Source organism: Salvelinus sp. IW2-2015, linkage group LG2 (genome assembly GCF_002910315.2).
Source record: "Salvelinus sp. IW2-2015 linkage group LG2, ASM291031v2, whole genome shotgun sequence".
Classification (NCBI taxonomy): domain Eukaryota; kingdom Metazoa; phylum Chordata; class Actinopteri; order Salmoniformes; family Salmonidae; genus Salvelinus; species Salvelinus sp. IW2-2015.
This window is the reverse complement of record NC_036839.1, coordinates 15,000,561-15,072,649: the sequence shown is the minus strand read 5'-3', so window position 1 is coordinate 15,072,649 and position 72,089 is coordinate 15,000,561. Positions and strand designations below refer to the sequence as shown.

General features: G+C 43.1%; 3 protein-coding genes across 3 annotated transcripts in view; 1 reads left to right on the top strand and 2 right to left on the bottom strand.

Annotated features, from left to right (window-relative positions):
• Positions 1–3,077, bottom strand: part of LOC111975159 (rap guanine nucleotide exchange factor 4-like) — a 41,519-nt gene extending 38,442 nt beyond the window's left edge. The window contains exon 1 of the mRNA XM_024003374.2: positions 2,873–3,077. The gene's annotated coding sequence lies outside the window, so the exon portion shown is untranslated. The remainder of the gene's footprint in view (positions 1–2,872) is intronic.
• Positions 3,078–24,459: 21,382 nt separating this feature from the next.
• Positions 24,460–66,148, top strand: ppp1r9ala (protein phosphatase 1 regulatory subunit 9A-like A). Its single transcript, XM_024003338.2, has 20 exons — positions 24,460–24,603; positions 24,992–26,963; positions 50,268–50,400; positions 50,577–50,697; positions 51,140–51,244; positions 54,612–54,744; positions 57,404–57,562; positions 57,672–57,725; positions 57,963–58,192; positions 58,889–58,985; positions 59,079–59,223; positions 59,394–59,539; positions 59,733–60,066; positions 60,240–60,291; positions 60,375–60,446; positions 60,606–60,801; positions 61,689–61,733; positions 63,747–63,863; positions 65,012–65,200; positions 65,526–66,148. The coding sequence occupies exons 2-20, from the start codon at positions 25,158–25,160 to the stop codon at positions 65,682–65,684; spliced, it is 4,293 nt and encodes a 1,430-aa protein (XP_023859106.1). The 5' UTR covers positions 24,460–24,603; positions 24,992–25,157; the 3' UTR covers positions 65,685–66,148.
• An 855-nt stretch (positions 66,149–67,003) lies between these two features.
• On the bottom strand, positions 67,004–70,631 carry pdk1 (pyruvate dehydrogenase kinase, isozyme 1). Its single transcript, XM_024003325.2, has 11 exons — positions 69,964–70,631; positions 69,681–69,825; positions 69,392–69,463; positions 69,106–69,290; positions 68,763–68,858; positions 68,592–68,669; positions 68,373–68,449; positions 68,175–68,273; positions 67,960–68,067; positions 67,759–67,872; positions 67,004–67,651 (listed from the first exon to the last, which is right to left on the bottom strand). The coding sequence occupies exons 1-11, from the start codon at positions 70,073–70,075 to the stop codon at positions 67,511–67,513; spliced, it is 1,227 nt and encodes a 408-aa protein (XP_023859093.1). The 5' UTR covers positions 70,076–70,631; the 3' UTR covers positions 67,004–67,510.
• Between the last annotated feature and the right edge of the window lie 1,458 nt (positions 70,632–72,089).

The window sequence follows — 72,089 nt, the reverse complement described above, 5'->3', positions numbered from 1 at the left end:
CAATTGTGTTGTTTCATTCTCGATGACCGACGGAAGCAGAGAACAAAGTATAGGGTAAATTGATGATCAGGTCATTGGAGCCTCAGCCAGTGTTCCTGTGTGTGCAGAGCACAGCCCATGTCTGATCTGTTAAATAAACAAGCACATGCCTGCCTCTCCCAATAACATAAGCCAGACTCGGATGTGCAGAGCGGGAGCCATGCCTGATAGCAGTGACAGTTGACGTTGTTGTTGAAGGCGGGAGTCAGGGGAGTAGAGAAAACCAACATTGCATGTTCCAGCAATATTTCTGTGACCACCTTCAGTGTCAAGCTGAGCGGGACAGTATATCAAACCAATATCACAAATGGTTTGTGTCCCATCGGCCTCAGCATGAACGGATGCAACGCTTTTGAAGAAGATTTACGGAGCAAAAATGTTCAAATGGGGAGCAAAGGCCATCAGTAGAAATACTTCTATAAAAGTATTTGGAGCGAATATCCACGTACTGTCTGGACTTTTTTTCTTTTTGGTGATGTTTTGAATTCAGAGACTGGATGAAAAGTGTGTTCTGAATACTTAACATGGCAGCCATGAATAAATAATACCCAGCAGTATATTCAGGCTGTGCTGTTCTCAGTCTGTAGGGGTGTCGAGGCCAAGGCTTTCTGCAGGGAGAGAGATCTCAGATGTGTGGGTGGAGTTGTGTGTGTGTGTTCATGCGTGTCAAGGCCCTCCCTTACCCTAAGCATCTTGTTCCTCGGGGGATGGACCTTGGGTTAGGACAACTCCGGTCAGCATCACCTCAACGTCACCTCTCTCTCTCACACATATCTGTCTGTTCATCAACTCCTAATGGAACTACTACTCTTTGTTTCTTCAGACAAATCATTAAATACAGCTAATACGCTGTTCAATCATTTTTAAGTCATGGCCTAAGGGAGACCATTTGCCTTTTAATGAGCTTTGTGTTGGACTCAATCACAACAAAAAAACACACAATGTCAAGTCAGGTTGTCTATGCCGCTGGTAGTTAGTCTGCATTTACAATCAATTGCAGCACAGTACAAGAGATATAGCGTAAACAGGCAGGGTATAAACAACTAAGAAAATGAAGAGTTTCTAAAGACCTGTGCTGCTAGTAAGAGGATATCAGGAGCAGTTGCGGCAAGGCTGACAGAAATAAATGGGCACCCCTGGACCGTCTCAAACCAAGGCTCCACAGGAAAGCACAAGCAGGGCTGAATATTCCTATAACAAGATGTGTCTAGCACCTTGACACATAGGAGAGAGGAGATTCTCAAAAGAACTGAAAGGGATGAACTCAATCTGGTTTCAATCTATGTTCTGTGCACGTGAGCAAAATGCTGAGTGACAGCATACAGCATAGGACCCAAAGTCGTATAGGCCCACACCACAGACACGCTGACAGCATAATTAATTTAAAGCTTGTCAACGGGAAAGCTCACAGGGTTCACTTTTGATCGCCGTTCAGTCATTCACAGCTTGTGTGACATCGCTAACTCAGCATGTCAAGCAACAAAGTCATGATGGAGTGATGTTTTGCTGAACCCAAGGTCTGTCTTTGGCATTGGCTGGAGTGGCTGGAGCAAAGGAGATTGCTATCACTGAACACTATTTACAGCAATTAAAGACATGCTCCGGTACTTTGGTGACTAAGAAAGTATTTTCAAACCTCCAGCTTTGGGCTGGATGTGTCAATGTGTAGTTCATACATGATTAATCTATTAGCAGAATTACTGTCTTACCTCAAGTAGCCACAAAATAGTTTTCTTGAAGCTGTGCCATGCCATTTTCCCTAAATTTCCTAAATGTAGGGAAAATGGCGTAGCACAGCTTCAATTCGAGTTCTAGCCAATAATCTTAAGCCCCTCGCATTTTAGTGACAGCTAGCAAGAAGCCTCCCAGCGTTATCCAATGAGGTTGCAGGGCCGGGCCCAACAGCTCAGTGGACGAGAGAGAGAGAAAGAGAGAGGGATGAGAGAGAGAGAAACGAGAGAGAGAGAGAGAGATGAGAGAGAGATGAGAGAGATGAGAATGACGTGATGCACATATCTGCACGTGACATAGTACGCAATTTTGGGAGACCACTTTTGGCTCATGAGTACTACTTTCAGAATTACTGGCTCAAAGGTATACAAAAGTACCAGATAATCTCTTTAAGCATGGAGCTGTGAGCTGCTACCTCCAATGACTAGGCTGTTTTAGTAATAGGAAAAACTCAATGAAACACAAAACATTTACATCATAGCGGGGGAGATGCAGACACATCTCTAGACACTAAAGAATGTCCGACATTGCTCGTCCTAATATTTATATATCATAATTCCATTATTTTACTTTTAGATTTGTGTGTATTGTTGTGAATTGTTAGATACTACTGCACTTTTGGAGCTAGGAACACAAACAATTGGCTATACCTGCAATAACGTCAGCTAAATATGTGTATGTGACCAATCAGATTTGATAACAGCCAAAATTGCTGTATGCCGAGACAAGCTGTTGTTTCACCATCACTAACATCACAAGCTTCCTTCCCATTTGAAAAGTTTGAACTCATCAAATAAGTAGATTCATCCGTAGATATCATTGTAAAGCGGAAATAGTTTGAAACGAAAATCCCGGAACATAACGACATAGTCATCCAAAGGCCTGAGCTGAAACCATCTTTAAATCAAACTGAAAGCTATATAGTCGGTCATTATATCACTCAGTACTCCTTTTATCCCTGCTCTAAAAAGCTAACTGCAACCGTGGGTATTAAATATTATCTGAAGACAGAACAAAAACATGCCCCATCAGTGAAGCATGAGCAAATGTACAATGATGATGTTCCTGCCTGGCAGTTAAAATACTTTTTCGGTAGGCTCACCTCAGACCAACCTTTCAGAAGAGCTTATTCTCTGGATAGAGATAGTAGTATTTCCATGTGGTTGTCCACAGCCTAAACACAGTAGGCTACATCCAGACAAGGCTTAGATTCAAGTGAGGAGGACCAGCGAGTGACATACAGTCCATAGCTTTAACACTAACAGCCCCCTGCCTGCCCTCTGCTCTCAGAGGAAACCAGCTCTCTCACTCAGGAAGCCAGTGTAGTGGCTCCACCAGGACAGACAGGGGCCTCTGGACAGTGTGGCACCTCCATCCCGGCCAACTCAGTCCTTAGTACCTTCCTGTACTGCTGGGGGGGGTTGAAAGGTGGGGTGGGGGGGGGCTCAGTGGAGCAGGAAGGGACACAGTGGCAAGGGATATAACTGTCTAACCTGCTGCGGAGACATTCAGATATCATTACTGCTCTTCAAAAAATAATTTCCCATGGAATTATCATGCCCTGAGTACAAGGAACAATGTTTCACAGATATGGCAAAGAATCTTCGCAGGAGCACTATTTTTCCTAGACTAATTGAAGAGGAGAATGGCTCCAAATGTTGACTTAAAGGATGAAGCGAGCGATCTAACCACAATTGTAAATGTATCCACACAATATGAAGAAGTGCACTTCCCCCTAGTGGTCAAACGGTCTAATGAAACTTTAAACAGATGCTTCATGAGCTACCGCTCAAGAAATACTATCCCAATTAAAATATATTTTTTAAAAGAAAGGCTATTTCTTGTGGTCTACTTTAAGCATTCATGTCCTGCTCACGTGATCTATACACAGTGTATAAACACAAGTAAAAACCAATGCCTCAGAGGCACACCTCAAAGGGTAAACAACTTACCAACAATTCTGCACGCTCACTTTTGCAGAGATCAAAGAAAATCCCAGAATATAGAACCCCCACAAAGCCTCATTATTTCCAGCGTGGGTATTATCAGTCCACTGATACTTAACTACAGCTACTATCTAGGTAAGTCATACTGGATGGTGTATTGAAAGCATGAATCCACAATAGTGAGGAGTACTGCAGAGGTGCTTACCTCCCACAGAGACTTGAACTCCCTCTGGTCGATGCGGAGGAGTTCACTGAATTCCCGGGTAACAATGGTGGCGTGCCGTGGGGTGTTATCCAGGATCGACTCCCCAAATGCTGTCCCAATCCCCAGAGTGCAAATCGTAACCGCATCCTACAAGAGACACCAAAAAGCATCTCTTCTTGGATGGTTCCTCGTTGACAGGGAGGAAGTAGGAAGGACTATGCTAATCAAATGTGTTTATTCCCTTAAAAATGGGCCTCATTGAGAGGCACTCAAAGTGCTAGGTACGGGCAGTGATCAGATCACGCCCAACGGTGGGGCGCAATCTAGCAGCACTGAACACTTGCATTAGACAAAGGGCTTCTAAAATCACTCCAATCAACACAGGGTCAGGCAGACTTGGACATACGGGTCACTGGTAATGATAGGAAAAGACTCCTGGTGTTTCCAAGGTTAGCAATCTCAGATATAAATCATTGTGAAGTAGAGTGCCCTTTCTAGTTGGCTCTTCAGATGAGCTCCAGGGTTAATGTGCATCTTGATCTCCTCATGCACATGCTACAGAGCAGTTCATCCTTTTTGACGTGAGAGGAGACTAATAGAACTAAAGGTAGGATTATTGGAAAGATTTTCACCCATCTCAGGCAATACATAAGGAATACCAATTATTTTTTTTGCAGGAAAGTGGACACACCTCTGATACGCCTATCTTATTTGGTATTTAACGATTGGATGAAAAAATATGAACATTAGCTATAGTACAATTTATTTTTGGAACCAATGAATCGATTGGATACGGGGCGAGTGATTTAAATTGTACAGAAAAGTAATTCACAGTAAGTCAGGGAAGTGGTTTTAATATGCCATTTCGTTTTGCAATCTTGTTCACTTGCAATCTTTTACGCCATCGACTGTTTATGGCATCTACTCAATAAATACTATTGCTTTTCATTAAAAGGGGTATAATTACAGGAATAGTCAACCGTTCTTACCTGATGATTTGCTGTCTCTGACACTTTGACATCAAGTGAGCCAGAGAGGACAGCATACCAGCTGGTGCCAATATCTCCTTGACGATATACTAGAGAAGAAAATACATGATGTGAGAACATATTTTTAGATATGCACAGAGTAAGAGTCTCGCTAACATACTGGTCTTTGAACATAATTGCAAGACTTACATGTGACGCCTCTCTCCAGACATTCGTAGTATCCACACAGGCATATCTGTTGTAGGAGGCTAGGGTGGAACCGCTCAAAGGCCTTCACTCGTTTCAGCCTGGCCAGTATGATCTCCACATCTTCTCCAGAGCGCTCAGCAGGTCTGAACGGAGAGGAAATATCCTATCAGTCAGTTATTCAGCACAACATTAGAGAATTAGGAAAATAACCCTGTATGACGCTGAGCACTGGCGAGAGCTCCTGTCACCTTAAACATTCCCCTCCGTTCATATCCTCTCGTTTAGTGCCAAAAAACAGATTGCAAATGTCTGCTACTGTTTGTTCATGTTGCTAACGTTTTCAAGCATTTTCCTATACCTGTATCGTTAAATGTGATTTTACGCCCTGATATGTTCAAATGTATTATGTATTGGCCATTCATATTGAAACCAGTGAAAAGGATGCATTATTAAGTGAGAAATTCAAGTTAATTGATGAAATAGGCCTACCTGTTTAGGTGCATTTTGGAATATCCCAGATGGGTTTGGGCATTTAACCTGTTCAGGGTGCTCATTTAAAGAGGGCTGGAGTGATATGTTGTCCCAGTGTTCTCTAAGCCTCGTCCGGGGTTTGGCCGGTGTATGCCGTCATTGTAAATAAGAACGTGTTCTTAACTGACTTGCCTAGTTAAATAAAGGTTAGATAAAAATGTCAGTGCTCATCAAAGTCTTGTAAATATTAATGGATCCAGCTCACCTTCTGCACCTGCAAATCACTACAACTATTTTCCACGTGACTCTGTCTGACTCCTGATGCTTCACACCCACTGACAAGACTGTGTAGGGTCCACTATCTTACCGTCACATTACATTGTGGAGTCACTTTCAACAGTAAAAGCAGCCGAATATTTCATCGAGCTGTAGCCTGGGGGGAAGTGTGCAAAAACTTTTCATCATGACATATTATGGCTGCTTATTCTGTACCCTACTTGCCAACCATGGTATCACATAATACATATTTGAGAGACTACCTGTCTTGGTAGTTGGTATAGGCCTTTTTCTTCCTGTTACGTTAATGCAAGAGTAGAACAATGAAAATATGAAATGCTATATTTAGCCATTCACATTGTATTTGCGCTTACTTTTGGTGGGGAACACATTTACAGACGAATTTACAATTATACAACCAACCAAAATCTAGTCAAAAAGTCTGTGCTGTAAATGTCAAATATCTACATTATAAGGTGAGCCATGTTTGCCTGCAGGTTGACGATAAGCCACACCAAAAGCAACTCCTTTAAGCTGCACTGCCTAAAGTGCCTAGTACGCTCTACAGTGACAAAGGGACATTTACTTTGTAAACACATCTGACAAGCGAGTCACACGGCCGTGTGGCTAATGCACTCTCTCTCCCACTCTCTCATGGTGGTGAACGTGCCGAATGGAGAGACCACAGAGGAGGTTTCCCTGGTGCGCTGGGGCCTCTCTCCTTCAGGTCTCCTGCAGCCTTATCCACAGCTCAGTAATCAGAGCAGCCGCCAGAGGGCCTGGAAAACCATGTCTGTCCTCACCTTATCTCTCTGTGTTAGAAATAATCTTTCAGACAGGTAGCTTTGCATCATGTTACTCTGAGCAAATCTAGAATGGCAAGTTTAAAGCTCTAGAGCAAATCAACAGTAAAACACCACGCCCTCCCACCTGTATCACCTAATAGCTGATGCAATACATATCCTTTCTATTTTCCTGACAGGTTCTTCACCTTTACAACGCTGTTCCATCACATAGTCCAGGAGGTATTCACTCACACTTACAAATCTCACTTGATTATAATAATCAAATGAGTTATGTATTTCTGACCAAAGGTTATAATCTGCATGAAGAGTAGTGCAGTAGTAGTAGGAAACGTTGATTTGTAAAGGGACGATCCCATGGTCAAGTGACCATCGTGGCGAGACCTGCTGTATCAGTCATAAATATAGTACGATCGTTCAACACTCAATGACTGATATTTCCATCTAAATCATTTACCCATAGTGCTCCCTAGTCACTCAACAGACTTCATGGAGTGCACAAACAGTGGGGACCTTAGCATCTTGTCGATCTCCTTGTGACATTTGATGTAAACTACTGGCCCACTATTTATTTCAGAATCATCAGCTAGAACTGTAATATGCTAATGAGAAATGAATGAACATCCACGCCGAGTCCGTTCATAGCTGTTTAAGAATACATGGGCTGGAAGTATAAAATAAAACGGAGCCTAGAGCAGTGTTTCAGACGACATATTTATGAAGACAATTTATAACCAAGCGATATTCACTGCTGCGCTGGCTAACTACGTATAGAATGTACTATTTCGGCAACATATGGCAATGTGAAGGATAACCTAGTTTTGTAAGGCAAGTAAACACAGGCTTCACTGGTCCCATTGGAAGGAAATGCCTACAAATAAATTGAGTATTGTGAAAAGTGAGAAGTTGGTTTCCAAAAAACATTTGAAAGAAATTTGGAATTACCTTTTATCAAGGCAAATAATCCAWTCTGCAGACGCAGAGGAATGGCCAGTGTGCGCTGCTACTATTTTCGGCGAGATCATAGACCTGGTGAAATAAAGACCTGCATTAAAGAACAGGAGCGAAAGGGGCATATAGACCAATAAAAAGAGGTGCTGATGCATCGCTGAATTGAACCGTCCCCTGTTCACTCGGTCAGTCTAACATTCAAGGTGCCCTTTCGTGATCTTTATAGCGCAATAGTTTACTAGAGTGGAACATTTTTAAGCATATTCTTTCATATATATAAAAAGCTGATATTTGGGAGGTGTTTTCTAAAAACAAAATATTTATAGTACACTGCTCAAAAAAATAAAGGGAACACTTAAACAACACAATGTAACTCCAAGTCAATCACACTTCTGTGAAATCAAACTGTCCACTTAGGAAGCAACACTGATTGACAATAAATTTCACATGCTGTTGTGCAAATGGAATAGACAACAGGTGGAAATTATAGGCAATTAGCAAGACACCCCCAATAAAGGAGTGGTTCTGCAGGTGGTGACCACAGACCACTTCTCAGTTCCTATGCTTCCTGGCTGATGTTTTGGTCACTTTTGAATGCTGGCGGTGCTTTCACTCTGGTGGTAGCATGAGACGGAGTCTACAACCCACACAAGTGGCTCAGGTAGTGCAGCTCATCCAGGATGGCACATCAATGCGAGCTGTGGCAAGAAGGTTTGCTGTGTCTGTCAGCGTAGTGTCCAGAGCATGGAGGCGCTACCAGGAGACAGGCCAGTACATCAGGAGACGTGGAGGAGGCCGTAGGAGGGCAACAACCCAGCAGCAGGACAGCTACCTCCGCCTTTGTGCAAGGAGGATCAGGAGGAGCACTGCCAGAGCCCTGCAAAATGACCTCCAGCAGGCCACAAATGTGCATGTGTCTGCTCAAACGGTCAGAAACAGACTCCATGAGGGTGGTATGAGGGCCCGACGTCCACAGGTGGGGGTTGTGCTTACAGCCCAACACCGTGCAGGACGTTGGGCATTTGCCAGAGAACACCAAGAGTGGCAAATTCGCCACTGGCGCCCTGTGCTCTTCACAGATGAAAGCAGGTTCACACTGAACACGTGACAGACGTGACAGAGTCTGGAGATGCCGTGGAGAACGTTCTGCTGCCTGCAACATCCTCCAGCATGACCGGTTTGGCGGTGGGTCAGTCATGGTGTGGGGTGGCATTTCTTTGGGGGGCCGCACAGCCCTCCATGTGCTCGCCAGAGGTAGCCTGACTGCATTAGGTACCGAGATGAGATCCTCAGACCCCTTGTGAGACCATATGCTGGTGCGGTTGGCCCTGGGTTCCTCCTAATGCAAGACAATGCTAGACCTCATGTGGCTGGAGTGTGTCAGCAGTTCCTGCAAGAGGAAGGCATTGATGCTATGGACTGGCCCGCCCGTTCCCCAGACCTGAATCCAATTGAGCACATCTGGGACATCATGTCTCGCTCCATCCACCAAAGCCACGTTGCACCACAGACTGTCCAGGAGTTGGCGGATGCTTTAGTCAAGGTCTCGGAGGAGATCCCTCAGGAGACCATCCGCCACCTCATCAGGAGCATGCCCAGGCGTTGTAGGGAGGTCATACAGGCACGTGGAGGCCACACACACTACTGAGCCTCATTTTGACTTGTTTTAAAGACATTACATGAAAGTTGGATCAGCCTGTAGTGTGGTTTTCCACTTTAATTTTGAGTGTGACTCCAAATCCAGACCTCCATGGGTTGATAAATTTGATTTCCATTGATAATTTTTGTGTGATTTTGTTGTCAGCACATTCAACTATGTAAAGAAAAAAGTATTTAATAAGAATATTTCATTCATTCAGATCTAGGATGTGTTATTTTAGTGTTCCCTTTATTTTTTTGAGCAGTGTATATATTTTGGGCTATGAATTACAACTGTACATTTGGCAGGTTTCCAAAAACAATACAGACCTGGGAGTTTTTGCTTGCAAACAAACACTGTATAGTCCATAGCATCAAAACATGGTTAAAACTATAATTTTTATATGATGGATGGTCAGTCCTTGCATCTGAAGCTCTGTCTATGAATTTGAGAATGTTTATATATCTGCAGAACCATCCCTCAACTGTTAACCAAAAGTAATGGGGGACGACCACATTTTAAAGCCAGACATTTGTGGTGTGCAACCTTGCCTGATGAACAAGGTTTGATGGAAATCGGTTACAGTGGTGCCTTGACTCCTATCACCAGAGAGCTGGTATCAGTCAGCTGGTGGGGTTGATAGGGAGAGGAGGTCAACCAAAGGTGAATATAAGGGTGAATGTAACAGAGGTAATGTTCTGGATTGCCTGTCACCTTAATGATGATGAATAACCTTACCTGAGACCTAAAGGCAGCTATTTCCTCTGGAAAGGAAGGTACTGTAGCTCGGATATGTGCAGACTTTGGAATAGGCTTCAAAGCCATTATGACTATGGAGGTTCGATTGCAGTAGATTATACTAACACACTAAATACAAAGCAATGCAGACAAGCAATAAACAGCACAGGAGCTGTGAAGGCCAGTCACTACAGTGACAGCACTGCAGCAAAATGAGTGGGAGGAAACAGTCAAATGCTTTTATATCCACTGTAAGAAAATACCTGCAGTCTGCCCATGGGAGTGGAATAGTCACTGTTGGAATTGCACACTTGTAGCTGTGGATCACAGGACAATTATGGTGCTATTCAATTGGCAACCTGAGAGAGATTGCGGTTTTGTAATTTTGCAAAAATCACTCATTAACATTGATTTGAGTGAACCAGAGTCCTCTGGTTTCCAACCATCTCTCTGATTGATTTGGAGAACCTCTTGCACTCTGTGCTCAGACATTCAGATGAAAACGAGCCATAGGAGCCCTACGATAGCTAGCTGCAGGCTCTGTCACTCTCATTCAACACACTGACTACAACACCGAAAAAGCAACTCAAGCCCAATTGGGTCTATGGTTTGGCAGCAGGGGAACGTTCCACACTCCTGCAGATGTCTCCCATATACAATATCCGAAGTCCAGACGGTGTGTGTGTGTGCTATACCCAGGAAGTCAAGAGGCAGCTGCTGCTGAAGACAGATGTGCCAAACAGCATGATTTAAATGGCCAGTCAGCACATCAGGGGAATTCTGTGCTGCAGGATATTAGTATGTTATGCAGGCAGGAGTATAGTGTGACATTTGAAGCTCCATACGTTGAAGTCATATAGCAAGAAGCGAAGACAGATAGGGAATAACATTCACTTATGCCTGCTCTAGTGTACTTTGGCTGCTATATTGGCCATAGAATGTATTTTTTTCAGTTCAAATACAGTTAAACTTTTATTACATAGATTGTTTCTTGTCTTTCCCTTTAGAGTTGCCTTGGTAACAAACTGAGACATGGGAATGTAAAAGTAATGGCTATCTTATCTTGCCTCACTAGCTGTGGCAGTATTTTCCTGAATCCACTATGTGTTTGTTAACAAGACTGTAATACATGTTTGAAAGTGTCATCCGATTACTGCTTTTAGTCCATAATGACCTTACTGAATTGGGAATGAAAACAATGTGGGGAACACAGTATAAATTGTTTAAAAGCTACTATTTTGACATGCGATTATCATCACAGTGCTGATTTTATTTAGGAAAATGTCTGCACCTCACCTTTTGTTCACAGCCATTTACTTTTCTGTCAGAAGATGGCAGCATTCAGCGCGCATCCTGTCCAGTAACATCATGACATCCTTTAATTTCCAACTTTTGAATACTGTATACTTATCCAACTGCGCACAGGCCACAGCTCACATACCACTGTCAAGTTTGATCCACTGTTATAGAGATTGGGTCCATCTGCGGTGGTGACAAACCACAGTTTGTGTTTGTAAACTGTAATTGCCATCATCTGAAGAGAAGTCTGCTGCCATCACCATAGTTACACCCTCTCTTCTGGAGGTGGAATTTGGAATTGGTCAGGAGGATGGGGTCATATGAGCTTCTCCTGCTCAGGCATGCAGTGCGTGGACACAGCACACATTCCGCTAATACTGCATACCGCCAGCTGCAACATGCCACCATATGAAAGACACACCCTGCCAATTAACACTACACCACACTCCCTATAGGCTAAGAATTAGTGGCCACTGTCGACAAGTTTTTATTTTCAATAAGACATTTATCCACATTGTTACATATTATATACTATGTTTAAAATACAGTATAGACAAAATCATGTAAAAAATGGCTTAATGAATAACCCATGGATAACACAGTGAACCGCTGAGGACATACTGCGTTCAGAATTAATAGAATATATGATTTGATTAATGTAATGTAACATTAAAGTCTCAGAATATGGTACATATTTCCAGTCATGGAGTCAAAAGTGGAAATCTGGATGAGGTCTGTGAAGTTTGACTGATGGAATATAATATCATTTCTGGCAGATATGAAACATTGAGGAAAATAATCAGTAAACACTTCAGAGATTTGATCTGTGAAGACCTCAGAGATTTGTATTACATGACTAAGAACTTTAACAGAAAACAGGCCGTTTCAAAAATCGGTGGTGCTGGCATGGAAAGTAGTTCACTCGAGAGGGCCTCTGCTCAATGGGCTATGTTTACACAGGCAGTCCAATTGTGATTTTTTTAAACTAATTTGTCTTTTGACCAATCAGATCAGCTCTAAAAAATATCTGAAGTGATTGGTCAAAAGACCAATTAGTTGAAAAAAATATCAGAATTGGGCTGCCTGTGTAAATGGCACCAAAGACAACGATTGAGGCATATCTGGTTTCTTTTTTTGCCATAAGACTGGATATTATTGGCCTCCCGAGTGGCGCAGTGGTCTAAGGCAGTTCAAGCTGTGCCACTAGAGATCCTGGTTCGAGTCCAGGCTCTGTCGCAGCTGGCCGCGACCGGGCGACCCATGGGGCGGCGCACAATTGGCCCAGCGTCGTCTGGGTTAGGGGTGGGTTTGGCCGGCAGGGATATTCTTGTCCCATCGCGCACTAGCGACTCCTGTGGCAGGCCGGGCGCAATGCACGCCATCACGGTCGCCAGGTGAATGGTGTTTCCTCCGACACATTGGTGCGGCTGGCTTCCGGGTTAAGCGGGCATTGTGTCACGAAGCAGTGCGGCTTGGCTGGGTTGTGTTTCGGGGGACGCATGGCTCTCGACCTTCGCCTCTCCCAAGTCCGTACGGGAGTTGCAGCGATGGGACAAGACTGTAACTACCAATTGGATACCACGAAATTGGGAAGTTAAAGTTGTCCATTTTTTAAAACAAAATAAACAACAAATACATTTTTTCAAAAAGGGTCTCTGGATTATCTAATGTTAATTTAGTAAAACTTGTGCAAGTTTTAAATTGACACAAAGATGACGTGCAGGGATTTGTAGTCTAACATTATGTCTACTTTGATGCTAATTAGCATTTTCAAATCTGAGCGTAAATAGACTAATATATTGATAAAAGTCACCTTGACCAAGAGAGATTTGCATGCCCTTATTTGAAAGTATTTCTAAAATTCCCTATGGGAAAAATAATTGGTGGAAAAACAATTGGAACCATTTCTCTGTTTGACCGCTAGGTTTTATGGGCATTATGACACCTCCTCTAATACGGTGTATTAAGACTAAGTGGGACGCTTTTTACATTGACGATCATCTGTAACCTCTTTAGACATCTAGCCAACATATTATCCCAACAAATTATACATTTCTGAAATCCTCAAGATGTTTCCTAATCACACAAAAAAACAAATGTTGATATCATATTCACAGGAGGCATGACACACCCATTTGCGTGCACTGAGTAAAAAACACGTTTTCAGTTTGGAATTGGTAGACAGCAGGATAGATAAACTGGGACACCATTATAGTCCTAATTGTACCCCAATGACAAATCAATTTGTTTGATTAGGAAGCATTGAGGATTTCAGAAATGCATCATGAGTTGGGCTAATATGTTGGATCGATGTCTGAAGAGGTTACAGAAGATTCTCCCACGTTTTCTGAATTCACGTTCTTAACTGACTTGCCTAGTTAAATAAAGGTTAAATAAAACATTTTAAAAAATTTAGCTACTCCATCATGCTGTTCTATTGAAACATAATATTGGCAACTTCATGTATTTTGATGCACCAATACATAGTATGCACATTTACATCACAATTTCGCACAGTGCATTATTTAACCTTACCTTTTTTTTCTTCCTGTTTTGATGTTATGTCACTGATCTTACCATGTGCTTTGCGGGGTGAGCTCCCTGTTTGAAGCTTACTTGGACTGCAACCCTCTTTGATGTCACACAAATTAATGGATGTGATTTTTATCATGTGGTTTCTCTGCAAGGACTTCACAATAGTTGTGATTTCCTCGTCAGACCAAGCTGTCCCCGTTTGTATGATGTTTAAAAGCTCTGATGAAGCCCAAGATAACAATAAACACTTTTCAATGAGAAAACAAAAATCCACTTTGGGTAAGAAACATTTTAAAAACGTTTTTCAAAGATGTAGCCTGCGACGCAATAGGCCTACTCGTGATCAAAAACGACTTGGTCTACATTTGAACACCACGGCATAAGCTTTGCTATTCTGTATCTTCCCAATTAAGTAACCTAGTTTTGTTGTTTGGCTACTTGAAGAAAACTAGGGCCTATTACTCGCAGCCCACCTCTTCCAGTGTATTGTATTCTAGATGAAGGGCTGAAATGAGTATAACATCTTGGCAATTAAACCATACTAGATTTTTTTTAAATGTCCAATCCTGAAAAACTTTATTTTCGAATACTGAGAATGAGTCATGCACGATTGCGTTGTTGGTTAATATCGGTAGCACATCGCCATATCTGATTATTAGCAGCTGTCATAGCTAAAATTAGTATGACATCCGGGCATTTAAAGTATACTCTGTTTTTGAAATGTCACATACTATGAAACGTTATTTTTCCCCCCACATACTCAAACGGTATGTATGGGTATTCAGACACTGTAATTGACTTTGAAAGAGGGATCTCAAAGAAGCATAGGGGGATTTAAGGGCGTGTGTCAGTCACCAGATCTAAACCCAATTGACCATTAAAGCCCTGTTCACATTGGCAGTTTGAAGTGACACAAATCGTATTTATTTTCATATCCGATAAGAATCTCTTATTTTTCCTGCAGTCTGAACAGCCAAAAAGCACGGATGGGATAGGTCAAGCCACATTTCAAACCACCTTTGTAGGTGGTTTGAAATCCGATACAAATCTGATTTATTTAGCCCTCAAGTGGTTTTTAGACTGTTATTTGCCATATCTTGCTGCCTACTAGCTACTCTGTTGACAGTGACAAAAATATGTGGTAGCTAACTAGCTTGTTAATTGTTTACAAACAAATTAGTGAATTTGTTATGAAGATAAACTGCTACCTAGCTAGCCAGTTGACTGCTGTGGCTAGCCGAAAAGGACTTGAAAGTTGGATCATCTTATTCTTAGAGGCTTTAAAAGTGTTCTTACACTATTGTTTTGAACATTCAAGGTTTTACTGCTAACCTACAAAGCATTACATGAGCTTGCTCCTACCTATCTTTCCGATTTGGTCCTGCCGTACATACCTACACGTATGCTACGGTCACAAGACGCAGGCCTCCTAATTGTCCTAGAATTTCTAAGCAAACAGCTGGAGGCAGGGCTTTCTCCTATAGAGCTCCATTTTTATGGAATGGTCTGCCTACCCATGTGAGAGACGCAGACTCGGTCTCAACTTTAAGTCTTTACTGAAGACTCATCTCTTCAGTGGGTCATATGATTGAGTGTAGTCTGGCCCAGGAGTGTGAAGGTGAACGGAAAGGCTCTGGAGCAACGAACCGCCTTGCTGTCTCTGCCTGGCCGGTTCCCCTCTCTCCACTGGGATTCTCTGCCTCTAACCCTATTACAGGGGCTGAGTCACTGGCTTACTGGTGCTCTTTCATGCCGTCCCTAGGAGGGGTGCGTCACTTGAGTGGGTTGAGTCACTGACGGGATCTTTCTGTCTGGGTTGGCGCCCCCCTTGGTTGTGCCGTGGCGGAGATCTTTGTGGGCTATACTTGGCCTTGTCTCAGGATGGTAAGTTGGTGGTTGACGATATCCCTCTAGTGGTGTGGGGCTGTGCTTTGGCAAAGTGGGTGGGGTTATATCCTTCCTGTTTGGCCCTGTCCGGGGTATCATCGGATGGGGCCACAGTGTCTCCTGCACCCTCCTGTCTCAGCCTCCAGTATTTATGCTGCAGTAGTTTGTGTCGGGGGCTAGGGTCAGTTTGTTATATCTGGAGTACTTCTCCTGTCTTATCCGGTGTCCTGTGTGAAATTAAGTATGCTCTCTCTAATTCTCTCTTTCTCTCTTTCTTTCTCTCTCTCGGAGGACCTGAGCCCTAGGACCATGCCTCAGGACTACCTGGCCGTGCTGCTGCTCAGTTTTCAATTGTTCTGCTGCGGCTATGGAACCCTGACCTGTTCACCGGACGTGCTACCTGTCCCAGACCTGCTGTTTTCAACTCTCTAGAGACAGCAGGAGCGGTAGAGATACTCTTAATGATCGGCTATGAAAAGCCAACTGACATTTACTCCTGAGGTGCTGACTTGCTTGCACCCTCGACAACTACTGTGATTATTATTATTTGACCATGCTGGTCATTTATGAACATTTGAACATCTTGGCCATGTTCTGTTATAATCTCCACCCGGCACAGCCAGAAGAGGACTGGCCACCCCTCATAGCCTGGTTCCTCTCAGGTTTCTTCCTAGGTTTTGGCCTTCTAGGGAGTTTTTCCTAGCCACCGTGCTTCTATCTAACAACCTGCATTGCTTGCTGTTTGGGGTTTTAGGCTGGGTTTCTGTACAGCACTTTGAGATATCAGCTGATGTAAGAAGGGCTATATAAATACATTTGATTTGAGTTGATTTTGATTTATTGAAGACTAATCTCTTCAGTAGATCCTATGATTGAGTGGAGTCTGGCCCAGGAGTGTGAAGGTGAACGGAAAGGCTCTGGAGCAATGAACCGCTCTTGTGGTCTCTGCCTGGCCAGTTCCCCTCTCTCCACTGGGATTCTCTGCCTCAAACCCTATTACAGGGGCTGAGTCACTGGCTTACTGGTGCTCTTCCATGCCGTCCCTAGGAGGGGTGCGTCACTTGAGTGGGTTGAGTTACTGACGTGATCTTCCTGTCCGGGTTGGTGCCGCCCCTTGAGTTCATGCTGTGGGGGAGATCTTTGTGGGCTATACTCGGCCTTGTCTCAGGATGGTAAGTTGGTGGTTGACGATATCCCTCTAGTGGTGTGGGGGCTGTGCTTTGGCAAAATGGGTGGGGTTATATCCTTCCTGTTTGGCCCTGTCCGGGGGTATCGTCGGACGGGGCCACAGTGTCTCCCGACCCCTCCTGTCTCAGCCTCCAGTATTTATGCTGCAATAGTTTGTGTCGGGGGGCTAGGGTCAGTCTGTTATATCTGGAGTATTTCTCCTGTCTTATCCGGAGTCCTGTGGGAATTTAAGTATGCTCTCTCTAATTTTCTCTCTTTTTCTCTTTCTTTCTTTCTTTCTATCTTTCTCTCTTTCTCTCAGAGGACCTGAGCCCTAGGACCATGCCTCAGGACTACCTGGCCTGATGACTCCTTACTGTCCCCAGTCCACCTGGTCGTGCTGCTACACCAGTTTCAACTGGTGCTGCGGCTATGGAACCCTTACCTGTTCACCAGGGGTGCTACCTTGTCCCAGACCTGCTGTTTTCAACTCTCTAGAGACAGCAGGAGCGGTAGAGATACTCTGAATGATCGGCTATGAAAAGCCAACTGACATTTACTCCTGAGGTGCTGACCTGTTGCACCCTCTACAACCACTGTGATTATTATTATTTGACCCTGCTGGTCATCTATGAACATTTGAACATCTTGGCCATGTTCTGTTATAATCTCCACCCGGCACAGCCACCCCTCATAGACTGCTTCCTCTCTAGGTTTCTCCCTAGGTTCTGGCCTTTCTATGGAGTTTTTCCTAGCCACCGTGCTTCTACATCTGCATTGCTTGCTGTTTGGGGTTTTAGGCTGGGTTTCTGTACAGCACTTTGTGACATCAGCTGATGTAAGAAGAGTTTTATAAATTTGATTGATTGATTGATTGAACTGGGAAACATCCATGGCGGGCATTGTTGTCATCTTACCTTGCTACATAACTCCTGAGTGATAGGAAGCTTGAGCACCACCACCAATCAGCATACACCACCACACGCATACAGTTGAAGTCGGAAGTTTACATACACTTAGGTTGGAGTCATTAAAACTCGTTTTTCAACCACTCCACAAATTTCTTGTTAACAAACTATAGTTTTGGCAAGTCGGTTAGGATATCTACTTTGTGCATGACACAAGTAATTTTTCCAACAATTGTTTACAGACAGATTATTTCACTTATAATTCACTGTATCACAATTCCAGTGGGTCAGAAGTTTACATCCACTAAGTTGACTGTGTCTTTAAACAGCTTGGAAAATTCCAGAAACAATGTCATGGATTTAGAAGCTTCTGATAGGCTAACTGACATAATTTGAGTCAATTGGAGGTGTACCTGTGGATGTATTTCAAGGCCTACATTCAAACGCAGTGCCTCTTTGCTTGACATCATGGGAAAATCAAAAGAAATCAGCCAAGACCTCAGAAAAAACTTGTAGACCTCCACAAGTCTGGTTCATCCTTGGGAGCAATTTCCAAACGCCTGAAGGTACCACGTTCATCTGTACAAACAATAGTACGCAAATATAAACACCATGGGGCCGCCATACCGCCCAGGAAGGAGATGCGTTCTGTCTCCTAGAGATTAACATACTTTGGTGCGAAAAGTGCAAATCAATCCCAGAACAACAGCAAAGGACCTTGTGAAGATGCTAGAGGAAACAGGTACAAAAGTATCTATATCTATAGTAAAACGAGCCCTATATTGACAACCTGAAAGGCCACACAGCAAGGAAGAAGCCACTGCTCCAAAACCGCCATAAAAAAGCCAGACTACGGTTTGTAACTGCACATGGGGACACAGATCGTACTTTTTTGAGAAATGTCCTCTGGTCTGATGAAACAAAAATAGAACTGTTTGGCCATAATGACCATCGTTATGTTTGGAGGAAAAAGGAGAGGCTTGCAAGCCAAAGAACACCATCCCAACTGTGAAGCACGGGGGTGGCAGCATCCTGTTGTGGGGGTGCTTTGCTGCAGGAGGGACTGGTGCACTTCACAAAATAGATGGCATCATGAGGTAGGGAAATTATGTGGATATATTGGAGCAACATCTCAAGACATCAGTCAGGAAGTTAAAGCTTGGTCTCAAATGCGTCTTCCAAATGGACAATGACCCCAAGCATACTTCCAAAGTTGTGGCAAAATGGCTTAAGGACAACAAAGTCAAGGTATTGGAGTGGCCATCACAAAGACCTGACCTCAATCCTATTGAAAATTTGTGGGCAGAACTGAAAAAGCGTGTGCGAGCAAGGAGGCCTACAAACCTGACTCAGTTACACCAGCTCTGTCAGGAGGATTGGGCCAAAATTCACCCAACTTATTGTGGGAAGCTTGTGGAAGGCTACCCAAAACATTTGACCCAAATTAAACAATAAAGGCAATGCTACCAAATACTAATTGAGTGCATGTAAACTTCTGACCCACTGGGAATGTGATGAAAGAAATAAAAGATTAAATAAATAATTCTCTCTACTATTATTCTAACATTTCACATTCTTAAAATAAAGTAGTAATCCTAACTGACCTAAGACAGGGAATTGTTACTAGGATTAAATGTCAGGAATTGTGAAAAACTGAGTTTAAATGTATTTGGCTAAGGTGTATGTAAACTTCTGACCTCAACTGTACCCGTTGTTACAATGACAACTAGCGTAGCCTTGTCAGAAAGTGACTGCTGTCTGAACACACTCTCACCGATTTGGTCACTTATAATTTGCTGTTTGGGCAGTCAGTAGTCCAAAACGGATTTGAGCATTAATGCCTGCAGTATGAACAAGGCTTTAGCCTATAGGAGATTCTGGAGCGGTGCCAAAGACAGTTTTCCACCACCATCAACAAAACATCAAATTTTGGAATTTCTTGTGGAAGAACGATGTCGCATTCCTCCAATATAGTTCCAGACACTTGTAGAATCTATTCTAAGGCGCATTGAAGCTGTTATGGCGGCTTGTGATAGCCCAACTCCCTATTAAGAAACTTTACATTGGTGTTTATTTGGGCAGTTCCCTGTATATAGCCTAGTGAAAAATGTGTTGCAGCTGTGCTATGATTCAAACATATCTGTTGTGATTCCTGGCCCCTCAGAGGGCTGAACATCTTCATGATATCATGTAAGCTGTTCACCTTGTAGTATGATTTTAGAGTGTTTTGTTGCCTGTACAATGTCCTGTCTTCCCTTGATTTGAAGGTACTGGTGCGTTCAGACATTGTTTGAGGTGTTGTCATGGGGACTGTGGGCTATTGGCCTGCTGTGATTTTACCCCTGGGAGGTATGCTGTCCCACTGACTGCCTGTATGCCTTTCAGGGCCTAAAGGCCCACCGTTGCTCGGAGATAATCCAGTGAGCTTGTAATAGTAAACACACATGCAGACCTCATGTGCGCACACACAGCATCATTTCAGATGCTAACTAGCATTCAGGCAGCTGCTTTGTTGCAGCTGGTATGTAGATGACTTTCAAAGTTTCCCACTACTGAAAAAGGGCTACAACAAAGAGTATTTTACATTTTCTAAAGGCTCCACACACAGTGGATCTAGACATGAGTTTTCACTGAAAAATAAGCCGAGCGCTAAATGTCAAGGGAAATCAAGTCAGTCATCAATCTGTTTCATAATTCCGATCATTGAAACCTTTAACCCTTCACCTTGTTGAACCCACAACAAATCTCTTGACCACAATGTAATGTATTTATAGAAATCAAATTAACTATTAAACCAGAAGCACATGTGAGTTTCTGCGAGAAGATTTATAAACCCTCATACATCAGATAACTATGTCCCAAATGGAATGTGAGAGGAGATTACTCCCCAGGAAATGCCTGAGGAGCAGAATGTCTCCAGTAAGACTGCAGAGATTGCTTCCCTAAATGTAGCTACTGCTAAGCTGTTTGTGTTAATTTCTATTTATGAATATCCTCTGACATGTTGACTGTGAGGTAGCCTACTTGAATAGTTACACAAAGGCTGTATTGAAGTAATCTCAATTGAATCTGTCTACACCATCAGTTACCTACCATTAGCCACACTCTTTTTATATATTAATAAAAAATATATATGATTTGCGTAACTTAACTTCTACATTATTGCCTTCGGAAAGTATTCAGACCCCTTGACTTTTTCCACATTTTGTTACGTTACAGCCTTATTCTAAAATTGATTTCTTTTTAAAATTCTCAGCAATCTACACACAATACCCCATAATGAGTCAGAACAGTTTGTTAGAAATGTTTGCACATTTATTAATAATTTCACATTTTACAACTTATTTATATAAGTATTCAGACCTTTTGCTAGGAGACACGAAATTAAGCTCAGGTGCATCCTGTTTCCATTGATCATCCTTGAGATGGTTTTACAACTTCATTGGAGTTCACCTGTGGTAAATTAAATTGATTGGACATGATTTGGAAAGGCACACACCTGTCTATATAAGGTCCCACAGTTCACAGCAGATACCAAACCATGAGGTCGAAGGAATTGTCCGTAGAGCACGGGACATGATTGTGTCGAGGCACAAGTCTCGGGAAGGGTACCAAAACATTTCTGCAGCATTGAAGAACACTGTGGCCTCCATCATCCTTAAATGGAAGAAGTTTGGAACCACCAAGACTCTTCCTAGAGCTGGCCTAAAACGGGGGAGAAGGGTCTTGGTCAGGAGGTGACCAAGAACCCGATGGTCACTCTGACAGAGCTCTAGAGTTCCTCTGTGGAGATGGTAGAACCTTCCATAAGGACAACCATCTCTGCAGCACTCCACCAATCAGGCCTTTATTGTAGAGTGACCAGACGGAAGCCACTTCTCAGTAAAAGGCACATGACAGGCCGCTTGGAGTTTTTCCAAATGGCACCTAAAGACACTGCCAAAAGGTGCTTCAACAAAGTACTGAGTAAAGGGTCTGAATACATATGTAAATGTGATATTTCAGTTATTTTATTTAAATTAGCCTGTTTTTGCTTCGTCATTATGGGGTATTGTGTGTAGATTTGAGATGAAAAAACGATTTAATACATTTTAGAATAAGGCTGTAACGTAACAAAACGTGGAAAAGGGGGTCTGAATACTTTCTGAAGGCACTGTAAGTCATAAAATGTTTGGAGTAGCTCTTCAATCCATTCAATTGGAGTTAAGACATGTTGTTAGACCTACACATTTTGGGGATCTAATGTAGTCTTTGGGTCAGGTACATTTTTCATGTTTCAAACATTTTAAATATGTATGGGTTCACTCCTGGGGTGATTGAGAAAATAACAAAGCTCAACATATGACAAATAGATCACCATCTGTTTATGCATTAGCTGCCAAGTTTATTTCATTAAATACTGATCAGTAACTTTTGTTTTACACAACGATTTTGGAATGATCGCCTAACGAAGTGCCTTCTAAATGCATTTTGGCCATTATTTTCTATGATTAGTGTGGTCTACTGGTACCAAGATGAGTGTAGGATAGGCAGAAGTTGATGCTCTACAAAGGAACTACTTTTGAATATATCGTGGCTCAGCACAGAAGCCTATTTGCTTTCATGAACATTTTCAAGAGGATTCAGATGTCATTAACTTCCACTTATCAACGTTAAGACATCTAGTTAGTCTAGTATACGTGTGGAGGCTGCTGAAGGGAGGACGGCTCATAATGGCTGGAAGGGAGTCAATGAAATGGTATCATACACATCAAAGACGTGGTTTCCATGTGGTTGATCCACTCCACTGACTCCATTCCAGCCATTATTATGAGCCGTCCTCCCCTCAGCAGCCTCCACTGTTGTACATTGACTTGCAAAGTGATCAGGGCCTGTGCAGGGTTAACACATTTGATCAAGTTTGTTCTTTATTGGATTGAACATCTACTTAATCTATCCTATACAATGTCTGAGGGTGGAGTGCAAAGAACCTTTTTCTTCAATTCTATTCACCTCTTCTGTCCCCCTTTCTATTTGATTGGTTGGTATTTTTGAAATCTAGGTCCTCATGCCACCTGGGAAATGTCACTAAACTCTCTTCCAGTGAGTCTGGCTGATCTCAAGAACATCAACAAATCCTGTTAAGGCTATCTTGGTATTTTTAGATTAGAATTAACACATCAAATATGTCTGTCTATAGAGTAGAAGTTAACTTGAACTTTTGTGCTACTTCGTGCAGGGCTACTGTCCCTAAAGAAGGGAACCAGTTTAAGTGCTGCATTGTAAGTAATTGCTCCATTTTCCATATTAAATAATTACTGTATTCACTCTTATTCCTATAAAAGAATCCAGTCATTGCATTACAATATATTGTAGTGTTAAATCATAAAATAATACGATTGCCATTGTTTGGATTGTGTGGAAACATTTGGCATAATTTACCATATAAATTTTACTCAGATCTCAATGATTAGTCAACTCTGAAGTAATATTCTCGATTTACTAAGTGTTACGGTGTGTTCTTCACAGAGAAGATGAGCTCTCCTTACCTGTGCAAACACCACCAGTGTTGATGTTCTCCTGTAAAACTGCACTCATCATTTTCAGTGTACTTTTCCATCCTCCGTAGGCAAACACTGTTTTCTGAGACAGGCTGCATCGTCTGGCTGCTACAGAAAGACCGAGAGAATGGGACAAAAATCCAAGCAAGCTGGTCCTGGGGCTCTGTTCACAAACACTAACAGAGCCCCAGGACAGCAACACAATTAGACCCAACCAAATCATGAGAAAACAAAAAGATAATTACTTGACACATTTGGCCCTAAACAGAGTACACAGTGGCAGAATACGAGAGAGAGAATTTGCATTAGAGAAACTAGTTTGGCTTCTCTGCAAGGCAGCACAGTTCCTCAGTGAGGTAATATAGTGCCATTTATGTACCTTTTTGAGTTTCTTTACAGGTCAGCTATTCTGGAACAATGTTACACAATGGACACAGTCGAATTATGACACATACATTACTGTTCTGCAGTGGTAGTATCGCTAAGATTGATTTATTTAACTAGGCAAATCAGTTAAGATTTCTTAAGAACAAATTCTTATTCACAATGACAGCCAAACCCTCCCCTAACCCAGACGGGACGATGCTGGGCCAATTGTGCGCCGCCCTATGGGACTCCCAATCACGGCTGGTTGTGATACAGCCCAGGATCGAACTCAGGTCTGTAGTGATGCCTTAGACCGCTGCGCCACTCGGGAGGCAAAATAGACCAAGTTAAGGTTGGTCGTAAGGTATCTGCGTTGCATCATGCCAAGCCTATTTCACACAAGCTCTTAGACTGTTCACCAAAATCACAGCCACTTGTTGGAACATCAAATAGCCATATTTCTGTTGAGACATTTACACCAAAACTATCACTATCAGATAGAGCAGCTGCTGAAGATACATACAGTAGCTACCTGGTGGGATAGGTGTTGCTTTGTTTGAGGACATTTTAAATGTTCTTCTTTCATATGCGGCAGAGCGGTGGGTGAGCTTCTCAAGGAATCTATTCCTCAAATATTTCATGTGTATGCGCAACCACGCACTCAAGAAGGGATGGGGGTTTGTAGTCCTGGAATGTTTTGGTGTGCGCGCCCCCGATTGTGTCTGATCGTGTGGTGCGCCAGAGGGCGAGGGTACGTACGCGCGGAAGCGCGATTTGTCTGTATCTGGAGTACAAGGAAGGAGTAAAACTGGAAAGGGGAGTGATGGCGGTAAAGAAATGACAAGTTCGGGAGAATAAATTACACAAGAGTTGCATTATGAGGAGCCTTCAGCACCTAGGATGAAGAAACAAGTATCGTAAGAGGTAAAATACAACGGAAGTTAATTTGCGTGCGGTAAAGCTCTGAAATGTTTTGCTCGCGGTTTACTTGTAATTGTTACAATGAAACTGATCACAAAAGACGTTTGGTATCTAACGTGTTTTGCAGTTAACTTATTTCTGTGTTTCATCTTTAGCTGACTTATATTGTCAGTGTTTGACCGGCTACGAATTATCATAGGCTCTTAAAAGCCCATTCAGGTTCAATAATTAAAGAAGTTGGTCTACGACAATGTAGCGGTGAGGGAAAAGTAATTTGCTTTGAAGCAGCCGGAAGAATGCGATTGCAAGGTATATAGGAAGTTGCTTTGGATAAGCTCGAATAGTACTAACAGCTAGGTTTTGAAAGTGTATTTTCCTCTTGTCTCTGTAGATGACCACTACATTACGCATGATTTAGACTCCCTGACCAAGACGCCGAATAATCTGAGGGATCCATGGCACTGGTCGACTGAGAACAACAATAGTGGAACAAGAAACACTCTTGAATTTTAATTTCTATCGCCTCTTCCCAAAATACTCCCAGTAAATCTTTGAAAATGATAAAAGCCGAGAGCAAAGGAGAAAGAGCGCTGAGGAGTGCGTCCCCGCATAGAAATGCTTACAAGTCGGACTTCCACGCTATTAAGTGTACTTTTGATGGGACGAAATCCGACGGCGCTGCAAAGTCATATGCAAATGGCTCTAACGACACACAGGAGGACACGAGGGGGAGGCATTTTGGCAATCGGATAAACAAGATAAAGAATATTTTCCTCCAGATGGATGGCCAGCAACAAGAGATTCAAGAGGTGAAAACAACGTTGAAAGCTGATTTGTCCCCTGTCTCCCCACCAAATGTGCCATTTGCAGTCACCACACACAAAACAAGTTTGAGCAGTGCCACTAGCCCAGAATCTCCAAGTTTAGACAAAACCCCCAAGGGAGAAGATGTCGAGGGTGACAAAACAGCTTTGGCAGAGAAGTTTTCTTCGACCAGGAAACTCTTTGAGAGGACTATCAAAGAACAACCCGCAGCGGAGAAGTCTCCCAACAGAGTTGTAAGCCGGGTGCCCCTGGGCAGTGTGTCTGATGGGGGGAAAAGTACCAGGAGATTGTCAGGGTCCACTGAAACTAGCAACATCAAAACAGAGCCTTGTCCCACTCCAGTGATGAGAAGCCAGCCAGATGAGAGGAGCGATACTGAGGAGACTAAACATGTGTCCAGGGTGTCACTGAAAGCTGGACCCATGTCCAGGCGGCTAGACAACGTCATTGTGGACAGTGACAATGAGGCAAAAGCCACAGAGATGTTGTCTAAAGTATGCAGTCTCTCAGATCGCTCAATGCCCACATCTCCGACAAGGGACAGTTTTTACAAATCCACCATTCCAACTAATGATGCCACTAACAAACCCACCTCCATAGTTTCTGGTGTCATTCTCAAACCAACTTCCCCATTCAATAACACTACTCACAAAACATTCCCCCCAACAGCCAATGCCACTCCAAAGCCCATCTCCCCAGAGCCCGTATCCCCAGGTGGCCAAAGCGCTTACAAGGTCTCCCACTCAACCAGTGACGGTTTCAGTAGACCATCTGTGGGTAGCGATGGAGTAAAACCCTCCAGTCCACCCCCCAGGGATCAAAAACAGCCTACTGTGTTTGCCAATAGCTTTTACAGTAGCAACAGGGCCAAAACCTCCAACAGTGCCAAGAGTGATGGGCATGTGACACAGAGTCCCAGCAGGGAAAAGCAACCTACCCAGGCCTCATCTCTGCCTGGCATGGTCCGGGCTGAGCTCGTAGTGGTACAGAATGAGTCATCAGAGAGCGAGGAGAACGAAGATGAGAATATTGAAGACGATGTTTTTGAGGAAGTGCATGTTCAACCCCCAAAAGAGATCAAAGTTGAGCTAAAAGAATCGCCACCAAAGGCGATCAGTCAGAAGGATGAACACCATCAGCAGCAGATCTCAGAGAAAGATGACGGCAAGGAGACCGAGATTACACTGGAGAAGGAAGAAGGAAGTCGATTTGAGGAGTCACGGCATGAGTTGAAAGAGGAGTGGAGAGAAGACACGAATCCTGTAAGTCAAACCGCGGATTACGAGGAGGAAAATGTGGAGGAGGAGGTTGCTGAGGAGGAGCAGGAGGAACAGGGCAGAAGGGGCAAGATTTCCCCAGTGGCATATGGTAGAGAGAACACAGCATTTGTGGATGATAGGGATACTGACCAGACCCTCGAGGAGGAGAAGGAAGAGCAGCCCTGTGAGGAGGAGTATGAGGAGGCCCCTGGGCTTTCAGATGATGAGGAGAAACCGGAACCACTGAGGAAGATCAAGTTTTCAACGTCACCGATACGGGTAAGCAGTGAGAAGAGGAAATGTTACATTGATAATCTGAAGTGAAGTTGATGATAATTGCTTTCATTTTGGGGTCTTAAAGAATGTGAACCTTACTATATGGGTTCTATTCATGGTAGCTAGCTAGCTTTTGTCTGGCCTAAAAGTTCTGAGAGAGGTCAATTGTATATGTGGTAATATACTGGACAATGTCACCCTTTTGGATCAAACTTATTAACCAAGGAAGTCTGCTTTCGCTCAGGTTGTTGACTTATTTGTGGAGGGCATTCTTTGGTGCCTTGATTGACAGATCACACACAGGAAATTAGTGTCTTTGTTACACATGATGATGTTATGGCTGCTGTAGCACTGTATCAGGTGAAACGTGTCATGGATGAGAACCCAAACTATGGGGTGTTTAAGCTTCTGTAATTACTGAGGCATTGCCTAAAGCTGGTGTGTCTGAGGGTCACATCTTTCTCTTGTTAACAATGTGGTGTATCTAGGCTAGTAGTAGTGGAGACATTTCCGGATGTTAATCCAGCATGCTCCAAGCGGTATTTATGGAAACATTGTTGACATTAAGGGGTCTGTGTGAGCCCCAGCTGAATGAGGACAGTCGGGAGGGAACTGGAGTGACGTGGTGGAACCCTGATTTAACTGTACTGTACAGTATAAACAACCTCATCATGGCTCCTCCAGTGACTTGTTGATGGTTGGTTGGAGGCCTACTTTTGGGGAGTGATTATATCCATTCACTGTGAATCAGCCTTTGAACATTAGGGTTAGGCAGTATTCAGACTTTCATACCGTTTCTGTACCATACTATATATATATATATATATAGTACCAGTCAAAAGTTTGGACACCTACTCATTCAAGGGTTTTTCTTTATTTTTATACATTGTAGAATAATAGTGAAGACATCAAAACTATGAAATAACACATATGGAATCATGTAGTAACCAAAAAAGTGTTAAACAAATCAAAATATATTTTATATTCTTCAAAGTAGCCACCCTTTGCCTTGATTACAGCTTTGCACACTCTTGGCATTATCTCAACCAGCTTCACCTGGAATGCTTTTCCAACATTCTTGAAGGAGTTCCCACATATGCTGAGCACTTGTTGGCTTCTTTTCCTTCACTCTGTGGTCCAACTCATCCCAAACCATCTCAATTGGGTTGAGGTCATGTGATTGGAGGCCAGGTCATCTGATGGAGCAATCCATCACTCTCCTTCTTGGTCAAATAGCCCTTACACAGCCTGGAGGTGTGTTGAGTCATTGTTCAGTTGAAAAACAAATGATAGTCCCACTAAGCTCAAACCAGATGGGATGGCGTTTCGCTGCAGAATGCTGTGGTAGCCATGCTGGTTAAGTGTGCCTTGAATTTTAAATACATCACAGACAGTGTCACCAGCAAAGCAACCTATTTCATTGTTTTGATGTTTTCACTATTATTCTACATTATAGAAAATAGTATGAATAAAGAAAAACCCTGGAGTAGGTGTGTTAAATTTTTGACTGGTACTGTATGTATTTGTTTATTTTTTAATTTACGCACAAGAATTTAGGCAATCCAGGAGGGGATTGAATGTCTCTGCTGTAACCAAGAAGCTTCATCTTGACATGTAGCCACTTAGCTAGCAAGTTAGCAAATGAAATGCATAGCTGGAGCCCTGAGCTGGATATAATTTTTTGACACGTCTTGGATAAAAAAAATAAAAAAAATGATTATACTTAACTTATATACCGTAAAAGCAGTGGCGTAACCCTCGCCACCGCAAGGCGAGGGTGCCCTCAACCCAAATGGCATTGAAAATCATACCGTCGGTATTTCGAAATACCCCGGTATACGCTATAAACGGTATATCACCCAAGCCTAGTGAACATGTAAGGACTCTTGACCAACAAGACGTGTAGATACTAATTCAACTCGTATGATCTCATTTTACTGACCGGTGCCGAGTCATTTCATGATAATGGTGGGGATAGTAAAACCAAGAATTCCCTATTTACTCTACCTTTTACGAGCGGAACTTAAATCCTTTTGGGAACAAACACATTCCTGCCCTCAGAACTCCCTCCTATCTATTGTGTTAATGATCCGCCTGGTCAATATGCTCAGTTCGCTGCTGGTGAGTGATTTAAAGATGGTAAGCTAGAAGGTATTCTTATCTGTGGCTGTGCATTGCATTCTCCTTTACCACTGGCAGTCATGTGAATGTAGGGCTGGGCGATATATCAAATTAATTTGAATTTATGTTCATTCCTAATGCCTGTATCGCAGAATAGTATTTTGTTTTTATGAGCGTTTATGTCCGCTTGTTCTCACGTTGTCTTTTCGGTCTCGTTCGCTCCTTCTGTGCTGTGCACCTTCCCATTTCCACCAGAGATCTGTATATAATGACGGGATGCTCATGTCTCCGCCCTAACAATGGGAGTCGTTGTCCCAAAGGCGGGAAGGCAGGTGACAAGCTTAGGTTCAAAATAAGAGCATAGAAATGCATTGGGCTTATTTTGGACAGAATTTGGCGAGAGGGAAACCTCTTGCTTCGCCTTTTTCTCCCAAGCCTCTCCTCCTACCACTCACAACAACAGATAAGAGATCACTTCTTCTTCTTTGGCAAACGGTTTCAACTCGCTATTTGCATTTGAGATTTTGTCCAACAGAATGGGTCATATGGACACCAAAACACATGGAGACATTATTTTACTGTAATAGATGAGAAGTTTCGAACCATACCCTTTTTTTAAATGTTTCAACTCCTCATATTTCGAACAGAGCAGACACTACTGAAACAGATGTACCAATGAACATTCTGGAAAATGAATGCTCAGTTAGTCGCGCGCGCATTATGGTACCACGTATCGCTAGCAGATTTTTTGTCAAATAAAGATTGTTATACTAGCTGTGTAGTGTGTTTTATAAATGTGCAATAAGTGTAAAACAATTTATGTAAGGAATTGGCAACTTGTTCTCATTCTTTAGAAATAAGGTAGGCCACTTGATTTCAACATTTGAACAAAGTGGACAGGCTAGCATGCTGTTCAAACAGTTGGAGACAGACAGAAGGGTGTGTTCATAACAATTCAACTGTTAGCTGAATTCAGATCCAAGTTGGCCAAACTCGAAATATAAATATTAGCTGGCTACTCACTAGCACGCGGGCTTGTTTATGAGACTGGTGTTAATTCTCTAGAATGCCTGCTACATTATTAGTGAACGGTAAAATTTCTAACAAAAGGGGCATTTTATTTATAGACCAACCTGATAGCTAATTCAGTGATTGTTTGGAGAGAAAAAGAAGAAACAAAAGTAGATACAACTATTTTGATAAATAATTACATTATTAGTGGGTCTTATGGTTGTGGAATGCATACACTACCGTTCCAAAAATTTGGGGTCACTTAGAAATGTCCTTTTTTTTAAAAGAAAAGCACTTTTCCCCCCTCCATTTTAAAATAACATCAAATTGATCTGAAATACAGTGTAGACGTTGTTAATTTTGTAAATGACTATTGTAGCTGGAAACGGCTGATTTCTAATGGAATATCTACATGGGCGTATAGAGGCCCATTATCAGAAACCATCACTCCTGTGTTCCAATGGCACGTTGTGTTAGCTATTCCAAGTACTATTTAATGAAGCTGCCAATTGAGGACTTGTGAGGTGTCTGTTTCTCAAACTAGACACTAATGTACTTGTCTTCTTGCTCAGTTGTGCACCGGGGCCTCCCACTATTTCTATTCTGAGGCAGTTAGCACTGTTTTGTGAAGGGAGTAGTACACAGCGTTGTATGAGATCTTCCGTTTCTTGGCAATTTCTCGCATGGAATAGCCGTCATTTCTCAGAACAAGAATAGAATGACGAGTTTCAGAAGAAAGTTATTTGTTTCTGGCTATTTTGAGCCTGTAATCGAACCCCCAAACTTTTGAACGTAGTGTACATTCGGCCTAATTTCACAAGCTCCGAATTCATTAGATTATTGCTAACTGTTTTTAAATGCAGTGTATTTGACCTTTAATTGTACAAAAAAGCTTATAAAAATTGGGAATTGCCCATAGGTTTGAAAAATATTGAGATAGGGCTGGGCCATATGGCCTAAAACTAATTTGTGAACGGTGTCAAAATGAAGTGGGCTGGGCGTGGGGGTGTTGGGTGATGTCTCCCATCAACACAGCTTATCAACAATTTTGGCAGATCAGGGGGGGAAAATCACTTCAGGGCATTCCACAGCCTATATACTGGTCAATGTTTATCCAGGGCCTCAAATGTGTGTTATCTCAGGGTGTGGATGGCCCCAATTGGCCTGACATGGGGTCCTAGGGAGGGGGTCCTGGGAGAGGCGGCCAGTAGCTGACCTGGAGGACGACACAGTGTGCTGCATCTGTCCTAGGGACGACATAGCAGAGATTAGCCTAGCTTTACACGTCACGTCATTGTGTTACAGGAGCAGTTTACATATTGATAGAGCTCAGTAACAGTGTGAGTGAAGAGAGATACACAAATGCGTTCAGAAATTCAAGCCATTGCAAACTCCATTATCAAACACTGTTTCAGTGAAGAATGCATTACTCCTAAACTCCTGTACTAACGATGAATCAATTTATGATCACCAGTCTTTTTGTCCCGGTAACGCTAAGGTTAAAGGGCTTCTCCTTGTTAGGACTAGGTCGTAAGTGTGACGTAACATCTGTTGGTTGACAGTGTTCTTCCTGTGGTTGTGAAATGGTGGATTCTTCGTTTCAGTCTTGCCCTGGCATGTGCTGCTCATCATTCTTCCCTCCTTGTTTCTCAATTCTAACAGGCTGAAGGTAGATAGCATGCCATGTGTCTGGGACAAAGTGTTTACTAGTTATTAATGAAAGATTGTTTTCTGCAATCTTTTTCGCACCCTTCATTTTTTCCCTTCTATACTCCTTAGGGTGCCATCTGTAAAATGGTGGGTGTCCTATTTTAGATGAGTCATGATTTGAACTGCTTCCAGACAGTTTGAAGTGGGCATGGCACTTTAGGTTTTCCTGAAGCATGCACTTCCTGGAAACACTCCACCCTGGAGTATCTCTTAACAACACAAGGATGAGATGCGTCTCCTGCTATGTGTTGACTCGAAAGTGGAACGCTTCCTCTGGTCTTCCCTTTAAACGTCAACGATGGTATTGCAAGCAGGAATGGCTTCTGTTACACTACTTATCCATTTGTTTCCACAATTGTAGCCTTACTAGCCTAGAGAGTAAAGTTATGTAAGCGGTGTTCTTTCCCTCTCAAACAGGCCTCTCAGGAGAAACGACACGCTCCTTTTACAATAGGGGTAATTTCAGTGACAGGTTGGCTCTTGCTGTTGGTGTTTGAATATCAGTTGAAAAAGGGGATTGACTGTCTACTCACAACTTGGCTTTTTCCAGTTATCTGGAAAGCAGAAAGATTTGCATTTGACAGTTTGGTTTTCAACCGTAGCGTCTTTCCATTTCATTTTCAACACCAGTCTGTCCTCACCTCTAGTGGCACAATACAGAATGATTTTAGTTTACCTCACTAGTAGTGCTTGACTAGGGTATTCAGTCGACAATGCCTCAGACAGTGTGCTGGTTTGAGCTGGCTGGCGTGGCATGGTGGGCCACTCTGGAGCCCTTGCCTGCTATCAGAGGAGAGTTGAAGTGCTTTGTGCTACAGCCGGCAGCAGAATTTAGGCCTTTGTGTGCAACCTGAGCCTGTACAAGTGGACCTGTCGTCTGAGGAAGAAAGGTATTCTTTGTCAAGCTGCTGCAGGAGACTTCCATTCTGAACATGTCCCTTGACCGAGGCTCAAAAGACAGTTTGCAGTTGCACATATGGAGAGTTACTGTTTGTTTCGCAAATGAATGGATTTTAAATTCGTTGACTGATTTTCAGACACCTGTACTCCTATCCCATTAGCTCTGTACTTAATCTGCTTGTTCTGCTTGATGCATCTTTAAAAATAGAGGTTGTGCTTTACTTAAGGAATCTCAACTTAAGTTGATGCTTTGTACCCATCATTAGCTGAGTATTCCGGGCCTCCCGAGTGGCGCAGCGGTCTAAGAAACTGCATCGCAGTGTTGCGGCATCACTACAGCCTGGGTTCATAACCGGCCGTGACTGGGAATCCCAGAGAGCGGCGCACAAATGGCACTGCGTCGTCCGGGTTAGGGGAGGGTTTGCCCAGGGGTGCTTTACTTGGCTCATCTCGCTCTAGCGACTCCTTGTGTCGGGCCGGGCGCCTGCAGGCTGACCCCCGGTCATCAGTTGAACTGTGTTTCCTCTGACCAGTGGTGGAGGACACATGACTCCACCTTCGCCTCTCCACAGCCAGTTATGGAGTTGCAGCGATGAGACCAGATTGTAATCACAAAATTGTGGAGAGTAAAGTTGAAAAAAAATTACTAACAATAAAAAAACAAAGACGCTTAGTATTCCAACCTGAAGTGCCATAATGGATATTTGAAGGTTAGGCTTAATTACTAGGTGACAATTACGTCAAAGTTACGTTGGACCTTTTTGTTTACTGCCTGCTATACTACCCGGAAACTACCCACTGGCTTGTTGACACGTGCACACTGTCATATTTTTGTATGCCAGATAATATAAGGCAGACCACTTCTGCGCCTTGATTTACTGTAGTCTAAATGTCTGTATTGCCACAGGTTCCTCAGTCAGTCAATGCATTAATGCAATGGTGGGGGAAATATCTTCATGTTAATATTTGGATAACAGAGCACCTAGATGAGGCGTTGGATACGATATACTGCATTCCCATAGCAGCTGAGTCAGTAGTAGTCTTGTTGCTGCAGCAGTCTCAAAACCTTCTGTACAGGCCTCATGATAAATGGTCAACAAACACTGGGGTTATACCTTAGTCTTTTCCACACATTTTGTCTTCAAGATATCTCTTGCATTTTATGTCATATTGCGTAGCTTTTATTCTTACTTCAAAGAATGGCTGGGTGATATATCGAATTAATTTGAATGCATGTTTTGGCGCTCTTCCAAATGCCTGTATCGCAAGAATCATAAACATTCTCATCTGTTGCATCAGACTAATTGCTTTTTAAGGTAACTGGTTGTATGAATTTGGACTCTATCATCTCACAACTGTCCCAGAGTCTGTTTGGAACAGGCTATTTCTTTCTCGACAAGCTGACCAATAGAATAGGTCATCTTTTCTACTATAGGGGATAGTAGGTTGACATAGACTAGTGATTTGACTGTTCGTTACTCGTCTTGTTGTCTGAGGACAATTTCTCAAATGTCCGGTAAATTAAAATGCTGCTGGTCAAATCTCCGGCGCCACGTTTTCCTAATTGAAACCCTGTCATAGACAGACTTGAAAGCCAGATTGGTGATTATTGCAAAAAAAGCAGGTTAAACTTATTTGATCAAATAAAACGATTAGTGGGTCTTATGGTTTTGGAAGGCTTATTTAGCCTAGACATAATTTTACAAGCCCTGAATTGATTTGATTATACCTGACTGTTTGAAATGCAGTGTATTGACTTATTTTTTTTAAATTGTGCAACAAAGCTTATTTAGATATCTTGAATCACCCATAAATTAGGATATGATTTTTAGGACATGTCGCCCAGCCCTACTTCAAGGGGCTTTTGAAATGTTTGATTGTGTCGTAGGCAGAGGAAAGGAAAGGGTTAACTCCTCTGTTCTCCGTACAGTTGAAATTGTGTTTCCTAGGTGTGGCCTAATCTGAAGAAAATGATGGAGTGGTGTGACACACAGAGCTATGTTCAAACTGTGGACCACAGGTCTAACAAACAGCACACCCGGCAATCTGTATCTGCTGAAATTCACATTCACCTTGACACCAATGCTATGACCACATGTTGTAGAATTATTGTAGAGAGCGGTAACACTCCCCAGTTCCAGATGTGTTATTATCCTGTTGTAGATACTGTGTGCAGTACAGAGGTAAGTACACTGTAGTTTGTCCACTGTCCAGAGAGGCTGACTAAACTATTGTACTGTGCTGCTCATTGCTGTTAGTCTGGGTAGACATTTTGGAGTTGGGAATGAGTTAATCTTCAGAGAAAAGGAAAATGGCAGCAGGAACCAGCATGTGCACCTGCACCCACCGCCACGCTGTCACAGGAAGCGCCACTCACTGACTCGGTCAAGTAAACAGACATTGTATACACACACAGTTTAATGGCTGTGATGGAAGAAAACTGAGTATGGATCAACAATATTGTAGTTACTCCACAATACTAACCTAATTGACATTGTGGAAAGAAGGAAAAAATATGGATCCTGTTTGCAACAAGGCACTAAAGTAATACTGCAGTAAATGTGGCAAAGCAATTACCTTTTTGTCCTGAATACAAAGTGCTATGTTTGTGGCAAATCCAATACTGTAAGGTCAGACGCTGGAGACGAGAAGCTGGTACAGGGAGTGAACATTTAACCAACGGACAGGAACAGAATACGGACAGTGTCTAGACAGGGGAAACATCCACGACAATAATGCTGACACGGGAACAAACTGAGGAGCAGACAGATATAGAGGGACAATCAACAAAGTAAGGGAGTCCATGTGAGTCTAATGAGCGCGGATGTGCGTAATGAAGGGCAGCCTGGCACCGGAGAGCGGGAGCAGGCATGACGGTACCCCCCCACCCGGCGTCTCACCTGGGCGAGCCTGACGGGCCTGGCTGAAGCATAGAAGCCCGACGAGCCAGTTGAGTCGTGGAGCCCGATGAACTGGCTGAGGCATGACGTGGGATGGGCGCCTGCCGAGCCAACCGAGGCAAGTAAACCGCTCGAGCCAGCTAAGGCGTGGAAGCCCGACGAGCCAACTGAGGCACCCCCAGTTCCATCGGCGACGGCACCCGGACCTGACGTCACCAACAAAAACTCCCTGATGCTTCACATATTGGTGTCAGCATTCTGTAAGGACAGACGCCCGAGATGAGAAGCAGGTACAGGGAGTGAACATTTAATAACCAACAAACAGAACAGAATACGGACAGGGGAAACGAGAATGCTGACATGGGGAACAAACTGAGGAGCAGACAGATATAGAGGGGCAATCAATAAAGTAAGGGAGTCCAGGTGAGTCCAATGAGTGCTGGTGACATGTGTGCGTAATGAAGGGCAGCCTGGCGCCCTCGAGCGCTAGAGAGGGAGAGCGGGAATAGGTGTGACAAATACAACACATTACTGAATATGACTATCCATATTTTCAAGCTTAGTGGTGGCTGCATCATGTTATGGGTATGCTTGTAATCATTAAGGACTGGGGAGTTTTTCGGAATTAAATAAAATGTCTGCTTTCCACCAGACACTGGGAGATTAATTCACCTTTCAGCAGGACAATAATCTAAAACAAAAGGCCAAATCTACACTGGATTTGCTCAACAAGAAGACAGTGAATGTTTCTGAGGGGCTGAGTTAAATCTTGAATTGACTTAAATCTACTTGAAAATTTATAGCAATATCTGAAAATGGTTGTCTAGCAATGATCAACAACCGATTTGATAGAGCTTGAACATTTTTGAAAAGAATAATTGGCAAATGTTGCACAATCCAGCTGTGGAGAGCTCTTACAGATGTACCCAGAAAGACTCACAGCTGTAATTGCTGCCAATGGTGCTTCTACAAAGTATTGACTCAGGGGTGTGGCTCCTTATGTAAATTAGATATCTCTGTATTTCATTTGCAAAAAGAAATTAAAACATATTTTCACTTTGTCGTTATGGGGTGTTGTGTGTGTGTGTAGATGGTGAGAAAAACATAACTTTCATCAATTTTGAATTCAGGCTGTAACAATGAGGAATAAGTAAAGGGTTATGAATGCTTTCTGAAGGCACTGTACAGTGTCAACGTTTAGGATCACTATGTTTGATGTACAGTTACAAGATGACATGTCGTTATACCCTGGGTTATTATGAACAGAATGAAGCTAGGAGAGCTCAAAAAAGCACCTTATAGTTGAAGACGACTCTTTGAGTCATAAAAGTGCGTTGAGATTACTGTGCACACTTTGAAAAGTTGTGTGGCCACTTGGAGACACCAGTTAGACCTCAGTCAAGCCTTGTCATTTTTTGTCTTATGTTGCACCGACACCACATTTTCAGGAATGTTCTTATGATTTTACTCAATGTATCCAGTATATTTTCTGACTTTGTTATCAACAAATGCGGCGAAAAGTAGAGTAAATGTAAAATTCTCAAATCAACAGTGTAATGTTTGGATTCAGTCTTCTGTCAGGTGAACTGTCCCCAAACAATTAGATTTTCTGGTTCTAGGCATTAAACTTTCAAGTAGTTCTTTGTTGACTGTTGCTGGGTGCTATCGTCCTCCATCCCCACCGGCCTGTACCCCACCTGCCCTAAGATCTCTCCTGGCCCCTTACACTGTCTTACTGTCTTCTGGCCCCTTACACTGAATTTGTCCTGCTAGGTGACCTAAACTGGGACATGCTTAAACCACCTGACCAAGTCCTAAAGCAATGGGACTCCCTAAATCTTTCTCAGATTATTACCAATCCCACAAGGTATGACTCCAAATACCCAGAAAAGGCTACTCTCCTCGACGTTATCCTCTCAAATAATTCTGATAGGTATCAGTCCAGTGGTTTCTCTAATGACCTTAGTGATCACTATTTTACAGCCTGTGTTTGTAATGGCTGCTCAGTGAAATGACCTGTCCTGATTTGTCATAGACACTTGCTAAAAAACTTAATGAACTGGTAAAATGGTATAGAATCAGCTTAAAGACTGTTGTCTGTCTAAGACACTTGGACCTTCTTTTTTAATATTTTCAGTGGTATTGTTAACAAATACGCCTCCATAAAGAAAATTACAATTAAAAACATGTTCAGCCCCTGGTTCGACCGTGATCTGGCAGAGTTACTCCACCTCAACAATTGCATTTGACGAAAATGCTCGGCACATGCAAACTCAGGCTGACTGGCTCTCGTTCAGGCAAATGAGAAATAAGTGCACTCAGGCTATCCGGAAGGCCAAAGTTAGTTACTTTAAGGAGCAGTTCTCTCTCTGTGGGTCCTAACCCCAAGAAGTTCTGGAAAGGGTTAAAGACCTGGAGAATAAACCCTCCTCCTCACAGCTGCCCATGTCCCTTAATGTTGATGACGTGGTTGTTACTGACAAGAAGCACATGGCTGAGCTCTTTAATCACCACTTCATTAAGTCAGGATTCCTATTTGACTCAGCTATGCCCCTTGCCCGTCCAACATTTAATCTCCCACCCCTTCTAATGCAACTATCCCCGACGCTTCTCCCTCTTTTTCCCCTGCCCCACTACAAAGTTTCTCCCTGCAGGCGGTCACTGAGTCCGAGGTGCTAAAGGAGCTCCTTAAACTTGACCACAAAAAAACATCTGGGTCAGATGTTTTTTATTTAACTAGGTTAAGAACAAATTCTTATTTACAATGACATCCTACCCCGGCCAAACCCAGACGACACTGGGCCAATTGTGCGCTGCCCTGTGGAGCGGCCTGGATTCGAACCAGGTACTGCAGTGACACATCTTGCACTGAGATGCAGTGTCTTAGACCACTGCGCCACTCGGGAACCCACTCGTTTAGACCCTTTCTTCTTTAAGGTTGCTGCCCCTATCATCGCCAAGCCTATCTCTGACCTTTTTTAACCGGTCTCTCCTTTCTGGGGAGATTCCCATTGCTTGGAAGGCAGCCACGGTTCGTCCTTTATTTAAAGGGGGATATCAAGCTGATCCTAACTGTTAATAGGCCTATTTCTATTTTACCCTGTTTATCAAAAGTGTTGGGAAAAAACCAGTCAGTTGATTAGACAAGTTTCTTGATGTCTATAGTATTCTCTCTGGTATGCAATCTGGTTTCCGCTCAGGTTATGGATGTCACTGCAACGTTAACCTTTCTGAACCACCCATCCCGGATCCGGGATAAATGTCATCAGAAACGCTGACTAGCATAGCTTAGCCTAGCGCGAACGGTATATAATAAAATATAATTTCATGAAATCACAAGTGCAATATTGCAAAACACAGCTTAGCCTTTTGTTAATCCATCTGTCGTCTCAGATTTTGAAATTATGCTTTACATCGCAAGCAATACTTGCATTTGTGTAAATTTATCGATCGCTCGACAAAACAATAAGAACACCTAGCGTCAGGTAACTTGGTCACGAAAATCAGAAAAGCAATCAAATTAATCGTTTACCTTTGATGATCTTCYGATGGTTTCACTCACGAGACTCCCAGTTAGACAGCAAATGTTCATTTTGTTCCATAAAGATATTTTTTATATCCAAATACCTCCGTTTGTTTGCTGCGTTATGCCCAGGAATCCACCGGAAAGAGCGTTCGCGACAACGSCGGAAAAAAWTCCAAARTATATCCATAATGTCCACAGAAACARGTCAAACGTTGTTHARAATRCATCTTCAGGGTGTTTTTCAAATATCTATTCGATAATATATCAACCGGGACAGTTGGCTTTTCACTAGGACCGAGAGAAACAATGGCTGCCTTTCACTTTTGTGCAAAAATCACTCGAAGAGCCCCCACCTATCCACTTACGCATTGTGGTCGTTCACGCTCATCCTTCAATATAAAAGCCTGAAACTATGTCTAAAGGCTGTTGACACCTTAGGGAAGACATAGAAAAAGAAGTCTGGTTGATATCCCTTTATATGGGCAATAGGGATGCATGGGAACAGAGAGGTCTCGAAAACAGATGCACTTTTAAATGTAGATTTTAGCAAATAAGCTGTTTTTCTACTTACCCATGAGTTCATCTGATTCAGGGTATCATTTTTATGTCTCTGCGCACAGTTTGTAGGAAGTTGCTAACGAGCATTAGCGCAATGACTGGAAGTCTATGCGAGCAGCTAGCAAGTCTGTGGGAGCAGCGCTAACGCTAGTTAGCAATGGTTCACAAAACGAATTTTAACTTCCTTAACCTCTCTAGGGTACGTGAGACGTTAGCGTCCCACCTCTTCAACAGCCAGTGAAAGTGAAGGGCGCCAAATTCAAAACAACAGAAATCCCATAATTAAAATTCCTCAAACATACATGTATTTTACACCATTTTAAAGATACACTTGTTGTAAATCCAGCCACAGTGTCCGATTTCAAAAAATCTTTACGACGAAAGCAAACCAAACGATTATGTTAGGTGAGTGCCTATTCACAGAATAACACAGCCATTTTTCCAGCCAAAGAGAGGATTCACAAAAAGCAGAAATATAGATAAAATGAATCACTAACCTTTGATCTTCATCAGATGACACTCATAGGACTTCGTGTTACACAACACATGTATGTTTTGTTCGGTAAAGTTCATATTTATATCCAAAAATCTGAGTTTACATTGGCGCCTTACGTTCAGAAGTCACAAAACATCCTTTGATTTTGCAGAGAGCCACATCAATTTACAGGAATACTCATAATAAACATTACTAAAAGATACAACTGTTATGCATGGAATTTTAGATGCACTTCTCCTTAATGCAACCGCTGTGTCGGATTTCAAAAAAGCTTTACGAAAAAAGCAAACCATGCAATAATCTGAGTCGGCGCTCAGAGCCCATTCAAGACACAAATATAGCCGCCATATTATGCAGTCAACAGAAGTCAGAAGTAACAATATAAACATTCACTTACCTTTTGYTGATCTTCATCAGAATGCACTCCCAGGAATCCCAGTTCCACAATAAATGTTTGTTTTGTTCGATAATGTCCATCATTTATGTCCAAATTCCTCCTTGTTGTTCTAGCGTTCAGTACACTTTCCAAACTCACGACGCGCGGGCAGGTCCAGCGGAAAGTACGCACGAAAAGTAAAAAAGTAAAAAAACATGACAAACGAAGTATTGAATCAGTCTTTATGATGTTTTTAACATAATTCTTCAATAATGTTCCAACCGGAGTATTCCTGTGTCTTCAGAATTGCGATGGAACAGAGCTCGCTCTCACGTGAACGCGCATGGTCAAAGCATGTTCAGGTCATGGCAGACCTGACTCATTCCTCTCTCCTTCGGCCCCACTAAACAGTAGAGGCATCAGACAAGGTTCTAACGACTGTTGACATCTAGTGGAAGCCTTAGGAAGTGCAACATTACCAATATCCCACAGTATCTTCAATAGGAGCGGAGTTGAAAATCGACCAACCTCAGATTTGCACTTCCTGGTTGGATTTTTTCTCAGGTTTTTGCCTGCCTGATGAGTTCTGTTATACTCACATACATCATTCAAACAGTTTTAGAAACTTCAGAGTGTTTTCTATCAAATCTACTAATACTATGCATATTCTAGCTTTTATGGCTTTGTAGCAGGCCGTTTACTCTGGGCATGCTTTTCATCCGGACGTGAAAATACTGCCCCCTACCCCAAAGAAGTTAATTCAAACTGCACGTGGAGACAAATTGTATCAATGAGTTAATCTGACTCTGGGTAAGTATACGAAGGGCTTGATTGACAAAATATTGCACTGTCCCTTTAAATCAGTGACAAGTTACAATGTATATTTGTTGCAAACAGAATGAGCACTGGCGCTAATGAGAGACATGAATCAGTTATATCTCAGATGGTGTCAACATAATTAAGTTGACTTTTTTTTTTACGTCACCAGAAGTGACTTTATCAGTCGTTCTACCAAAAAAAAAATTATGTTGTAACATGCCCTTTGTCCTGCTCGATTTCCTGTGTGTGAATCCTGGAAAGTGGAGAGAAGTGAACGTAGATACCATTCGGCCCCACTACTCTAGTCATGGACACTCAAGGAAGGGCGACTCCTGTACATCCCCTCCATAAAATGTTATACTTTAATTTCCTGTTTCTGTTTCGTTCTCTTTGGTTGCCAGAGGAATGTGTCTGACACACTCCACCAATGTTCCCTTGAAGCTGTGCGCGCAGTAGCTCCGAGACTGCGGCGCAAAGCTTAGAAGAAATATCAGCCCACGGAGAGAGGAACGAGATTGAACTTCAATCAACTTTCTCGAGTTTTCCCTGTTAACACTATCAACGTTTCCCTTTACCGTGGCAATTGTGAGCGAATCGATGCAATATTAGCCACTTTCAATACGACATACCGAAACAAAACAAATTATGCAAGAGAGTTTGTTGTAGGCAGAACGAATCGGAGTAGGATTTTATTGGGCACGACTCAGACCGTACTTTACACAGACCCGTGCGGCATAACCAATCAGAGCTGCAGTAGGCCTAAATGCAAATCAACCATTGCCATATATGGATCTGTGCCATTTACTTTGAACTGGACTGTGTTTACAGCTGTGGTCGTGATAGAGATGAGCTTGTTTTGAGATCAAAGCAAGAGCTGCATGTAGCCACATGTGGACATTTTGTTCATATATTTTGCTAGTTAGTGAGTTATTACCCCAGTTATAGATACTTTGTAGTCAGCAATAGGGGAGTGATTGCTTCCTACAAGAGCACAAAATGTGTACATCTCTAGACATCTTTGAAAAGCGAGTCAGGTAAAGAGCTTTTTTGTCTTAAAGGGGCAGTGTTGTATTTTTAGACTGGCTTAAAGTAGCCAGTAGGCAGAGGGTAGCATAATTTGTCTGATTCTCTGTAATAATGGTATGGGAATAATAATTTATTTTATTTTGTAAAGTGGTTTCTTGCATCTAGCAACACAAACATTTTCAGGCATCTCCTTGTCTGAAGGACAAGTGGATAAACAGGTTAATGTCAAGCCCTGCATGTTTTTCTTTTCTTCTCAAAAGTCTCATGGAATGTAGGCCTACGTTGAACTCAACACATTCTGTGCTACTTTAAGCTGAATGATAGAACAGCTATTTCCATGTTTAAAATGTTGTGGGATGCATCATTTTCTCCATTGTTTTTGATGGTCGGCCACTCTGGTAGGTCTACATTATGATCAAATAGCCACAGTAGCCTAGTTGGCCACTGCTTAAACTGTAACTTAAAGCGGGTACAGCCTCAGTGTTCACAGTAAACACACGCTGGAAGTTGCACAGAATTTTCATAATGTTCAAGTTTGCGCTCAGCAGACCTGAAATTTGCTCAGTGACGAAAATATTTTGAGGGAACATTGCACTCCACCCCTTACCCAGCCAGCAGAGAAGCCAGAGAGGAGAGGTGAGGAGAGGGAGGCCCGGCCTGCCAGGATCTGTGCTCCCTCCAGACACCTGGGCTGGAGACTGGGGGATGGACCTGAATACTAATACAGCTGCCTTTTCGCTCTTTGGCACAGGGAGACTCCGACTAGTCTGGGGCTGATTGTGATTGCCTCATAATGCATTTCATTGTGTGATTTAAAAGTAAGTACATCAATATCTGTTTTCCCTTAGCTGGTTGACAGAAGACGAAGTGGTATCGGAGGGTTTTTAACAGCTGTCCATAGCAGGACACGAGAGGTGCCTGTTAATCGGAGTCTGTGGGCCGTTTAGAAGCAAACCCGTTCAACCCGTCTTTACTCCACGCTCCTTTTGAATATGATTCCAAAATGGAACCCAGCCGCATTCTATCCATCTGACTCCACATCACCAAACACAAGGTTAGGGTATGGCCTCTTTCTCGCAATTAAACAGTCAGTCACTTTGCTTTTCCCGAGTGATTCATTGTTTAATTTCTTCGAAGGTAGAGTTGAAAAGGAGGCCTATTTGACAGATGTTTTTGTTGTTGAACCAATGTATATATATTTTTTTATCTGGTCCTATCTTTTTGTAGAGCATGCTAGCAGGAAGTATTGAACCGATTCCGTGCTCTGTTTATTCAGGACTGAATAACTTGGCGGCATGCTTTTTTTCCTAATTACTGTATGATCTGCACCAGGCCCCTGCCCTGCTCCCACAGCATGTTTTCATTTGTTGTCTTTGTAGAGCTGCTTACATTATGTGCTCGTCCCGATCCAGCGCTCTGCGCTCGCTTTGGTACCCTTGCGTAGCGCGGGTTTCTCTGGTTAGCTTCCCTCCCAGCTGCTGACTCATTTCCCACAGTGGTATGTTTTTGGGGGAAGGGATAACGGGAGAGGGGGAAAGTGTGTGTGTGTGTGTGTGTGTGTGTGTGTGTGTGTGCAGCAGGCAGGCCTCTGTGGTGGTTTAAGGTGGATGAAGCGTAATTGTCACGCCAGGCGTGCTGGGAGACAGGCTTTCACAAGCCATGGAGAAACAGAAAATATGAAGCAGATGGCCCTACGGTTTACCAAGCCACATCACAGCTTCTGCCACTCCATTAAAGATTTAGTGGCACAAAATTACCAAAAATAAAATGCTACATTAATTGCCAAGCTTTCAACTCAGTAGTCAAAGAGAATACTATGCGCTTGACTGATCTGAATCTGCTTGTCCTTGCCCTCCAGAATTGAACAAATTGCAACTCTTACCTGGCCAACCACCAGGCCTGCACACAGAGATAAAGGTAAATGGGTGTTTCACATGGTAACTGGAGATTGGTGATAACAGCAAGCTGTGTTTTTTGGGAGGTTAATAAAGCCATTGCTTCCAGAGTCTCTATCTTGTGTGGAAGACAGTGCTTGAGTGATTAGGTTTCAGCAACAGAGAAAGGAACATTGTTCTGAATAGCTGGACTATTCCATGGCAACAGGAAAATGGAACAAAAGAAGTGAGAGGGGAGAAGCCAAGCAAAACCACTGCAGCGCTACTGCAGAGTCCAACTGAGGCCTGGGATGCATCAGTGTGTTCCCGCCGTTCTACAATTTACATTTTCTATTAACATTTCTCCACTTAATTACTGTACACCCCCAAAACCAGGCCTTTTTTATCCTTAATGACTTTTGTCTGCTTCGGTTTTATTGATTCTTTTTTGGATTTTAACAGGCTATTAAATCCCAAACCAATCTGGTTCGGTTGTTCACATACAGACTTTTTCTAGAGCACACTGTTCTCAGCCTTAGTAAATGTGTGCGTGTCAGATAATCCAAGGACTGATGTGCTTGGACTAAACTATTTTCATTTGAAATGGCGGAGAGCACCAAGTGAGATGGCATTGCTTGTGTCCAAGTTTAAGCAATGTCTGTCCAGCTAGGAGAATGAAGCCAAAGCAGGGGATATAGTGTTCAGCAATGAGATTCTACCCACGGACATGGTCAAAATCTAGATCTACCTCTAGTAAAATGAGTGCCATTCTTCCCTTCACCACAAAATTGCAATAGTGTGTACAAACCCTTTGGATTGTAATCTGTTTACATGGGAATGTGCTTGTGAGAACCCATAGCGGTCTACACGGAGACGGACGGTCGGTCGTCTCCTACTCCCGCTGAGCGCCTGCCAGGTTCCTCAAGTCCTGACATGCTCCAGCACCCAGACCTCAGACCGGGCTTCTCGGAGTGGAAATGTTTACTGGATTACATCATGCAGCCTTCACACTACTCCTCCATCCAAGCTTCCAGAGGAATCTACTTCTAATCATGTAGCTTTCCTCAGTCACTCTCTGGCTACCTCGGCAGACAGCAAACCTCTGCCTCTTTCTGAGGGTGGCTTGTGTTGTCTCCTGGACCGTACTTCCTTACCACTTCATGGCCATGAACCGCCATGAAGGGAGAGGATTAGTCTCTCTCAGTTAGACATATATTTTCTACATTGTAGAATAATAGCGAAGACATCAAAACCATGAAATAACACACATGGCATCATGTAATAACCAAAAAAAGTGTTAATAAACAAATCAAAAATATATTTTATATTTGAGATTCTTCAAAGTAGCCAGCCTTTGCTTTGATGACAGCTTTGCACACTCTTGGCATTCTCTCAACCAGCTTCATGAGGTAGTCACCTGGAGTGCATTTCAGTTAACAGGTGTGCCTTGTTAAAAGTTAATTTGTGGAATTTCTTTTCTTAATGCGTATGAGCCAATAATTTGTGTTGTGAAAAGGTATGTGTGGTATACAGAAGAGCCCTATTTGGTAAAATACTAAGTCCATATTATGGCAAGAACAGCTCAAATAAGCAAAGAGAAACGACAGTCCATTCCTTTAAGACATGAAGGTCAGTCTATCCGGAAATTGTCAAGAAATTTGAAAGTTTCTTCAAGTGCAGTCGCCAAAACCATCAAGTGCTATGATGAAACTGGCTCTCTTGAGGACTGCCACAGGAAAGGAAGACCTAGAGTTACCCAGAGACACCAATAAGAATAAGAGACTTACTTGGGCCAAAAAACACGAGTAATGGACATTAGACCGGTGGAAATCTGTCCTTTGGTCTGATGAGTCCAAATTTAGATTTTTGGTTCCAACCTCCATGTTTTTGTGAGACGCAGAGTAGGTGAACGGATGATCTCTGCTAGAGGTCGACCGATTATGATTTTTCAACGCAGATACCGTATATTGGAGTACACAAAAAAAGCCGATACCGATTAATCGGACGATTTTTATATATATATTTGTAATAATGACAATTATAACAATACAGAATGAACAATGAACACTTATTTTTACTTAATACATAAATAAAATCTATTTAGTCTCATAAATAATGACACATGTTCAATTTGGTTTAAATAATGCAAAAACACAGTGTTGGAGAAGAAAGAAAAGTGCAATATGTGCCATGTAAAAAAGCAAACTTTTAAGTTCCTTGCTCAGAACATGAGAACATATGAAAGCTGGTGGTTCCTTTTAACATGAGTTTTCAATATTCCCAGTTAAGAAGTTTTAGGTTGTAGTTATTATAGAAATTATGACGCGTCAACTATTTCTCTCTATACCATTTGTATTTCATATATCTTTGACTATTGCATGTTCTTATAGGCACTTTAGTATTGCCAGGCTAATCTCGGGAGTTGATAGGCTTGAAGTCATAAACAGCGCTGTGCTTCAAGCATTGCTAAGAGTTGCTGGAAAACGCAGTAAAGTGCTGTTTGAATGAATGCTTACGAGCCTGCTGCTGCCTACCACCGCTCAGTCAGACTGGCCTATCAAATCATAGACTTAATTATAATAAACACTCAGAAATAAGCCTTTGGTCATCAATATGGTCAAATCAGGAAACTATCATTTCTAAAACAAAATGTTTATTCTTTCAGTGAAATATGGAACCGTTTTATCGAACGGGTGGTAACCCTAAGTCTAAATATTGCTGTTACATTGCACAACCTTCAATGTTATGTCATTATTATGTAAAATTCTGGCAAATTAATTACGGTCTTTGTTAGGAAGAAATGGTCTTCACACAGTTCGCAACGAGCCCGGCGGCCCAAACTGCTGCATATACCCTGACTCTGCTTGCACAGAACGCAAGAGAAGTGACACAATTTCTCTAGTTAATATTGCCTGCTAACATGCATTTATTTTAACTAAATATGCATGTTTAAAAATATATACTTCTGTGTATTAATTTTAAGAATGGCATTGATGTTTATGGTTAGGCACATTTGTGCAACAGTTGTGCTTTTTTTGCGAATGTGTTTTTGTTAAATCATCATCCGTTTGGCAAAGTTGAAGTAGGCTGTGATTTGTTGATAAATTAACAGGCACCGCTTTGATTATATGCAATGCAGGACAAGCTAGTTAAACTAGTAATATCTTCAGCCATGTGTAGTTATGTGAATATTAATTGTTTTTTATATGATAAGTTTAATGCTAGCTAGCAACTTACCTTGGCTCCTTGCAGCCACAAGGTCCTTTTGATGCTGCACTCGCGTAACAAGTGGTCAGCCTGCCACATAGTCTCCTCGTGGATTGCAGTGTAATCGGCCATAATCGGCGTCCAAATAATCTCTGCATGTGTGGTTCCCACCGTGAAGCATGGAGGAGGAGGTGTGGGGGTGTTTTGCTGGTGACACTGATGACACTGTCTGTGATTTATTTAAAATTGAAGGCACACTTAACCAGCATGGCTACCACAGCATTCTGCAGTGATACGCCATCCCATCTGGTTTGCGCTTAGTGGGACTATCATTTGTTTTTCAACAGGACAATGACCCAACACACCTCCAGGCTGTTTAAGTGCTATTTGACCAAGAAGGAGAGTGATGGAGTACTGCATCAGATGACCTGGCCTCCACAATCACCCGACCTCAACCCAATTGAGATGGTTTGGGATGAGTTGGACCGCAGAGTGAAGGAAAAGCAGCCAACAAGTGCTCAGCATATGTGGGAACTCCTTCGAACTATTGCTCAGAACTGTGTGAGAAAATTCCCGTTAGTAGATAGCAGGCTAGGATACATCTATCCTCTGGAGAATGAGTAAGCCAGTTTTGTGTCTGTCTTTGGTGTTCGCTACTATACTGAACAAAACTATAAACGCAACATGTAAAGTGTTGGTCCCATGTTTCATGAGCTGAAATAAAAGATCCCCGAAAGCTTATTTCTCTCAAATTGTGTTCACAAATTTGTTTACATCCCTGTTAGTAAGCATTTCTCCTTTGCCAAGATAATCCATCCACCTGACAGGTCAGGCATATCAAGAAGTTGATTAAACAGCATGATCATTACACAGATGCACCTTGTGCTGGGAGACAATAAAAGGCTACTCTAAAATGTGCAGAATTGAATGTTCTATTCTCTACCATAAGCTGCCTCCAACATCGTTTTAGAGAATGGCCTCACAACCGGGGGGGGTGCTAAGGAGTATTTCTGTCTGTAATAATGCCATTTTGTGGGGAAAAACGTATTCTGATTGGCTAGGTCTGGCTCCCAAGTAGGTGGGCCTGGCTCTCAAGCGGGTGGACCTATGCCCTCCCAGGCCCACCCATGGCTGCGCCCCTGCCCAGTTATGTGAAATCTATAGATTAGGACCTAATGAATTTATTTCATTTGACTTATTTCCTTCTATGAACTGTAACTCAGCAAAATCTTTGAAATTGTTGCATGTTGTTTTTTATTTTGTTCAATATACTGCGTGCTCTGACTAACATTGGGCCCCACTTTTCTGAGCTCGTCATTGGGTTGTAATAACACAGTGGGTCATGTCTAAGACTCTGTAGTGACATGAGGTAACAACTGCTCTGTCCATGTATGGAGAGTGCTGTTGTTACAGTGAGGTCACACTTGAAGCTGACCCCATGCCTTAAAAATGAGGGAGAACAGAACAACTCTAGACTAGAGTTCATTCCCTTGGCTTTGCAGTTGTAGACTCCGCATTCCCACTCTTTTAAACCTTGACATATCTTCCCTTTCCTCCGTTTCCTGTAGCCAGCAACACATTTCATTTTGAGTGAGTTTCCAGCAGTTCTTGACATAGGATGTCCGAAGAATATCAAAGCTGAAGACTAATGTGTGGTCCGCTCTATTCCATCCCCACCATCAGTAGAGCTCCCTTCTCTCAGAGCAGATCTGAGATCATCTGACAAAAAGAAGCTTTGAAATCCCAGCTGGCTGTGCTGCTTGCTCTGGCTCTCTGTCTCTTTGGCTGGATATCACATTGTGACTGAGGAGAGTACACCATACAGATCTGGGAGCCCACAGCCCAAGCCGCTTTAGATAGATTGGATTCATACCTTTCTTACTACATCCTGGTAACGTAGTCACTGCCAGCAGATGGTTGTAAGAGTGTTTCACAAATTAGATTATGGAAGGCGGCCATGCCAGCTGACTAATACACGCGGTATGCTGGCTAAATGAACTGTGTGATGTTTGATTTAATCACAATATGGCGGGATAACGCCCACCTGCAATGAAAGCTGGCAGAGGGCAGGAGATTGCTCACTGAATACAGGCTTTCTGTGAGCTATTCATTTTAGCACTGAGGATTGCCACCTGTCGCCACAGAGCAATGATCTTTGCCACATCCACTCTTTTCCTTCCAGCTGTGGCCTGCTTTTTCTCGAGGCAAGGCGTGCTTTGCCTGCCACACGTTGTGCGACTAGGATCCTGACACGGAAACCGCTACATCGCCTCTGAACTGAACGGAGACTGAACTAGTGCTCTGATGTTATGTCTGCTGAAATCGTAGGTTCTGTAAAACTTAATGAAATCCCTGTAACAGTGTGTCTTGGTGCCTACTGGCATTTGCATGCCTCAGTGCTTTAGTTTGCTGTAAACTAGGGAGACTGCAAGTTACCTCACTGTCTGAAAACTAAGACACAGAAGCCTCTTTCACTGGCAAAGGGTGAACAAGAGTTGATGGCACAGGGAGTGTTTTCTTTATTGATAATTAATGGAGGGTAAGAGTTCGCAACATCAAGGCCTAGTCTGCTTAATATTTATTTACACTCATAACCACAGTAGAGACCAAAAAAATAGAATAGTTCTGAGCAGAACAGACTTATTTTAGAGAATATCGCTAATTCTATGAGTACAGAGACAGAAAATGTGTCTGTCCCATATTAGGTCCGTTGCTTGTTGTTGGAGTGTGGGGAGTGGTTTACCTAGTTGTGAGCCCCCTGTGCTTGTGTTCCCACACTGCAGGTGTTCAGCACCTACTCTAATGAGGATTACGACAGGCGCAACGATGAGGTGGACCCCGTGGCGGCGTCGGCTGAGTACGAGCTGGAGAAGAGGGTGGAGAAGATGGACGTGTTCCCTGTGGAAATTGAAAAGGGTCCGTCGTCTTGTCTGTCTTTCATCTTTTCTTTATTAATCCCTTTGAGTACCATTGAGATTTTTTTTTACAAGGCAGCCCTGGCCAAGATACATCATCGTCAACATCATCACAAGGGTCCAGAGAATGCAGTCCCACCCATCCATTCTAACTCCCCATCTTTCTTTGCCCCACAGGAGACAACGGCCTTGGCATCAGTATCATAGGGATGGGAGTGGGAGCTGACCAGGGCCTGGAGAAACTAGGAATCTTTGTGAAGACCATATCTGAGCGTGGAGCAGCTGAACGGGATGGCAGGTGATGCCTTTGGGGAAACGTGCTCCGCTCCACTGTGCTTAACCGAGCAATTACAGTTTTAACCTTGGCATTTAAAATGTGTTGTAAGTTATAGGCATATCACGATGATCCACAACACTGTCGGGATGTCAAAGTGTACAAATGCTTCATTTCCGACGGGTGTTCGCACACCATTTCTAGACAACTGGCTGTATTTATAACCCTATGCTATGAGGCACCGAAAGAAAATGGCTCCTTCTGTTTCCCAGGGAATATGGCCTTATGTTGCGCTGCCAGCTGGAAGAATGTGTGCATTTGAAAAAAATTAAGGAAAAGCGTCACTATAACATAGTTACAGTACATTTCTCAAATATCCTCCCCTGTTGATTACACTCCCTCTTTCTAACATACAACATGTCTCAAATGTCTTGCCTTATGATTGCATGTTGTCCTTTCCAACTAGAATCCAGGTGAATGACCAGATAGTGGAGGTGGATGGGATCAGTCTGGTAGGAGTGACCCAGCTGTTTGCTGCTACAGTTCTGAAGAACACTAAAGGAACAGTCAGGTGAGCTCAGAGTCCAGCTCTAATAGACCCGTTGATAGAATGGCGCCGGAGGAGATGGCTGCCGTTTTACAGGCTCCGAACCAATTCTGCTATTGTGTGGTTTTTTTGAGTTATTTGTAACTTATTTTGTACATAACGTATTTTTCCACCGTCTATTATGACCGAAGAGAGCTTCTGGATATCAGGACAACGATTACTCACCTCGTACTGGACGAAGATTTTTTCTTTAACGAGTCGGACGCAAAGGATTTACTTCAGACACCGGACAAGGCCCAAATCCCCGTCATTCGCATGAAGAAGAGACAGAGATATAGGGGTAGGTCGGGGTGCCTAGTAAGAATCCGACGGCGATTGGGTAACCCGCCTCTACCATCAGTCCTATTAGCCAACGTGCAATCATTGGATAATAAACTGGAAGAGCTCCGATCAAGACTATCCTACCAACGGGACATTAAAATCTGTAATATATTATGTTTCACCGAGTCGTGGCTGAATGACGACATGGATAACATACAGCTTCGTAGCTGTAAGCTAACAAGAAAATGCTCATCCAGAGGCGCCGCTCCTATTGGCAGGGGACTTAAATGCAGGGAAACTTAAATCAGTTTTACCTAATTTCTACCAACATGTTACATGTGCAACCAGAGGAAAAACAACTCTAGACCGCCTTTACTCCACACAGAGAGGCGTACAAAGCTCTCCCTCGCCCTCCATTTGGCAAATCTGACCATAACTCTATCCTCCTGATTCCTGCCTACAATCAAAAACGAAAACAGGAAATACCAGTGACTCGCTCAATACGGAAGTGGTCAGATGATGCAAATGCTAAGCTACAGGACTCTTTTGCTAGCACAGACTGGAATATGTTCCGGGATTCGTCCGATGACATTGAGGAGTACACCACATCAGTCACTGGCTTCATCAATAAGTGCATCGATGACGTGGTCCCCACAGTGACTGTACGTACATCCCCCCCAACCAGAAGCCATGGATTACAGGCAACATCCGTACTGAGCTAAAGGGTAGAGCTTCCGCTTTCAAGGAGCAGGACTCTAACCCGGACGCTTATAACCATCAAACAGGCAAAGCATCAATACAGGACTAAGATTGAATCCTACTACACCGATGCTCGTCGGATTGGGCAGGGCTTGCAAACTATTACGGACTACAAAGGGAAGCCCGGGGAAGCCCAGTGACACAGGCCTACCAGACGAGCTAAATTACGTATATGCACGCTTTGAGTCAAGCAACAATGAAGCATGCATGAGAGCACCAGACGACTGTGAGATCATGCTCTCTGTAGCCGATGTGAGTCAGACCTTTAAACAGGTCAATATTCACAAGGGTGCAGGGTCAGACGGATTACCAGGACGTGTAGTCCGACCAAGTCTGTAATGCCAACATGTTTCAAGCAGATCACCATAGTCCCTGTGCCCAAGAACAACAAGGTAACCTGCCTAATTGACTAACGACCTGTAGCACTCACGTCTGTAGCCATGAAGTGCTTTGAAAGGCTGGTTATGGCTCACATCAACACCATTATCCCAGGGCGGTGTGGAGTGTAATCTCTATTGCACTCCACACGGTCCTTTCCCACCTGGACAAGAGGAACACCTATGTGAGAATGCTATTCATTGACTACAGTTCAGCGTTCAACACCATAGTGCTCTCAAAGCGCATCACTTAGCTGACCCTGGGACTAAACACCTCCCTAGATTCTGGACTTCCTGACCGGCCGCCCCCAGGTGGTAAGGGTAGGTAACAACACAGCTGCCACGCTGATCCTCAACACAGGGGCCCCTCAGGGGTGCATGCTCAGCCCCCTCCTGTACTCCCTGTTCACCCATGACTGCATGGCCAATCATGACTCCAACACCATTAAGTTTTCTGATGCCACAACAGTGGTAGGCCTGATCACCGACAACGATGAGACAGCCTATAGGGAGGAGGTCAGAGACCTGGTGGTGTGGTGCCAGGATAACAACCTCTCCCTCAAAGTGACCAAAGGAGATGATCATGGACTACAGGAAAAGGAGGGCCGTGCACGCCCCCATTCTCATCGATGGGGCTGTAGTGGAGCAGGTTGAGAGCTTCGAGTTCCTTGGTGTCGTGAAGAGGGCACGACAAAGCCTATTCCCCGTCAGGAGACTGAAACGATTTGGTATGGGTCCTCAGTTCCTCAAAAAGTTCTACAACTGCACCATCGAGAGCATCCTGACTGGTTGCATCACCGCTTGGTATGGCAACTGCTTGGCCTCCGACCGCAAGGCACTACAGAGAATAGTGTGTACGGCCCAGTACATCACTGGGGCCAAGCTTCCTGCCATCCAGGACCTCTATACCAGGTGATATCAGAGGAAGACCCTACAAATTGCCAAAGACCCTATCCATAGACTGTTCTCTCTGCTACCGCACGGCAAGCGGTACCGGAGCGCCAAGTCTAGTTCCAAGAGGCTCCTTAACAGCTTCTACCCCCAAGCCATAATACTCCTGACCAGCTAATAATTTTCATGCTGCTGTTACTCTCTGTTTATTATCTATGCATGGTTACTTTACCTCTGTACATATTACCTCAATTACCTCGACTAACCTGTGCCCCCGCACATTGACTCTGTACCGGTACCCCCAGTATATAGCCTCTTTAATGTTATTTTATTGTTACTCTTTATTTTTATTTTTCATTTTTAAAAAAACGTATTTATTTTTTACTTCAGTTTTATTTAGTAAATACTTTCTTAACACTTATTTTTCTTTAAACTGCATTGTTGATTAAGGGCTTGTAATTAAGCATTTCACTGTAAGGTTGTATTGTACCTGTTGTATTCTACGCACGTGACAAATAAAATGTGAGCTGATTTGATTTTGAAATAAGTCGTTATCATCCTAGGTGTGGCTCGCCTCGCCCCCAGAGTTTTAGGTTGTCTGGCAACACGAGATTAAGGTGTGACAGTAAGGGAACGTCCCACAAAATACCTCATAGCTTTCTTCAAGTGATTAGGTATGACTGGAATAAAATAAATATCCTTGAGAATTGTAGAAATATTGAATAAATCGGTTGGTTTTTATTATTGTCTACTGCATGTGCCTCAGGCCTCCACACAGAGAGTAGCCCACATGGGACACGGGTGAATATGTTAATGATTCACTGTAGGCAATTGAAACGCGCGCACACACTCTAAGAAGAGTTCAATAAACAGGCTTCACCCGTTTGCCTTACATTGCAACGACTCATATCAGTATGAGCCCGCTATTATGATTGAAACTATGCTTGTATGCCTTTAGAGCAAAGGAAATCAAATTGACTAGGAAAGGCGTCTGCTGGTACTACCACTCTCCACGCTGACCCGCTGCACTCTCACACAAACAGTTTTCTGATTGGCCGGGAGAAGCCGGGGACGCAGAGCGAGGTGGCACGTCTGATCAGTGAGACCCTGGAGCAGGAGAAGAGCGAGCAGGAGCAGCAGGACCTGGACGACCCCTATGAACAGTCCACCGAGGAGGTGAGTCAACCCAGTTGGTTAGCCCAATCCAGTTACACTCCATCCGGGAAGGGAGCAGTGAGTAACCCTGATGCTGTGTGGGTGGGGTGGCTGCTGGAGCCTGCTGGAATTGTGCAATGTTTGCTTTTCAAAAGCACAGGCAACCACAGGCCTTTATTTGTAGAGGGAACTGGGCATGAAAAGGTAGGGCTCCTAGAAAAGAGACAAAGCTTAAACCTATTGGATCTGCTAAAAGGCGATATACACTGATTATACAAAACATTATGATCACCTGCTCTTTCCATGACATAGACTGACCAGGTGAAAGCTATGATCCCTTATTGATGTCATCTGTTAAATCCACTTCAATCAGTGTAGATAAAGGGGAGGAGACAGGTTAAAGAATAATTTGTACGCCTTGAGACAATTGAGACATGTATAGTGTGTGTGTGCCATTCAGAGGCTGAATGTGCAAGACAAAAGATTTAAGTGCCTTTGAACGGGGTATGGTAGTAGGTGCCAGATGCACCGGTTTGTTTTAAGAACTGCAACGCTGCTGGGTTTTTCACGCTCAACAGTTTCCCGTGTGTATCAAGAATGTTCCACCACCCAAAGGACATCCAGCCAGCTTGACACAACTGTGGGAAGCATTGGTGTCAACATCCCAGTGGAACGCTTTCGATACCTTGTAGAGGCCATGCCCAGACAAATTGAGGCTGTTCTGAGGGCAAAAGGGGGGGTGCAACTCAATATTAGGAAGGTGTTCTTAATGTTTTGTACACGCAGTGTACATGTCTCATTGTGGAGCATATCATATAGATACAGTGCATTTGGAAAGTATTCAGACCCCTTGACTTTTTTCACATTTTGTTACGTTACAGCCTTATTAAGAAATCGATTTAATTGTTTTTTCCCCCTCATCAATCTGCACACAATACACCATAATGACAAAGCAAAACAGGTTTTTAGAAATGTTTGCAAATGTAAGTATTCAGACCCTTTACTCAGTACTTTGAAGCACCTTTGGCAGTGATTACAGCCTCAAGCTACGAGCTTGGCACACCTGTATTTGGGGAGTTTCTCCCATTCTTCTCTGCAGATCCTCTCAAGCTCTGTCAGGTTGGATGGGGAGCATCACTGCACAGCTATTTTCAGGTCTATCCAGAGATGTTAGATCGGGTTCAAGTCCGGGCTCTGGCTGAGCCACTCAAGGACATTCAAAGACTTGTCCCGAAGCCACTCCTGTGTTGTCTGGGCTGTGTGCATAGGGTAGTTGTCCTGTTGGAAGGTGAACTTTCGCCCTTTCATCAAGGATCTCTCTGTACTTTGCTCCATTCATATTTGCCTCAAGCCTGACTAGTCTCCCGGTCCCTGCTGCTGAAAAACATCCCCGCAGCATGATGCTGCTTCCACCATGCTTCACCGTAGGGATGGTGCCAGGTATTCTCCAGACGTGACTCTTGGCAAAGAGTTCAATCTTGGTTTCATCAGACCAGAGAATCTTGTTTCTCATGGTCTGAGTCCTTTAGGTGCCGTTTGGCAAACTCCAAGTGGGCTGTCATGTGTGTTTTACTGAGGAGTGGCATCTGTCTGGCCACTCTACCATAAAGGTCTGATTGGTGGAGTGCTGCAGAGACGGTTGTCCTTCTGGAAGATTCTCCCATCTCCACAGAGTAACTCTGGAGCTCTGTCAGAGTAACCATCGGGTTCTTGGTCACCTCTCTGACCAAGGCCCTTCTCCCCCGATTGCTCAGTTTGGCCGGGCGGCCAGCTCTAGGAAGTGGTTCCAATCTTGTTCCATTTAAGAATGATGGAGGCCACTGTGTTCTTGGGAACCTTCAATGCTGCAGAAATGTTTTGGTACCCTTCCCCAGATTTGTGCCTCGACACAATTCTGTCACGGAATTGTCCTTCGACGTCATGGCTTGGTTTTTGTATGACATGCACTGTGAACTGTGGGACCTTATATATAGACAGGTGTGTGCCTTTCCAAATCATGTCCAATCAATTGAATTTACCACAGGTGGACTCCAATCAAGTTGTAGAAAAATCTCAAGGATGATCAATGGAAACAGGATGCGCCTGAGCTAAATTTCAACTCTCAAAGCAAAGGGTCTGAATACTTATGTAAATATGGTATTTCTGTTTTTTTTTGTTGAGTAAATGTGCAAACATTTCTAAAAACCTGTTTTTGTTTTGTCATTATGGGGTATTGTGTGTAGATTGAGGGAACAAAAATATTTTAATCAATTTTAGAATATGGCTGTAACGTAACAAAATCTGGAAAAAGTAAAGTGGTCTGAATACATTCCGAATGCCGGACTACTCCTGTCCAAGGAGCTGTTGGTAGTGGTGAACAAATTTGTCCATTTCAATGTGGGTATGCAATTAATCTGTGCAGTAGTGTGATGGGGCTTTTTGTGTTGTTTTTTTCTAAGTGTGTGGTGGCTCATGTTTGGGGTTGTGTGTGTGTGATGGAACATGTTGATGAGCAGAAGATATGAATTTCCTGCTGATACAGGCCTCCTGCTGAGCTCTCTGCAGGCTACCACGGTAACACTGAGATATGATGTAGTGATTACCCATACCTCTCCCCTGGGCTCCGAGCCGAGCTGCTGGGCGCCACGTGGGCAGGTGATTGGCTGCGTGATTGTGTGGTTGTGGTTGTTTTGTGTTTCAGGAGGAGCACTACGAGGAAGAGGAGGAAGAGGAGGGAGGTGTCCTAGGGTCTAGTTTCTCCGGCGGAAGGACAGTGGAGGTGTTTGACCTGCCGAAGACCGAGGCCGTGTTCATGCCCTCCAACGTGGACTCCACACAGATGGGCTTCAAATTCAAGGAGGTATTTCAAATGATAGAATTATCACAAGTTTACAGTTTGGTGGCTGTGTAATTATGTGTGTGATATGTGCTTGTTTTTGTTACATAAATTGTTTCTTTCTTTACCTTAGCTCCAGCTGAAACACAACATAGCAACAGCTGAAATAAGCCAACTGAAGGAAAAGGTAGGTCAATCTGAAGAACAAACGATTGTTTTATAAACACGAGAACTTATGGATAAATGCTTGGAGCGTAAGCTGACGCCAGCCCGGTGACTAACTATAAATGTCATCAGTCACACTGTCTGTCTCTGCCTGTCAGTCACCTGACTGACCGTAATGATTTGAATATGTTGATTGTACTCGTAGGCGAGAAGCCCTTACGTTTAGGTAGTATAAATACCTTTCACTATTCCTTTACAGCTAAGGGCGTCCGAGGAGGACAAAGCATCCAGGGAGTCCATGGAGGTTGAGTTGGAGCAGAAGATTAAGGAGAATAACGAGAAGATGTTGAAGCTGGAGAAGTACTGGCTGGAGGCCCAGGCTCTGTGTAAAACTGTCAACAAGCAACTGTCGGAGACCCAAAGCCAGTACGAGACGCTGGACAAGAAATACAACAAGGCCAAGAAACTGCTCAAAGACTACCAGCAGAAGTGAGTTAAAAAAAAAATATATATATTTCACCTTTATTTAACCAGGTAGGCTAGTTGAGAACAAGTTCTCATTTACAACTGCGACCTGGCCAAGATAAAGCACAGCAGTCCGACACACAACAACACAGAGTTACACATGGAATAAACAAACATACAGTCAATAATACAGTAGAAAAAAGAAAAGTCTATATACAGTGAGTGCAAATGAGGTAAGATAAGGGAGGTAAAGGCAATAAAAAGGCCATGGTGGCGAAGTAATCACAATATAGCAACTGGAATGGTAGATGTGCAGAAGATGAATGTGCAAGTGGAGATACTGGGGTGCAAAGGAGCAAGATGAACAAAGAAATACAGTATGGGGATGAGGTAGTTGGATGGGCTGTTTACAGATGGGCTATGTACAGGTGCAGTGTTCTGTGAGCTGCTCTGACAGCTGGTGCTTAAAGCTAGTGAGGGAGATATGAGTCATCAGCTTCAGTGATTTTTGCAGTTCGTTTTGCAGTTCGAGTTGAGTTCACTAAGTTAGACGTGCATTTTTTCATTATTTAGAAGTCGCAACTTCAGCTGAGTGAGTTTCTGTGTTGACCAGGCCGAGGGCTTCCTTCCACTATGCTGAGTCATGTTGTGTAGAAAGTACAATATGTTTATGCGTCAATGGAATGATTTCTGAAGTTTAATGCTCTGATTCCTTTCCAGGGAGATTGACTTTGTGAAGAAGGAGGAGGAGATGAGGAAAGTTCTAGACGAGAAGGATCGATGGTACAAGGAGCAGCTTGAAAGCCTGCAGGACAGGGTAAGAGGGACATATTGGAAGAAAGAGACTTCAACATTAGAACAGACCTAGTGGAGAAGAAGTTGACTGGCCATTCTATGGTTCTCTCCTCAGATAGCGGTCCTGGAGGGCAGCGGTCCACCTGCTGACCGTGAAGAGACCCAGGCGGGTCAGGACTCTGCTGTGGAGAGGAGACGGAGCACCCAGGGGAGTGAAGGCCCTGTCATCAACACACAGTCAGTGGACTCTCTAGCGCTAGGTAGGGCTCCAACGTACACTTGACGAACAGGATAGAAGCCACCCATTATTTACCACCATTGGAAAGCGTGACTGTCTCTGTGACTGTCTCTGAACACCAGTATGTCTGAGAATAGTGTACAGTTTGCTGTTATGTTGTGTTTACTGAGCTGTTTTGTCTCTCCTCCACAGATACAGACTGGAGTGAGCTGGTTCCGGAGACTGAGCGCTTGGACACCAGTGCACACAAAGCCAAGTGCCTACTGGTCCCAAGGAGGAATCGTCCGTCTCGCAACAAACTGAAGGAGAACCTCGTCATGTCCCCTTGCCACTCACAGGTCAGCCCAGAAAGTTCTCTCATTCGTTTTGAAAACAATTTCAGGGTTCAATAGTACTAGCTATTTCAAAGATTTCTTCTCCCGCATCTCTTTCTATGGATGCATGTTCAATACCAATATTCACATGTTTCAGTTCTATCTCCGAGCCACTGTTTGTCTGCTCAATTCACTGCTGACTGTTTTTCCCCTCCAGGAGAACGAGGAGGAGGAGGAGGAAGATGCGGAGGAGGACTCTACCAGCAGAAGGAGGTGCATCCAAGAGAGCCTGTCCCTGCCCGGGCCCATCTGCTTTCCTAGGAACGGCCAGAAGGACGACACCCCCGAGGCTGCGGAGAGATCCAGGAGCAAGTTGAAGCTCTCCAGCAGCCCCTCCCTGCCCCCGTCCCAGAGAGATAGTGTCGAAAGCGGGGGCAGTCCTTCCCTGTCCGTGCCGAAAGACACCTCTTTGCCCTCGCCACACTCCCCCTCAGGGTTCCTTCACAACGTCAAGAAGAGGGAGTCCAAGGGGAAGGGCAAGGAGCTCAAAGGTACTGCCATTAATCTGCTACCCACAATATGATGTTTACACAGTACATTTACAAAACAAGTTGTTGCTGCTACCTCCACTGACTATCACCATATTGATATGCCTCTTACTGGCTCTCTGCTTGTGGCAGTTCATTACTTTGTAAAAAAATATATAAAATGGACTCTGTTACAGATGAGACAAATGAGAGTTCTTCAGTCGGAAAACCCAAAAAGACGATTTTTGGGTAAGTGCCTGCGATAAAGATTAGTTCCCATTTTGACAGTCCTGTTAGTCCCTGCGTCATCTAAAGATTTTGAAAACCAACAGTGGCCTTCGGAAGTCTGGTGGCAAAGGGAGGAAACATGACAAGGAGGTGATGCGAGCATCTCTGGACAGCAGGTATGTCACATGTCATGTTACCAGGCTGACTGTTTCACCACATCCTAGATAAGTCATCACCGTACACTCACAGCTCTGCTAGCAGAGGACCTTTCTGCTAATAAAGGGACAATACGTAACTTGGAGACTTTTATTTTTCTTCATTTTCCTAATGTCCAGGGGTTCTGCCGAGCTCCTGGAGGAATCTGGGGGAAACCTGTCCCCTTCTGAGTCCATGACCTCTATTCCCACATGTATGCCCTTCTCCTGGTTTGGGGACCGAGACAGGGACAAGGAGCCTTTGTCCACCAGCAGCAGCCTACCATACACAGCCACTGAGACCAGCAGTGAGCAGAGCCAGGACCGCAAGAACAAGGTGAGTGCACACACACACACACACTGCCAACTCCATCAAAAGACAGAACGAAAAAGCCCTCATCATCTAGAGATCTTTATCCAAGAGGTAGAGATTTCCAGTCACTTCAGAATCACCAGTAACAAACGGAAGCAGAACACATAAAGGAATGATTGCATTAGGCCATTTTACTGGAATGAAAAATATAGCCGGGATTCGAATTAGATTTCATTTGCTACTACTAAGTGGAATCCTGTGTCACTGAACTGACATCTCTCAGTCATTTCCGAACCGTTTCATGGTGAGTTGGCCAGTAATCCACTGGAAATACCACATCCAGTCAAGAGATGTGTAGCAGCCGGCCGGTAACATTTTTCCCAGAGCGTGACGATGACATTGCTGTGGAGTGGCTGGTCTGTCTCCTATAGCTCCTCCCATTCAGGAAGAGAGCAGAACAGGGTTGCACTGCTGCTGCTCCTGCTGCTGCCTGTGGAACCATATGGGGGCCGTGGGTGCGTCCCAAATGGCACCCTATTCCTCTATGGGCCCTGGTCAAAAGTAGTGCACTATATAGGGAACAGGGTGCCATTTGAGAAGCTGCCCCGTCTTTAATCTGAGAGCAAGAGGATGAGGATTCACTGGCATTTCAATGGCTTAGCAACCAGATAATTATCCCCATTAAATGCATCTGCACAAATAGGCCTGAGTAATTCCCAACCAGACTGCCTGGGGAGTAGACGGAGGGCTGTGGGGAGTGGGCGATGTGTGCCACAAACAGGGCCTCCCTGGTTCCTCTGGCTGGAATTCTACTCTGTGTGGTCCTGTGGCAGCTAGAGGTGGGTGTCAACCCCAGTGTACAGTACGGAGAACGACTTGACAATCTCTCCAACCGTCCTTCTTTTAAACAGACAGATCTCTCCTGGTCCTCTTTATTCAGTCGCTCGTTAGATTTGGTACAGTATGATTTTCTTTTTACAACCCCAATCTTAGAGGAGCTGGTAGATTAGAACTAACCAGTCATCTAGTTTCGTGTTGTGATAGTTCATTTCACATCTAGATTGTACTAATACCCCAACACTGATTTGTGTTGTTGTAGTGGATTTGGGTTTTGTGGTAGTGTGTCAAGCACTTGCAGAGCCTTCAGAAAGTATTCACCCCCCTTGACTTTTCCCACGTTTTGTTGTGTTACAGCCTGAATTTAAAATGGATTACATGTAGATGTTTGTGTCACTGATCTACACACAATACACCATAATGTCAAAGTGGAATTATGTTTTTCAAAGTGTTTACAAAAGATTTAAAAATGAGAAGCTGGAATGTCTTGAGTCAATAAGTATTCAACCCCTTTGTTATGGCAAGCCTAAATAGGTTCAGGAGTACACATGTGCTGAACAAGTCACAGAGTAAGTTGCATGGACTTAGTCTGTGTGCAATAATAGTGTTTAACATGATTTTTGAATGTCTACCTCATCTCTATAACCCCACACATACAATTATCTCTAAGGTATTTGAGTCAAACAGTGACTTTGGTGACTTTAAAACAATGGTGACTTTAAAACAGTTACAGAGTTGAATGGCTGGTATAGGAGAGAACTGAGGATGGCTCAACATTGTAGTTACTCCACAATACTAACATCATTGACAGAGTGAAAAGAAGGAAGCCTGTACAGAATAAAAAATATTCAAAAACATGCATCCTGTTTGCAACAGACTGTAAAAAATGTGGCGAAGCAATTCACTGTTTGTCCTGAATACAAAGTGTTATGTCTGGGACAAATACAATACAACACATTACTGAGTACCACTCTCCATATTTTCAAGCATAATGGTGGCCTCATCATGTTATGGGTATGCTTGTAATCGTTAAGGACTGGGGAGTTTTTCAGGATAAAAATAAATGGAATGGAGCTAAGCAGAGGTAAAATCATAGAGGAAAATCTGGTTCAGTCTGCATTCCATCAGACACTGGGAGATGAATTCACCTTTCAGCAGGACAATAACCTAAAACAAAAGGCCAAATCTCCGCTGGAGTTGCTTACCAAGAAGACTGTGAATGTACCTGAGTGTCCTAGTTAAGTAGATTTTCTTCTACTTAAATCTATGGCAAGACCTGAAAATGGTTGTCTAGCAATGATCAACAACCAATTTGACAGAGCTTGACGAAATGGGCAAATGTTGCACAATCCAGGTGTGAAAAGCTCTTAGAGACTTACCCAGAACAACTCACAGCTGTAATCGCTGCCAAAGGTGCTTCTACAAAGCATTGACTCAGGGGTGTGAATACTTATGTAAATGAGATATTTCTGATTTAATTTTCAATAAATGTGCAAATATGTCTAAAAACATGTTTTATGGGGTATTGTCTAAGATGAGTGAGAATGTTGAATTTGAATTCAGGCTGTGYCACAACACAATGAATGCTTTCTGAAGGCTCTGTGAATCTAACTTCACATTTATGCTTCCTCGCCATACCTTTCATATCACACGTGATATGATGAATATTATCGGTCGGAATTCATCACAAATGATTGAAAAACATACTCCTGACACAGTACCACAAAGGTTTTTGAGTGCTGCAATTAGTGCTGTACCAATAGAAATTGTGTGTCATAAATGTCATAGTAGAAGTCGTTTTGTCATGATAGCAATTCTGTCGAGTTATGTTTGTCTTGTACTCAATTGGTAAATCCATTTGGATTTATGAATGTGAAATCATTGACCTGATATCTTCTTCTTCCCGTCTGTTATGATGATAATGTATTTGACACAGTGTTGATATCACCATAGACCAAATCATGTCAATGATAATCCCTATTTAATTCTCAACCTCAATTTCCACGTTTACAGTACAACTGCTGATCGCCTTCCTCCCTAGAGCTTTAGGCCACAGAACTGTCGTGTACCCACCCATGTGTTTGTCTAGTTAATGCGTTCTTCCTTGTTTCCTCCTTGTTCCACCGCTCCAGAATTTGTCAGTCATAGATGATTCAAACCTTGGCAGCCCCAGTTCAGACATCTCAGGCTTAGTTGCAGAGCCCAATCTGCCTGGGCGCTCACATACTTTAGTCTTCTCGTCCAGTGAGGTGAGTACTCTCTCTCTTTGTTCCACAAACCCCTGTGCGGGATGGTGCTGCTCAGATGTCTCTGAAAGGGGACAGTCTCAAGCATGTTTTTTTGAGTTTACCCCCCTCGTGGCTGTGATGATGGAATCGTGAATGACCACCGGAGAAGGAAGTTGCATGTGTGTGCTGAAGTTGTCTGTGTGGTGTTAAAACAAGTGTCTGTCTTTAGCGTTGGGTCCTTGTTGTGCTACTACCAGCTGAACTAGCAGTAGAGGCTACTTAGTTACTCCAGTGGTCTTCTGTTTTTCTCATAGACCTTAGAACAGGGATCATCAGTTAGATACAGCCACAAGACAATTTTTTTTACTTGAACGGATGGTCGGTGGGGCGGAACATAATTACAAATCATTTGTAGAAGCCCAAACAGAAATAATATTCGACTAAAACTTAATCATTTCAAACCTTGCTTACATTTGTACATGGTCGCGTGTATTTCTAATATGCGTGGAAATACTTGGGAACAGATTTCCCAAATTTAAATCACTTGGAGCTGATTTCCTGGTGTTTTTACAGTTTTTATGTCCATCAATGATCATTCAACATCCACAACAATAAAAAAGATATGTTTTTTGGGGCCAAATACAACCACACCGCAGGCCGTCCGCCAGTTGGGGAACCCAGCCATAAAATGATCTGTGCCGCTCCTGTCTCTGTTTAGTGGAGCTTGTCTTACATTCCTTTTCATATGGTTTTGGATTGTGTGTGTAATTGTGTTTTATGACTGTTTGGCTTATCTTGTTGGTGTTTCAGTTGATAAGTGATTCATTTTACTCTGATAAACACTACACCTAAGCCCTGCCTACTATACTTTAACAAGCAGACGTATGCCAGATAGAACAAAACAGACATGCTCCCGCTGCATGTTCTGGCCTGTTCCACTTAAGGGAGTTGTGACAAACTCTGAATGGACCATTGGATACAGCTTTTTTTAAATGTGATTTCAGTCACTGGATGTGCAATGCATGTACCAAATGCTTTGCACTGTGCCATAAAGTTTTGATATTGTGCTTAAAACATGAATTTGCTATTTCATCCGTTATACTGTGCTGTAGGTGAGTGTTTTTTCGTTAGTTTTCTTGGGATGTCATGTGTTTCTTGGCGTTCCGTAGAACCTGGATGATGAGCCAGTGCCCACAGGGAAGGAATATCAATGGCAGAACCGCCCTGTCCTCGAGTGGAACAATCAGCAAGTCTGTCACTGGTTGATGGGCATGAACATGGACCAATACACACCTGAGTTCACCGCCAAGGGTGTGGATGGCCATCAGCTCATGCACCTGGACAGTGACAAGTTGAAGGTACGAGGGCATCACAAGCAACAAGACCACAGTTCAGAACTCGTATGTAGGCCACACACAGTTTCAGTCAGAAGGAAGAAAGTACAATTGAAGTGATTTTCATACCATCCGAATGCAAGCTCTTCCATTTACAGCAGCAGTCAGGTTTATATGCCATAGACTGCCACCTTATAGCCCCAAATAAACCGGCTGAATTCTACAATGATTTACACTAAAATGGTACATATGGAAAACAACACAATAAATTAGAGGATATTGTCRGAAGTGTATATACATTTCATAGAGGTGTGTTCTAGAATGTGACCAGTGATGTTTGTCCCCTCAGGCCCTAGGTGTGTCCAGCCAAAGTGACCGGGCCATCATCAAGAAGAAGCTGAAGGACATGAGGAAGGCCCAGGAGAAGCTGGAGAAACAGAGGGAAAAAAGGGAGAAGGAATCACGGCGCAGCGGGAGACTGCCTCCCAACACTGACTATGTCTGCTGAACAGAGGTGACCCAGTCTCTCTCTCTGAACGTAACCCAACACATTCTCTCTCGAGTGAGGCAGGGCATTCAAGGACCCTTGTATTTGTTCTGTTTCACATATAGGCCTACGTAAGTGCCATCCACCTCAGTTCACAGCAGTTACTAAGAGAGTACTAAAGCAGTCACTCATCATGTGAGTTTCTAATGACCAGTAACAACAATGTTAGCGCACCAGGGTTGATTTACCATTCCAATTGGAAGAATCATCTGAAAATAGCCCGATTTGTCGTTGGCTATTGATACTTTTCCTAGTTTCCTAGTTTTGGGTTATTCACAAGAACACACAAGAGCTGGCTCTGCTTTTTAATCAAATCAAACACGCTGACAGTCCTGTCGCCAGCAGTATCTGTATCACATCATCATTGTGGTAGATTGGGGAGACGGGGGGGGGGGAGTGATACTGTAATGATAAGTGTTAGGGACATGACCAAAAACAAAACATGTTTTTTTTTTACCTTTATACAGCTATAGAAGCAGTACTTTTATCCCTTTTGAGGTTCCAGATATGTAGTTGCAGGATTTGTGTACATTTACCCATACAACAAGTGGAATGAGTTCAGTACTACTTTTTACATGTTTTATAGTGTATTTTTGCTAGCTTAACTTTCCTGTAGCCATGTACAGATATTTTGTTGCAGGAACTTTGTACAGTTGCGATAAAAGTACTATATAATCTTTTAAGCTTAAATGGGTGACAAGGTTTGAAGTGTATAAATGAACTTTTCTACATATCAATTAACTGCATAACTTTTTAAAATCAAATTATTAAAGGTTCATCATTTTACATATACTTTTTCTACTAAGTAGAATAGCCACTAGGATGACAACATCTTTGCTAAATGAAAGGCAGAAAGAATCCAGTAACGATAACGTAAATGCTGTTTGTAACCCCTTCCCAACTGTGCCTGTTTTGAGAATGGAGGAGGTACTACTCAGTGGTCCTATTGAGCTGGAGAATTTGACGTGTTGCTGAAATGGTACCGAGACATGCAACATTATTCTACAGTGCATGCACTCCTTGCTGACAGGGTGTGGGATCCATGATAACACGAGGTGTGTGTGCCTATGACAGTAAATCAGTTGAATAGTTGGCTGTCTTGTCAACATGAATGATGGGTGCATAAAATAAACAAATTCTCACATCAGATTCTTTTGTGGGTGTTTTTTGTGCTTTATTGGGATGTCTAATGGTTTCCGCAATCATGAGATGGAAGGCCCACTATTGTACACTTTAATAAGGTCAATAACACTTGACAGAAATAACACGTATCTCAATGGTTAGAAGTACTATATTTTTATTTCTCTAACGTCGTGTATCACTGGAGGACAGTCGAGATAAAAGAACATTCCTTCAACGATAGCGGAGGACATGGAAAAAGACCTCGTAGCTGCACAACTTTGTAACAAACATCTTCAGCCCGTGGAGAACACTCAGTATAAATAACAAGCAACATTCACTCTTTTTCCCTTTCAGCAAAATGCTAGAAACCAAGCAATCCTTTCACATAATACACATGGTATAAACATGTCAGTTTTGAAAAAGCAACACTCCCAGAAACACCAAAACCTATTGCTCACATAAAATGTATGGCACTAGAACTTTGCTCTGTAATTTTGTTAGTTATGTATACATACAACCAGTAAAGGTGCAAAGGGTTTTGACCTATTGCTTTCCACAGTGGAACAGCTATAGCATCACTCACACAAAGCAATTCCTTCAGCAACCACAATTCATGTACAGTAAATCTAGCAAATGACACTCGTCTAACCAGGAGGCATCTAGGCCTAAAAACTACGGAACGTTGTCATGTCCTTGGGCTCCTTGCTTGGAACACACCAGTCGTCTGCCTCGTGCATGGTCTTGTAGTGCTTCCAGACTGACTTGTTGTAAACAGGAAGCCGCTCGATGGACTCCGTAGACAAAGCCTGCACACAATTGTAGAGGGAATAATGGGAGAAATGGGTTTCAAGTTACTCTGAAAAATATCAGCACTTGTATACAATGCTTTTAACGTCTCATTTTTGTGACTTACCCGGATATATATCACAGCATCGGTGCCATAACCCTCCAGAGAGTACAGCTTCAAATCACCTTGGAAGTATCTGGCATATAATCGAGAGATGGGCAGGCCGTACCCATATCCAGCCTACAACAGAACAGATAAGAGAATGCTTACAATATTGTAATGAATATTAATAGTATGTGCTCCTTGTTATAAAGTGGAAAGTCTCACCAGAGGGCTGCGTTGGCCATCCATGCTGGGTGGGGGGGCGGTGGAGTAGGTGTAGGTGAACAGCCTCTCAATCTTCCTTAGAGGGACCCCTCCTCCACGATCACTCACCTGGAAGAGTAAACAGCATCGACTAGAGATGCACTGATAAGCCTGATATGTCTTTCTAGCCATATAAGAGAGGACAAATGAGAAGCAGCACTGCAGAGTAGTTGTACCTTGACTGTCAGGTCTTCACTCCCCAGGGCAACCTGGGCATGTACAGGAGGATAGTCCATAGAGTCGCCATACAACTCCATGGTGGCTCTCATGGCGTTCTGGAGATCAAATCCAGATTTAAGGTCCAAGAAATGTCTCAGAACTTAAAAACGTAAGCTCATAAGTCATTAAGTAAAAAAAAAAAAAATAAGGCATACCTTGAAAAGTTCAAATACCATGTGGTAGAGATGGGATGGCACATACACTACAGTCACTGGCTTTCCATCATCTTTCACTGTAGGGACAATTGGAAAATTTAGGAACTGTAAGTGTCATGCAATCATTTCAGAAAATACATGTAAATGCAGTCTAACATCATAAAAAGTCCACCAAGTTTATTATTATGCATAAGTCAGGAATGAAATCCAAACATTTACCATTGAATTCTTCCAGTACCAACTCAGGAGAGTTCATATAATACCGATCACAAAGGTTTCTTGCATTTTCATACGCATCTGGGGTAAAGGCAAAGCAGTTAGGAGAGTAATACTAAATTGTTGCTATCAATTTAGGCCTATTTCAGTTGTTTAAAATTGTGCAGCACTTACCCCTGACTACTTCAGTAACACTGCAGTGCGGATCAATACTGCCAATCTGTTTAGGATGCGCTGGGTTTACCCTCACCTTCCCACCAAAGAGCAGGGCTAAAATAGAAGACGCACAAATACATGAAAAACCGTCACCACTAACATTTCACAGATGTTTATATAACAAGTTTGACAGCTCTGGGCCCGTTATTTGTCAATTTCTTTCACATATTCTGGCCGTAGGATGTAAGATATTTTTCGTCTTTAAACTGCCAGAAACCGTTTCCATTTCAAATGTTCCTCTTCTGATCAATGCTGCAGCTTTTGATGTCAGTYTGGGTGCTATAACAGGTGACATGCTCACTGTGCTGGTTAAGCAGCATCCTGATGGATATTCTGCTCATGTAGAAGCGATCCAGGAAATACTGAACGTTCTGGCTGACGATGGGGTCTGTGCCATAGGTCTCCTTGTACTCCACAACCCCCTGGGCCATTGTCGGGATGACGTCATTGTGACGGTTTCGGATCTTTATAACAGCGTCAGTGAAACTATGTGAAGACAGACACCAAAAGGAATTATGATCCACAATAGGCCCCGTTTATGTTAGTGATATGTCACCATGAATAACGAAACGTGATTATAATCTTACTCATATGTTACTTTCTCATCATCAGCATCTTTCTCCTTGAACTCAATAATGTCTTTAAGACTTTGCATGTACCTAAAAAGAGAAAATGACCCAATACATGGTTAAGCTATTCATAGGCCTGATGAAAATGCATAACAGGAGAAGATGGGAATTAGCCTGGTGGAACCAGCCTGATTTCTGCATTCACCATCCTGTTTTACTGAAGTGAAATGCAATGGTAAAAGCAGCATTTAGGCTGGTTCCACCAGGCTAGACGGGGGTCCGTTGGGTCTAAAATGACAGTACTCACCAACTTTGTACCAACCGGACTGATGGAGTCTTTAGCAGATTATCAGGTAACAAGTTGATCTCCTTCATTATGTTTGCCAACCTCACAGGTAGCTCCTGTCTGAGGAATGCAAACGATGTTTTCTCGCATGCATTTTCACCAGACCCTGAATGTGGAACAGAACAAACATGACTGTTGGTTAGTTAGATGAAAGATATGAAGCAGCCATATAAAGCCTATGTGCCACGTCTCAATAAAGCTAGGCAACAGTTGGCTAAAGACATTGAAAATCAAGTACACTTACCGAAGTCCAAGAACTGTTTCATTGAGAGGGGAGAAGGGGAGAACCTGGAGTAGTAATCAATATGCTTTCCCATGGAGGCGGCGTTACTCATCAAGGCCCTTAGAATCCTCATTTTGATCGACTTAGCTTACAGTTGATAAACGGGCATGGATAGAAATGATTCAGTTGACGGTGTTGAACAGCTGATTGCCCATGGCATTGTTGACATCTGATGAACGCAGCGAGATATGTAGCTAAGCTAGCTACGTTACTAGCTAGCTTTTAACAGCTAGCTAGTTAGCTTAGGTACCTTTTATGAAGTTCGTTTGCAGCCATCACGGTCCACAAGTAAACGAATAGACTAGGTAACGGTTACAGTTTACAATAAATGACAATATCTTGGTGCAGTTTGCCAGATTATTTAGCTAACTAACGTTAGTACTCCAGCATGTCATTCATTCAAGTCGACTGGAACTGTTCGCAAGCGTTCCTAGAAAGTGAACTACTTACATTATCTCAAAACATGTATTTATACGTATTAGTTTAGCGTATTATAACGTTACTTTCTACATTAAACAACCATATATCGCTTCAAGAATCGTGCATTGGTTTTGTTGTGCTAGCTAACTTCCAGCAGCATGCTAGCAGTCAAAACAAACACGAATGAGCTTCATCTTCTTCTTCGGTGGGGTTTATCGGTGGTTGGCATCCAACGTTATGGTGTATTACCGCCACCTACTGTACTAGAGTGTGGTCCATGAGACAGGGAAAAACGAAATCCAACCTGTCAGCCCTTTTTCTCTTAAAAAATATAACAAAATATTTGAGACTGTATCTAATGACTTCCTCCACCCACTGCATTCTTTTTTAAATTATAAAAATGTAAAACTGAAATACTTTATTTACATATTCAGACCCTTTGCTATCAGACTCGAAATTGAGCTCAGATGCCTCCTGTTTKCATTGATTGTCCTTGAGATGTTTCTACGACTTGATTGGAGTCCACCTGTGGTAAATTCAATTGATTGGACATGATTTTGAAAGGCCTGTCTATATAAGTTCCACAGTTGACAGTGCATGTCAGAGCCAAAACCAAGCCATGAGGTTGAAGGAATTGTCTGTAGAAAGCTGAGACAGAATTGTGGCGAGACACAGATCTGGGGAACGGTASCAAAACATTTTTGCAGCATTGTAGGTCCCGAAGAATCCAGTGTCCTCCATCATTCTTAAATGGATGAAGTTTGGAACCACCAAGACTCTTCTTAGAGCTGGCCGCCCGGCAAAACTGTGCAGTGGGGGAGAAGGGCCTTGACCAGGGAGGTGACCAAGAACCTAAATATCACTTTGACAGAGCTCCAGAGTTCCTTTGTGGAGATGGGAGAACCTTCCAGAAGGTTAACCATCTCCGCAGCACCCCAGCAATCAGGCCTTTATGGTAGAGTGGCCAGACGGAAGCCACTCCTCAGTAAAAGGCATATGACAGCCCGCTTGGAGTTTACCAAAAGGCACCTAAAGACTCTCAGACCAACAAGATTCTCTGGTCAGATGAAACCAAGATTGAACTCTTTGGCCTGAATGCTAAGCGTCACATCTGGAGGAAACATGGCACCATACCCACGGTGAAGCAGGGTGGTGGCAGCATCCTGCTGTGGGGGATGTTTTTCAGTAGCAGTGACTGACACCAGTCAGGATCAAGGGAAAGATGAACGGAGCACAGTACAGAGCGATCCTTGATGAAAACCTGCTCCAGAGCGCTCAGGATCTCAGACTGGGGTGAAGGTTCACCTTCCAACAGGAAAACAACCCTAAGCACACAGCTAAGACAATGCAGGAGTGGCTTTAGGACAATTCTCTGAATGTCCTTGAGTGGTCCAGCCAGAGCCCGGACTTGAACCCGATCAAACATCTCTGGACAGAACTGAAAATAGCTGTGCAGCGACACTCCCAATCCAACCTGACAGAGCTTGAGAGGATCTGCAGAGAAGAATGGGAGAAACTCCCCAAATACAGGTGTGCCAAGCTTTTAGCGTGATACCCAAGAAGACTCTAGGCTGTAATTGCTGCCYAAGGTGCTTCAACAAAGTACCGAGTAAAGGATCTGAATACTTACGTAGATGTGATATTTAATTTATTTGTATTTTTTATAA

Excerpts from the sequence above, each read along its gene's own strand:
- ppp1r9ala (XM_024003338.2), top strand. The coding sequence starts at position 25,158 with ATGATAAAAGCCGAGAGCAAAGGAGAAAGAGCGCTGAGGAGTGCGTCC. Across the intron at positions 26,964-50,267 it reads TTTCAACGTCACCGATACGG|GTGTTCAGCACCTACTCTAA; the intron begins GTAAGCAGTGAG and ends CCCACACTGCAG. Across the intron at positions 59,540-59,732 it reads TGTCCCCTTGCCACTCACAG|GAGAACGAGGAGGAGGAGGA; the intron begins GTCAGCCCAGAA and ends TTTCCCCTCCAG.
- pdk1 (XM_024003325.2), bottom strand. The coding sequence starts at position 70,075 with ATGAGGATTCTAAGGGCCTTGATGAGTAACGCCGCCTCCATGGGAAAG. Across the intron at positions 68,068-68,174 it reads GTGAAGACCTGACAGTCAAG|GTGAGTGATCGTGGAGGAGG; the intron begins GTACAACTACTC and ends TTACTCTTCCAG. Across the intron at positions 67,873-67,959 it reads ATGGCCAACGCAGCCCTCTG|GCTGGATATGGGTACGGCCT; the intron begins GTGAGACTTTCC and ends GTTCTGTTGTAG.